Source organism: Porites lutea, chromosome 2 (genome assembly GCF_958299795.1).
Source record: "Porites lutea chromosome 2, jaPorLute2.1, whole genome shotgun sequence".
Classification (NCBI taxonomy): domain Eukaryota; kingdom Metazoa; phylum Cnidaria; class Anthozoa; order Scleractinia; family Poritidae; genus Porites; species Porites lutea.
Window position 1 is genome coordinate 23,414,866 of NC_133202.1, and position 72,089 is coordinate 23,486,954.

A 72,089-nucleotide genomic window follows, 5' to 3' on the forward strand; every position below is an offset into this window, starting at 1 on the left:
TTGACCTGTCATTTTATTAGCCAATAAGCGTTTACCATACGGGAATCATATTTTAATGTCTCTTTTGAAATAAATTTTAGGGAAAAGAACATTTTTAAGTACGTCCATGTTCAGATGGAGCTTCCTAAAAAAAATTTTTAAATGTGTTGTTTTTGTGATGAAATACTCGGCTAGCTGGAGCTGCCGTACCTTTATTTAACAGCTACAAATAATAAAGAATTTACAGGTTAAAGCTCGTTGACTTCGAAAGCAGTAAAAAAACAAATAAGACTGACGTACCATATTTTACGAACTGAAAGGTGTTGTGAAAGCGAAGATCGCTCAGAATAATTCGCAGGTTTCTGAAGGAGGAATTACAGTCAATCAAGGTCAAGATTCCATTCATGAATTGATTATTTGAAAAGTGAACCCGTTTGTCGTTTCTGTAACTTGTAGCCGGTATCAAATTGCATTCAAATGATCAGTGAATTTTTGACTGCAACTTTTTAGTATACGATGAGATGGAAAATATGAAATTTCTATTTACGCATTCTTTAAATTCAAGAAAACTGAGCCGGCAGAAATTTTATAACAAACGCGCGTGTGAATTCACTGCTCATTACGCAAGCAAAAATGCAGACTGAAATCAACCACAACTAACGGATGGCGGCATTTTGGCCAATTGGAGCAGCGCAAATCATCCGCATTGTTTCCTATCCAATCAGAAAAAAGTCCAGATTCTGGCTTTTTTACATGTGATCCGACAAAGAAATGTATCATTCCATCTTCCCGTGAGAGACATAAAGGGATAATAGGGAGAGGGCATGATCTGAGGCTAACCGACAGTTGGAAGCACTGTTAGCAATTACAAAGTTCAGCTAGTGGATGACATTTCTCATGAATTTGATGGAATGCCGTTGAGAGTTTCTTTTAACAGGTCCATTGGTTTGAAAATAAAATTAATAAATACAGAGTACTAGACGGAAGAGAGCGGTTTAAATCAAACCTAGAACTACAACTACTAATTCCCTGCCATAAGGTGCTTTTAACAAACTACTTGGCCCGGGAAGGGAAAAAATTAGTGGTGTTAATGTTAAATTCCCCGCTAAGTCTCAGGGATCAGGAGGCCGGGGTTTCAATTGACTGATGCATTATACTACCAGATGTTGAGAGGGTATTGAAAGTGAAATACAGTGTACATACGTGTACACATGCAGGCTTGATAGTGCGGTTTAAAATTATCCTGTTGGTCTCTTGTTTCAAGAGTGTTACCCCCCACCGCCGGGGCTTTCCTAATATATAATTTAACTTTCAGAAGGTGTACAAAAATTTACAAGGGCTAAACAAATATTTAGATTAAATATGGTACGTAGTGCCTCAAAAAGAGTGAACTTCTTCACGATCGGGCTTTTACGAGGTCATAATAAGCTTAACAACTCAGTATACTTCTATACGTCTTACTGAAGAACCGAAATAACTACAAAACAGCTCATTTATAACAAATTTTCGTAACCAACCTCACTTCAACAAGATTGCAAAATTATAACGGAGGAAACTGATTCGAATAAACACACTGATCATTTTTGTGGTTCATCCCCTGACATTTATTATATGCTATATGGATTCTGTGAGATATAAACTACTTTGGAGCGAAGCTACAAGTTTTCTCATGCTTTTTATCCAGGGAAAAACGGGTTTTTGTCGAGCGAAAGGTCGCACCGCACTCACATAATTTTCCTAACCTGGAGACTCACCTAAACCCTTCAGAAACCGTTTTTGCGGAATTTTCACGTAGTAATCAAAATGCACTTACCTCTTCCGTTGGAATATAAGGTAATGGTATCCTCGATCAAAAGAGAAACCACATTGCTGCTTCATGACACGGGAAAAAATAAGCTCAAAGTGTTCACATGAAAAACCATAACACCGCCATTTTCGAAAATTCTGCTCGTCGCACGCTTCACTTTGCTGTGACGTCACGATGGCCAGGCACATCGGACAGCCGCGCTCACGAGTTTATGACTCCCTCCTGACGCCGATAAAGACACGAGTGGAAAGAGAAAGTTCAAAAGAATGCTCAGTTTCCTTTCTGTGGACAAACGAAAGCTTTTTGCTATGAAATTGTCTTTCGAGGAATTCAACCTTGTTTCTAGTCTTTCTACACGGTGGATCGGAGCGCTTGGCTTGTTTTGAGCCAACCGAAGCAGCGAGGTTTCTTAAGACACTTGAGGTACATTCCGTACTCTATGATCAAACGAGAGTTCGTTTTTAAAAAGGAATATTTTTGTATTCATAAAGATTTCATGAACGTTTTCTATATTTTGACATCAGCGTGAGAGAAAAACCACAAAATGTGCATTTAAAAATTGATTTTTTTACCATGTGCTCGACCGATTTAACTTGCGTGAACGCAACGATTTAACTCTTCTTTCGCGAATTTCTTTTTACGATAACGTATGGGTTTTTGAGTAAAAATTTTCAAGAAATCAAGTTATTTATCTGTCATTGTTCATTCATAACATTAGCTCAAAAAACGATCATGAGACTACAGATCGTGAGATTTTTAGAAACATTCATACGGGCCCTTTCTTGAATTAAAAAAGAAGTGTTGTTTTTGTACATGTTCCGCATTGAATTGCTATTCGTTTTCTCACTCATCACTTGCCATTCAAGAATTTTGCAGTACTAGTGTGTAGAATTCAAGGACTTCTGCGGTTTTGTAGTGTGCAGTTTGCTGCTCTTTTTCCATAACTTGTGCCCTGAATACAGCTGAATACCGCTTGAATTTTGCGTTTGCGTTTGTTTTCAGTTGTTTGTTTACGGCTTTATATTCTCTCTGACAAATTAAAGTGAGCGTATCTAAAAAATGAAAGAATTCGCCTCTACGCTAAAACGGACAGACTCTCCGGCTTTTCGAGCCCGAGTTTTTTTTTTTTTTTTCAATAAAAAAAGTTGTAAGTTGCTGTATTAACGTTCATATTTGAAGTGAAACATTGGATTATTGTTATTAGTAGCGAAAAAGGTTATCAGAGAAAATATTATACACACGCTACACATGACTGTTCGTCCGGGCCCGTTTTTTTTTGTTTTTTTTTTTTTTAAAGAAAGAAAAGAAAATGTAATGGGCTTACGGGGAAGACAAAAGTCCTAAAGTCGGCCTGCTTTTTCTTTTAGGTCTTCCCTAACCTGAGATCAGGCGTTATTATTATTATTTTTTTGCTTCTTTAGCTCGAGAGGGAAAAAAAAATAACGCCTGATACATTTATTTACTGACAAGCAGTCAACCGCCCCCTAATTTACATAACCTAACGTCTGCTTGACCTGTCATGTTATTAGCCAATAAGCGTTTACCCAACCTCGGAATCAAATTTTGGCGCGGATAATGTCTCTTTTGAAATCAATTTTAGGGGAAAAAAAAATTTAAATACGTCCATGTTCAGATGGCGCTTCCTAAAAAAAAAATTAATGTGTTGTTTTTGTGATGAAATACTGCTAGCTGGAGCTGCCGTACCTTTATTTAACAGCTACAAATAATAAAGAATTTACTGGTTAAAGCTCGTTGACTTCGTTCTGTGCCGATACAGTGAAAAAAAAAATTAGCTGAAGCACCATATTTCACGAACTGAAAGGTGTTGTGAAAGCGAAGATCGCTCAGAATAATTCGCAGCATGATTTCTGAAGGAGGATTTACAGTCAAACCAGGTCAAGATTCCATTCATGAATTGATTATTTGAAAAGTGAACCCGTTTGTCGCTTTAGCCGGTATCAAATTGCATTCAAATGATCGGTGAAGTTTTGACTGCAACTGTTTTAGTATACGATGAGATGGAAAATATTTCAGTGGATGAAACTTCTATTTAGGCATTCTTCAAATTCAAGAAAACCGAGCCGGCAGAAATTTCATAACGAACTCGCGTGTGTATTCACTGCTCCTAACGCAAGCAAAAATGCAGACTGAAATCAACAACAACTAACGGATGGCGGCATTTTGGCCAATCGGAACAGCGCAAATCATCCGTATTGTTTCCTATCCAATCAGAAAAAAGTCCAGATTCCGTTTTTTTTACATGTGATCCGACAAAGAAATATATCATGCCCTCTTCCCGTGAGAGACATAAAGGGATAATAGGGAGAGGGCATGATCTCAGGCTAGGTCTTCCCTTAAACACAGTAACACCGACCCTAGAAATCGTAACCTGTAAATTGCTGCTAATTAAGAGACCAACAATTTTACAATTTTTTCAATTCAGGTTTGTTTGTGGGATATTTTTTCTTAATCATTTAGCCCCTCCCTCTAAAGGTGTCTGATGCCGAAGGCTCTTAGGGATGTGAATATTTCTTTCTTTTTTTTTTTTGGCTTAGAGTTCATGTTATTACTTTAATTTTATTGTTTTACCATAAATATAGAAACGGACGCCTCGCTTTAAGCCCTGGCTAAATCTATATATTAACAGTGACTAATAAAAACATGTGTCAACGATTTTTGGCACAGTTATTGTTTATCGGCGTACTACCCTGGGGGTGGGATGTGAAGGGGGTACTCGTCGTCTCGCTTATCGAGGTAAATTGCAGACTTTTGTCTCACTTTAAGGGTGTTTGGGACGGAAAGTGGCTATATTTACCCATTCAGGTATCGCTTAAGGCCGTGCACAAAGAAATTTACAAAAACGAGATGGCATTGGCCACACGATCATTTAACGCTTAAAAAAAAACACGACGTCCCCGGCACTACACAAATCTATTTCTCGTTGTTGGTCTTCTTTAAGGGTCGGTTTAAGGTTGAGCCACACCCACATTGGTCTCCCTTAGAGGTTTAATTTTAATTTTCCGACGAACATCCCCGTCACTTTTATATGGGAGTCCCGCCCCTTGGTATGCTACCAGGATTACGCCAGGTGACCCTTATGTAGAGATCAAGGGCCGACCATTTAACTTTTGAAGGGGGAGAGGGGGTGTTAAGGATTATTCCTTGTGCCTTTTTTCCAAAAGAATTGTTTGTAAGAGTGAACCGGAAGTGCATTTTTACCGGAAATTACTTTACGCGCGGGAAGATTGATTGACAGTTTCAAATAAAAGTCCCCGGATTTAGGGGAGGAGCGCTTACGCCATAGAAAAAAAATCTGTGTGGATGTTTTGTCTTTTTTTACGGGATTTTTTCAATGGGAACTCTGGACTTTTTTAGGAAGAGGACTGAGAAAATTTAGGAACCTAAGGAGAAACAGGATTTGAAAAGGGCCTGCAAGCGCTTGTCGGAAGAAAAAAAATTGCATGCTGCACAAATGGAATAAAAAGAAAAAATTCTTGCACTGCTGTAAGAAAGGAAAAAAATGTTACCAAGTTATTTCATCATTCAGAGAGCTTTACAAAATCTCAGCGAAACTGCAAGCATATTTCCCTTGCTCGCTTTTAAGAAAGGTTGAGCAAAAATTATTAGAGCTACTTTTTACATATAGACGAATCATGATCCAGTTTAAATTTCAGTTCTGCTTTCACACCAGTTGTCTGGAGATTTCAGTCCACTTTTAAATTGTAATTGATAATATTAGCAGTGTTTACTATACTACCAGTAATAGTCGACACTACAGCTGCCTTCGCTCTGTATATTGTCGGGCAATAGTATTCTTGCTCGTTGTGTAGCTCTTTGAAATATACCGATTTCATTATGAAGATGCTCACACACATTCCATACAACAGGTGAGATAAATTCAGGAAACGCAAGGTTCCATGCACAGTTTCTGTTCGATTTACACAGCTTTGATCAAAACATTCTCTTTTTCGAGAATAGTTTGTTCTAAGCCATCAGAAAAGAAATTAGAAGTTTAATTTCTCGCTATTTCTTTTTCACTTTTTACATTTAGTTCATTTTATTTGCGGAAAGTAAGCCTTAGAAATTAAAAGGACGTTTGATCAAATCACGCTCGTGAGCATTCTAGTTTTATTTTAAACGTTATAGCGGAAGGACATCTGTGAGCAGGGAATTAGTCAGCACAGAATTTGATGATCGGCGAATTTCTGTAATCTTCCATCGTTCTGCTAGTGATAAGTTAGCTGTTGAATCATTCACTTATTGCCTTGCTTGTTTGGGGCCGAGTCTTATTCCGGTCAAAGAAAGAGGTTTTCAATCAAAGATTTGTGAACTCGTGTCTGGCAAAACTCCCTTGGTGTTAAAGTATACACTGTTATACGCACCTTATAACTTTATCTGAGCTTAACGAGTGTCTTTTGGTCCTTAACTTTCATAACAACTGCTCCACAGAATGTCACTGATAACACGTAACGCAGAAGAGTATCGAAGTATGACTGCACAATTAATGTCACAAACTACCTATTGTAAGCGGTCCCTTCGGGATTTTTTGTGTTTTACGTCATCCTAACCATTTCGTACTTGCGGGCGCAAACAATAGAAACGTCATCATTACCTATCGATTCCTCGCGACCCCTGTTCAAGCAAATCGAGATTTTTTCTATATTGACTGTAGGACTGTATATTTCAACTGCAAGTACTTTCCTTAATATACGCGCAAGTTACTAGAGTGCCTCCTTGTTATTTCGCCTTCTGAGCAAAATCCCTGCGGGGGCAATAAGCATTTCTGAACTGCATTTTGTTCTTTTTGGCTATTTTTACATTTTTACATTTTCACATTTGCTTGATGTGCATCAATTTATAACATGACAATATTATAATGACTTCATGACAGGAGCGTAAAGAATGTCTTAATAGTTTCCAAAAACAGCTATACAAGAATCATTTTGTATAGATAAAAAATAAAACACAAACAGCGGTGATAAACATTGCGAGCTTTCGCATTTTTATAAACGAAAGCTCAACTGTTTTTTTTTTTTTTCGATTTGTACAGCTTACTAAATTTTAAGGCTTTGCAGCTCCATATCAGGACTATTACACCTATAGCCACAATGTAAATCTACCTGGAGTTTTGAAACCGGGTTGCCTGAAATCTTAAGTTAAGTCCAGCACATTGCGGGGAATCTTTGAAAACTTAATTTGCTTCAAGCCGTGATGTTTTTAGTACAAAAATCAAAAGCTCCCTCTTCAGGACTAACCACCCTCAGCTCTTAAACATGGGCTTCAAGTAACTTCCTGGGTGACAGAAATAAGCGGAAATTCCAGAAAATATGCACAAGGGGGGCAATAGGCCGGCCCTACGAGCCGCCCTGTAGCCCCTGTTGAGCCAGCTATTTTTTTTGGAGGAGGGCTTCCGTCGAGGTAAGTGTCATGTTGTTGCACAGATCTGGTATGCATTTGGGGAGGCCTGGTTGAATTCCAGAGGGGTAGGGTTGTTGTAAAGTTTTATGTGTTTTCGCGCTGTTACGCAGTTTTTTTTGTTGTTGTTGCTGTTTGCATGCAAGCAATGACTCACTCTGTTGATAATGTTCCAAGTCAGCTAGCAGTTAAATTGGTGGTTGTAGGACTTGGTTTTCTTGAGCAGAGTTGGTTAAGATTGTTTTTGCGATACCAGTTGCAATGAAAAATGGGGGAACTGGGGAAATGGCTTTGCAATCGGTGACGCTAACAAAAATGATTTGTCCCTTAAAATGCCTTATCTTCCAGACTAATGAGGAAAGTTTCACTTTTGTTACCTTCAAGACAGACGTTTCTGCCAAATGGAAGCTCATGTATTCAAGAATTTTTTTTTGAGGTGAGATTTTGCTTTTCAAGTAAGAATGGGCATTAAATTACCAATCAGTGCGAGAGACTGACATGTTAATATAATTAATTAGAACGACAGTTTTCCGAAAACACTAGGTATAAATGTTAACGCATTTATACAAAAACTTGGACTGTACCTTTTTGAGGAAAAAAATCCTGCAGAGAAATAAGAAGGGAAAAAATTACCCTGCAGAGAACAATTGAGAAGTGAAAAGAAATATCCTGCCCAGCAAGGTTTCTAGACAAAAAAAAATCTTGTTGACCAAAAAGGGCTACTGAGACAAGTCACGGCGCTGTTCTCACGTTGTCACGGCAAAGCTTGTTACTTGCTTACTTTGTTACAGTGTATTGTATTACTCGTTGTTTTTAGCGTAATGAATGATATATTTATATAGCACTTGTCTAATAGTATACCTACATTTTAAAATTACTGCCGTTTACAAAGAAGCGCAAGCTGTTATCCCATGAAAATAATAGACCGTCGTATAGACATAGGGTGTTGCTCAAATAAAAGTATATCAGTCACTCCGGGATAAGTAAGTGTGTAAAGTCTAAAACATTGCTCGCTGTAACGAACGTTATAATTGGGGTGTCACCGAATTAGGTTTCACTAATTAATGATAAATTATTACAATGTCACACATCATCAGCAGCACCGACCGTCACGCCAAGACGACAGAACAAACTGGAAGGCATCATCAGAGACAACGCGGACCAAACTTGCCATCGATTTTTCGACAAGTCCGCAAATTAGTACGGTATGTAATCAACAGAGCTAGATTGCAACATTTTCGTGTTAGCTAGCGTGTCGTTTCACTGATGACTCGGTGCCGAACATTGCTTTTTTTCTCATGTGTATCCATTCCAGCTCAGTCCTTTGATCACCATGTTTCACGTTTGGTTGATGAAGAGGATATGTGCATTTTGCCTTGTGTATATTTCTCTCATAATTTGAATTTTCTTCTGGGAGGGTTTTAGTTTAAGTTAGTTATTGATTTTTATCTGCCTTTTATCTCTAAAAAACGTAACAAATAAGTATTATTGGCACTAACAATCCATGCAACTAGATTTTATAATTGCTTTAGGAGGTCAATATCATCACATCGCGTGCCAGCTGATATCACCGCAGGCTTCATTCATGCATAAACGAGTCAAGGGTGAATAATCAGTGAATAATAATGAATCAATGTTTTAGAATTAGTCCTAGGTACTAGGAGCAGAATTTACACCATTTGATTAAAACTGACGAGGCTGTAATTAAAAACTTGTGGAATTTTGTTGATTGAAATTCTTGGGTATCATGCTCGAAAAAATGCGCATTGTTGCCTTCTTTTTCAGACCTAAACTGGTTTAAGATCGTCAGTATAATAGCTGACGACAATTGCTCGTGTCTGACACCAGAAATATATAAATTAAGCCACATTAACGCACAACTAGATTTTCAAAAAGACAGACGAATGAGTTAAATGCAAAGTGTGTGTTATTTGATTTTGAATATTTCAAGGTGGATTAAGATAGATTACCTATGGAATGGGGACTAGACCTCTTTGTCACTGACGCAATTGCTTCATTTTACGCCAAGTTAAAGAAAAAAAGTAATTAAAAAAGATGACTCCAAGATTTGAGAGAGCCTATTAATCTTAGCAGCCCTTCGTGTTACGGAAATGTCAGTCATCAGGAAATGTAGAATGGCTATGTGGCGAAAGTGTTGAAGAGCTCTTGTTTTTTTCAAATATTCCGAGGGGAGTTCAGTACCGGGGGACCCCTTGTAGAACTTCAAAGAATGTTTGGCATATTGGACTGAAACCCAGCCGGGGGGGGGGGGGGGGGGGGGACACATTTGCACATCTCCCATAACACGTTTGAAAATTTTCCAAAACCCTTTTTTGGGGGACCCGGGGGAGGGGGGGAAGGTGGGGAACGGTGTGTATTTTAGGAGAAGTGCAAAGAGCGAATAGTAATAAATCACTAGAACATGACAAAATGCGTGTCCCCCTTTTTGGTCCTTTTACTGACCGAAATGGCAGATTTCTCTATGTATACTTCGAACTATTGTAATCCAATTTTATACTGTTGAAGCCTCTCAGGTAAATTAAGGCATGGGCCCAGACTGAAAAATGCATTTTTTTAAAAGAAATTAATGCTGTTCAAAGACGTTTCAATAAAATCAAACGAAATTTGGTCCACTGAAAGTATTCAAAATTCCGGTTACTCTGTTAAAAGATCACGTGATTTAGTCACGTAATAGACGTTTAAGGAAGGCCGACAGACGATGAAAAATAGACCATTTTCAACGAAAAATGGCAACGCTTTTTCCTTAACCCTTAACATATGCAATGATACTTTTGAAATGAAGGATACTTAAACTCTTAAACTGTGCTTGGCCTTTTAAGAAATAATGTGTGGTTTGGAAGCAGTTTCCAGCCAATCCAAAAACATACAATAAAACGATCATTTTTTGCGACTTTGAAAGCCAAATGGATTGATTTTTTGAAAAGGCCATGCACAGAAATATGGAAGACAGTATGATACAGACGTATTTGGAGGTTACAGCTGGGCAGCGAATGTAAAAAGTGTTGCCGTTTTAGAAAATACATTCCTCTTGAGACTGTTGTCAGCCATCTTGAATTCGCCATATTGACCGAGTAGTTGACTGAAAACGTAAGCTGGGAACGATAATTTCCGTTGCCCCGGACACGAAATGGCCAATAGGATCAATGATTCGATATCAGGCCTGGTTCCAAGATAGAAAATGGCGGACGAAAAAGGATCGATCTGGTCGAAGTTTGAGTCATTTTCCGTTGTTATCGCCGGTTTTATCGCACAAACATTAACTGAAGACTCTGGAAAATCAGAATGGGTACTTCTTCTAATAGTAAAGTGGTCTAAATAATGTATATTTTCGTGTTTCTAAGTGAAAAGGTGAGAATAAATGTCTATATAAATTGCAAAGAAATGCTTCTTGTATATGTATATTGGTGTTGCCTGTTTATAAAATAAATTTCATGATTATTGCATACAGCTTAATATGAGCCTTCGTTGTCCTTTCTACCTAATTCGTAAGCAACGATCCGTTTCTGATGTATGCAGATGTAGGCTCTTTCTACAAAGATTGCAATTATCTCAAGGTTTTCTATATCAAAGTTTCATACGCGATTGGCTTGGTCTAAAAGTGAATTTCAAAAAGAAAGCAGCAATCCTTACACAATTCCATCAGCAAGAAGTGGCTGTGCTGTTAGTCTTGGCGCTATAAATGGCGTGTTTCTTTGGATGTGGATTTGCGCGAGTTGCAGTCAAACACAGCTTCACAAATCCAAAGGTGGAGTACGACCAAGACATCAGATTAAAAAAGTACCTTACAGTTTTTGAAGGACACCTAGAGCGATATGAGGTAGACAAGCATTCTTATGACAAGCGCTCCAAGAGCCTTGTACACCATTTTGGAAAATGGAAGCTAAAAACTAACAAGGATAAATACACAGAACATTTCAGCCCCAGCAACTGGGAAAAACTGAGCGGCTACGAAAAGAAGCAACACACTCGCACAAATTGCGAGGCTTGTTATACTCATCACTTTCCTTTTCAATCTTTATTTCCCATGTGGAATTTCAAAGAAATCTCTATAACACAACAAGGAATTCAGGAGATCATTAAGAGTCGTGTCCTTAAACCATCGTGCCGTGGAAATGTGAAGGTTACAAAAAAGGCTTTAAAAACTGTCACTTCACAGATTTATGAAAAAATCCATGCCCCATTTAAAAAACATTCGGGTAACATTTGCGAAGGCACAAACCAATGTACCTAAGTTAGGTCTTCAAGACAAAAAATCACATGCTGAAATGAAAAAGGAAAGGAGAAAAAAGTCCAGAGTTGACAAGAGTTGCATCTAAGAGAAATGGTCAGAAAAGGACTGCGACACCATGCTTTCTTGCAGACAGACGTACAGCCAGCGACAGGAACAGCGGTTGTCACTTTTCTTTGAAAGTCCAGGAGATGCAGAACAAAGGGCCAATAAAAGGAAGCAACAGGAAGAAGAAGGTCAACGTAAGAAGAAAAGGCACTCTCCAAGGCCAGAAGATCTTGACTTTGAAAAAGACGGGCTCCTGGCGAAAGTAAACAAAATGAGTGATGGAGAAAGGGTGAGTAAAACAGACACAATTTTAAAAATATATACATGGTAAAAAGCCACATTCAGGCCTGACAAATTAATAAAATAATATTAATGTACCATCTTTGCATTAGTAGGTAATATGAACACAGTATGATGTACCCTGTTCATGTGTATGTTTAAATATTTCAAAAATTAATTTGTGAAATATAAAAAAAAAAAAACAGTACTTCATCATTATAATGATAAACTTAGAATTATAATATTTGTAAACAATTAACTAAAGCAGTATACTATTAATAATACGGTCATGTTAAGTTTATTTAAGCAATAGGTAGACCTAATCACAAAGCTACACTCACAAAGTTGCACTTAGAAAAGTCACTACCCTGAAGGCAAAATAAACGTGAATATAACAGGACTGAGAGAAATTTATGAGTGAAAGGTGTAATATATAGATTTAGCCAGGGCTAAAAGCGTGGCTCCCATTAATAAATTTATAATTTAAATTAAACAATAAACTTGTATTCGGATTCCACAATTCAGTTAACTTTAGAGCACATTTATGTGGATTTTGAGGGAAAGGCTACCTGATTTTAGAGAAAAATAATTTGCAAACAGCCCAAGAGTGAACCAAATCTTACATCGAGTTGATAGCCTCATATGTACACCCAAAAACTGGTAATCATCTTCGATCACATTTAAGAGCCATAATGGCTCTTGATCACCGTAGATTAATTAGTGGGAAAAAAAAATCAGGCTAACTTTTTTTGCGTTCGACAAGTTTACTTTGCAAAATCTTGTCAACAAATCTGGGTGCGTGTAAACCAACCTTTTATACCATTTATACATCACATCTGAGGTGACACAGTAGTATGAGGCACTGTTTTTATCATACCGGCAGACCTCGGACAGAAAGCAGTATTTCACAGTACAAATTGCACTCATTCAATATTCATAAACTGTTAAAAAAATTTCCAAAATCACCTATACGGCCATCCGATTCTCACTTTTGTAGCGCGAGCTGTGGCGAGTGTTTGAATGAACATTAACGGAGTTACGCTCCAACATTATAAAGAATTTATTCTGTTTATTTTTTATTTAATGGTTTATTAACGCGTGGCATTTTGAGTACTCCTGCAAGCGATGTTCACTGAACGACTGAAAACAATCGGCACAGCGATTAAAATTACAAGAGAGACTACTAACAATCAACAAAAGAAATATAATTCGGTGAAACATATACAGAAACAACAATTTTCATTCAGGAAGACAAGTATTAAAGTATCCCTAAAAATCCTGAGTCTTCAAGCTTCAAGCTTAAGTTTATGTTTTAAGCCGGCTTCCCAGTGTTTGCTTTTTTCAAAGACGAACTCGAGGCAAGAAAATCGCTCAAAGCTTTCTTTTCCGGCCAGAATTATAACTAAATATTCTTTGGAACGTTTTCTTTCTATTTGCGGTGAGAAACTGTCTAAAGGCTTTTTAAAGTTCTGTAAGCTCATATCAAACCTGATACTCGGTCAGATCATTGTCTCAAATCTTACAAACGTGCATAAACTAAATGACGGCATAAACTCCGCTCGACTTCATTAAATTAGATCCAAAAAAACAAACATCAAATACAATAATTTCTCTGGCTTACCATTCGTGATGCAGCTCCTGAAAGATATCAAGAAAAGCCAGTATCGCTTCAGACTTTGCAATCCTCTTACGCATCAAGCAAGGTGAAAACGAAAACGATGCTATCCGAAATCGGATTTCCGACTTTGACAAGCGACGTATTCCTCAACCAAAAACCCAATAAACAAACTAGCCATGAATAACAGAGGACTCCTGATAGCAGCTGAATTTCATTTTGCACATCCAGTGGAAAAAGACAGTTAAAAACATCACAAGTTGACACAAAACTCTGCCAGCTTCCGCTGTCAAAGTAAACAAGATTCAAGATGCTGCATAAATTTTCCGCATGAACTCACCTGTCAAATTTTGACCAATCAGAGCATAAAAATTGGACGTAGAGCGTGACCAACGCGTGACGATGGTGAGAAAAGTCAAAGGCAACTGCCTTCCCTGCCTGTAACAGCTGGCTGAATTTTCGCGTCCGAGGTCAGTTTGCAATCAAAATTTTAATTGTGTAGCACATAAACACAACATATTTCATATGAATTTAGAAAAAACTTGAACTTGAGCCTGCGATCACTTGAAAACTAGTAACTTGTCAGCGAATAACTTCAAAAAAATACTTGACCTCGATGGCTCGACACCTGAGCCCGCGATACGGTCAAGTGATACTGGTCAGCGGGTACCCTGTTTTGACAGCTGTCAATTGATCAAAACATTGATGTCCAATATGTGTGCATTATCAGTTTAACTAGTAAAAGTATGAGATTGAACATTGTTCGCGATCTAGTAAAACAATTAACTGGTCAGCGGACAGCTTCCAAATAAATCACGTCACCTCGATGAGTTGACACATGAGCCCGCGATATGGTCATGGGATACTGGTCAGTGGCTATCCTGTTTTAACAGCTGTCAATTGACCATATTGTGAATGTCCTAAAATCCTATATTAAAGATGTGGACCTGCCAAGACACGCCTGAGACACCCCTCCCTTCCTTTTGATAGTCTCCCCTACCCCACCCGTACAATCTGTAGACGCTACGTACGTATGTACGTACGTACGCTCGGTCAATCACGTGACGACCAAACGAAAAGAGGTTGACCATATTCCATGAGTATGGGGCTCTGTCCCACGCGCGCTTCGCGCGCGCGGGATTCCCGCTATAATTATTAGCGGAGCTCTCGCGCGCGCGCAGCGGAGCACCATGGGTAAGAAAATTTGGTAAACTATCCATCCGAGAAAATTTGGTTATGACGTAGCTACGCCTACCCGTACACACACTTCATGTAAGCCGATGTCAAATGTCACAATAGATCTTGCACAACTTGACTAGCCTCTTAGTTATGTAAACCATCCGTATGAGTACGATTAGGTTGACAGCTGTCAAAATCAGACATCCCCTGACAATTATCACATGGCCATCTCGCGGGCGCAGATGAAAGACCAGTCGTTTTGCCCCTTCATATAAGCTGATATAATATGTCACACTTACCAATTCAACATAAAAACGAAACTACGCCGGGCAAGGTTGTCAGTTGGCTGACAGTCGTTTAAAGTTATATTGGCAAGCCAAATTAAGGTCAATTGACAGCTGTCAAAATGGGACATGTGCAGACCACTATCAGAAAACTAATAACGTGGGCTCAGGTTCGCTCAGGTACACGACCTGGCATTTTCCACTACATGCTGGACGGATATGTCTTACTCACACTCGTAGTCTGTTAATTCGAATATTCGCCATTCTAATGAAGGTTAATTGACAGCTGTCAAACTAGAGTATATGCTGACCATCATCACCTGAGTGTATCGCGGGCTCATTTTTCTATCCACTGAGGTCAGGTAGTGTTTAAAGGTTTGATCACGGGCTCAATTCGAAGCCCCATAGCTTAGAAAATCTATCCATCCTAGAAAATTCGGCAATCACGTGACTGTACACCGACCACCCGACCTTCCGTCCGTCCGCACCACAGGCATACCAATGTTTAATATCACACTTTCTAGCTAGTTTGGGGGCCTGCAACCTGATATTGTACATCTATGTTTTGATTAATTGACAGCTGTCAAAATAGTGTTTCTGCTGACCAGTATCGCGGGCTCAGGTATCGACCCACTGAGTTTGAGTGTTTTTTTGAAGGTATTCGCTGACAAGTTGATACTTTTCGAATGATCGCAGGCTCAAGTTAATTTTTTTTAAAATGCATATGAAATAAGTCGTGTTCATGATTAGCACTTTTAAAATGTTGATTTCGAACTGACCTCGGACGCGAAAATTCAACCGGCTTTTACATTTACATGCAGGGAAGGCAATCGCTTTTGACTTTTCTCACTGTCACGCGTTGATCACGCTCTACGTCCAATTCTTATGTTCTGATTGGTCAAAATTTGACAGGTGAGTTCATGCGGAAAATTAATGCAGCGTCTGGAAACTTGCTTACTGAAAACTGGAGTTGACAGAGTTTTGTCTCATCTTGTGATGTTTTAAACTGTCTTTTTCTACTTGGTGTACAAAATGAAATACAGCTGCTATCAAGATTGTTCTGTAATTTATGGCTGGTTTGTTTATTGCGCTTTTTGTTGACAAATGCACCGCTTGCCGATTTCGGATGGCACCGTTTTCAAAAATGAGCTTCCTCACTTGCCCTTGCTTGAGACGTAAGAGAGTTGAAATGTCTCAAGCGATTCTGGAACACTTGATGACCTTCAGAAGCAGCATCTCGACTGGTAAGCCTGAGCAATTATTGTCTTTGATGTGTTTTTTTTTTCGGTTTACTGAAGTCGAGCGTACGGCTTCAGTTTATACACGAGCAATGATCTAACCTACAGAAGTATCAGGTTTAAAAAGCCTTTAGACATTTTTTGATCGCAAATTCAAAGAAAAGATTATTTAGTTATGCTTTTGGCTGTAAACAGAAAGCTCTGAGCGATTTCCTTGCCTCGAGTTCATTTTGAAAAAGAGCAAACACCGGGAGCGGGCTTAAAACATAAATAAGTTTATGCTTACCTCACTCATGATTTTCAGAGACACTTTACTCTCAATACTTCTCTTCGTGAATGAAAATTATTGTCTCTGTACATGTTTCGCCGAATTATATTTATTTTATTGATTGTTAGTAGTCCCTCTCGCAGCTTTTATCGCTGGTTATTTCCAGTCGAACATAAACATCGCATGCAGGAATACTCAAAACGCCGCGCGTAAATGTTACTCGCTTTTAAAGATTACACATAACAAAACCATACACAGTTTAATAAATAAAGGGAAATAAAACCTAAACATAACAATTTCTCTATCATGTTGAAGCGTAAATGGTAACTCTATTAGTCGCACTGCAAATTTGGTGCCTGTCAAAAGTGAGAACCCGTCCGGCTGGTCGAAAAGGTGATTTTGGGAATTTTTTTTATCGTTTTCATTAAAAGCCCGTAATTATTACCCTGCATATCACATAGGACCATATTTTTCTAACTAAAAATTCCCGGCATTGTCTGAGAATTCTCTTCATGACAACGTTTTATAATTCAATGCTATAATTTGTTGTGCAAAGGAGGTGCGTGCTTTGATCGTCCTGGATATTGAATGAGTGCAAATTCTCTTGCAAAATTGTGAAAAACTGCAGAATTATAGGTTTAAATGGGGCAAAAAGGAACAAATTCTGTCCGAGGTCTGTATGATAAAAAAAAGGGCCTCAGAGTACTGTTAAAGTTATGATTAATTGGTAACAGAACTTCGTGTCGTCCAATTCGGTCTGTAATCATACGAGTGATTAACAAAATCGGAAGACCGCGTAGCGGGAGTCCGATTTGTTTAATCACGAGTATGATTACAGACCGAATTGGACGACACGAAGTTCTGTTACCAATTAATCATAACTTTAACAAAATTTGTGATATAATAGGGTATTTTTAAAATCAAAACACAAGAAATTCGAAATTTTGTTTTGCTAGCAGTGAAAAAAAAAAGCCATTTAAACGCGCGCGTGATGGCGCGTACTGTCCAATTACTTAGGCATGACGCGTACTGTCCTATTAAACTGTCCAATTAAGGCTGAAATCAGTGGAGTTGAAAGCCAATCAGATTTGACAATTTTGTTATAGTTATGATTAACTAGTAAACTATAAACTTGTCGAACACAAAAAATCCGGCCTGATTTTTTATTTTGGCCTCTCTTTTAGACAGAGGAATGCAACGTGTAAATTGGCTGCCACCAAGGACTATCGTGGCGCGTGTGTTTCTTAAAATCATATTTCGGGGTTGTCCAATTATCCATAGTCTCTCTAACGGAGCAATGTTGGAGAGACTGGTGAATGCCACATTATGATGCAACAGCTAATGCAAATACAATACACGAATAGGTCTATTTGTTTTCCAGGCCTAATCTACTGTGGTCGAACATGATTGCAATTTTTGGGTGTACAAATAAGACTATTTAATAACTCGATGTAAAAGCTGTTTCACTTTTGGACTGTCAAATTATTTTTCTCTAAAATCACTTAGCCTTTGCCTCAAAAGTCAAATGAATGTGCCCTGATCTGTGGATTACAAGTTTATTGTTTGAGTTAAATTATGAATTTATTAACGGGAGCTTCGCTTTTAGCCCTGGCTAAATCTATATATTACTTCTTTTTCAGATCAATTACTCAGAACTTGCCCGTCAATATGGTGTGATGGAAAAAACAAAAGTGGGAAATATGGTTATTAAGGAGTTCCTGGAAAGTAAAGGAGTGCAGTAATCCAGATTCCCCCAATTCAGACAGCAAAAACCTGCAGCCAGACGGAAAATACTGCGAATGAAAGGGGGAGAGATTTCAGTACCAGTTCCAAGAACAAATGATGAAATAAGGGAAACCTTAGTGGTCAGTATACATGTAATGCATGCATAAAATATGAATTTAAATAGATTTTTTTTACTTTACTCTCAATGTCCAAGAATCTCTACTGAATTGTACATGTACACGTAGATGAAGCTTGCAATCTATTTCCAAGACTTGTCATGATAGATCTCATAAAGATGCGGAGTTCTAATAATTATTATTAGGGCCAATTTCTCACGGAGAACAGTCATGAATAAATCAAAATATAACCGTACATGTACATTTGTATTACTCCACAATTTATATTTAAGCCCAGGTCTTAAGGGAGAGATTCCCAAATTTGGAGAGGTCGATTTTCAAAGGTTCCTTTTCCAGTTTCCCCTACACTGTACTGCTGTAGGTCACATAATTGTGCAAAATACTCTCAGGCATTACATACATCTATTTAATATTCATGTTGTGTTTTATTATTCTTTAGAGCAAAATTGAAAGTGGTGAGTTTGTTCTTGGTGAAATGATTGTCCCCCAAACATACAAAAAGGTGTTACTGACAAAGGAAGGTACAATCAAGACAGAAAGATTTACTGTGTCTGGCCGTAAGATTCCTCTCCTAGAAATAAGGACATGCATGCTTAAAGAGCATGAATCACTGGGTTTACTACGAATTCAAAGTGATGACTACTATACTTCCATGACAAATGCTAAAGTCAGAACCAGACTTATGCAGCTTGGTGAGGATGCAACAACAGGGAAAGAAAGTGAAATTGAGGCTAAAGAGCGACTAAAAGCAATGGGAAGAAAGCGGCACCTTATGATTTGGGGAGACAACTCAACCTTGCTCAACCATGGTCACCTTCTACTGACAGTTAATTCAGTTTATGATGAGGCCCTATTGACTATTTTCCAATTGCCCATAATACACTCTGTTTGCCCCCCAAATTTTGCATAACTTATTGTCTTAAAATGCTCTTGGGAAAATGCAATACTCCCAGGAGCATTTAAAAACAATGGTTTATGCAGAATTTGGGGGGCAAACAGAGTGTATTATGGCCAATTGGAAAATAGAGAATACTTCACCAATGAAGAAATGAAGGCTAATGGCAAAGGGGACATTGATGTGCAGTCTGTCGTTGAAAGACCTCATGTCTATATCCTGGGGTGATGCGGGTTCTCTGAAGTTGATCAGCTAGCCTACATTAACACCAGAAAGGACTGTTTACAGAGTCTGGATATCAAAATAACCACATCAAATGGAGTCGAGATTACTGACATAGTGCGTTTTTTTCATGGTGATGGCCCCCAGCAACAATTTGAGGCTGGTGAACAGAAAGGTGGAAATGCTGGATGTGCCAGTTGTAGCGGTGATGCAAGGATGTACAAAGATCTTGCAGTTTCTTTTTCAAGACCTCACATTACTCTCTCAGAACGGCTAAAAAAAGTTCTACAGGGGTCTGCTGGAAAAAAAAAAAGGAATGCTGCTTTAAAGCCATTTAAAGATCTTCGTTTAGAAGAGTTGCGAGATGAGTGCAGAGCCCGGGGCCTTGAAAGCAAAGGACAAAAGAAAGAGCTTCAGGAAATTCTCAAAGAAAACATTGGTGGAATTCAACGGGTGCCTGCAATGATGTTCTTTGACCAAGAGAAAAAACTAGCAGACCTTGCTTTAGGTAGGCATTGCATACTGTCTAATACAAATGTTGTAAATATCAACAAACAGGTGTCTAGTAACCTGAATGATTTTTTTGTCAGCTTTAAAATTAATGTTCTGGGTAGGAGCAGGGTATATATTGTGAATGTTACTGCACATAAATCTATAATGACCATTATGATCATTATGAAGTGTGCAATATAATTAATTATTACATAAATCAAAATAATAACATTTGGATTGTAAAAGAATGACGTAAAAAAAAATACCAAAAAAACGCCTAAATATTGTTTACCATGGTCGATTGACTTAATTATATAAGGTACACCCAACTAATTATAAGGCATGCCATTCAAGATGAATGAAGCAAATATTTCACAGAAACATACTAAGCATAAAATTAAATAAATAAATAATGATTTGGAGGTACATGTAGCACATCCACAGAGTGGTTCTTCGTCTACCTGATTCCTGATCGAATTGGAATTTTGAATTAGCAAGTGACAGGAAATTGACCTGTTGGCTATTCACAATCATAATATAATGAAATTTATTTTTCAAACAGGAAACTATGAAGTCTTACCTACAGAGCCTCTCCATGATGTTAAAGAACATATTGCCAATGTTCTCACTGAATTGCCTTCACACCTAGAAAAAGATGAAAAAATTGCATTTCATTACATCATTGAGTGCTCATTTGGTGGAAAGGAAAAGCTACGTGGTTGTGATTATCGACTTGCAGCTGTCATAGTGGCTCAGTACTTAAGAGGTAATTATCAAAACATTTAATTTACACTGTAATAGGGAAGATCTAATAATAATAATAATAAAAAAAACAATAATTGCCTGACTACATATTATAGTCAGGCAATCAAAATTGCCTGACTGGTAATAAAATAATAACTAACAGCACTTAAACAAGGTAGGCTACCTGTAATGACTGCACTATTGACTGTTTCATGTTATTATCTCATATTAATAGGAAAAGTAAGGCCCAAAATACAGACACCCCTGGATTCCCTTACAGAGCTCAGTAAGCTTCTCTACTTGCCAGCCCAATCACGCTCCCCAAATTTAGTGCTACGTCTTCTCAATCAAGCATTTACCCATGCCATGACATGCAAAGAGGTCATTGGGCAACCAAAGTCCTTAACAAGCAGAAAGTTCTATGGCAGATACTGGCACTCTCTTACAGCTCATGCTGTCAAGCAGAGTAGGATTATCTCAGCAAAGTCAACCAACACCGAAGAGGAAGAAAGGCACTTCAATATTCTGCAAGGTGTCACCAGATTGACCTGCAGGAGACCTGGTGACATCATCACCCCAAGCCTGATCCGCCTTCAAGCAGAACAGAAACTTGCGGAAACTAAACAAGGCAATGCTGTTAAAGTGCAGGAATCACAGATTTCGAAATACTACAGCACTTTACCACCATTCCCCAACACAACAGTACCTAATCGCTTTATCATCAATAACCCCAAGGAGTACCAAGCCCATTTACAAAGCATCAGTGACTTCATTGTCTGTGGCGAAGGTGTCTGGTGGTGCCAGAACTTGTCTGGAGTGGAATTCTTGGATGACCCTGATGAGCCAAGTACTAGACCCCAGGGACCAAGGCTTCACCACTTCAGGTCAAGTGATCTTACAAAAGAAGAACAACACCTTGAGCAGTGCTGGAGGAAATGCCTGAATGATGATGCTGTTGTTATCCCACACAGGATCATTAGATTGTACGACCAAAAAGGTGACTGTACCAGAATCATACAATCAGAAAGCCTTCTTGCTCCAGTCCAGACTCAAATACTGGCTCATCACACCTCCCTTAAAAAACAACACAAAGAATGGGAAAAACAATATTACCTCAGCCATGACTGTTCTGAACCAGGTTTAGAAGAAGTAAGAAGAAACAAGGTGCAATACTCGGTTTACAAAAATATGCTCTTGTGTAAAGAACTTTTGAAGTACTGGAAAATAACTGTTCACTTATGAACATTAACTTGCACAACACAGTCATGTGAACTACATTTGTGCCACTTTATTTTTTGTAAATATAGAGCCAACTTATTTTTACAAACAAATATAAGATATATATTTTAACAAATATTTTCAATGATATACATGTGTGTCAAAGAAAACTCCCATAACCGTAAGTTAGAAAATATGTGAACAACATTTGCTTCCCAGTAAGCTTAAATCGGGAGAAAATTACTTATTTGAGGCACGCCAGGATGAAAACTCAGTTATCCACTTAATACAGTTATTTTATGATCACATTCTGAATAAAAAAAATTATTGCCATGTCTCAAAAACTAAATCATGTTCAGCTTCGACTTCCAATAGCTTTTCATAGCATTTTCTAACTGTCTTGGTGTGTTTCTGTTGAACCCAAAGAAATTCTCTAGCTCCCTACCTTACAAATAAAACTTTTCATGAAGACACGGACAGAGGGGTAAGTAACAACGGGATCATATTCACCTACAGTAAGGCGAAACAGGAAAAAACTGCCACTACAAGTATCGGATTCGCATCGTCTAAAAAAGTAACATAAGCGCCCCTTTAAATTAAAACGGTAATCTTTTGGATCGAGTGGTACCCGAAGAATCGGCGTGTATTACAGTATAACTATAGAGTAAGGCTTACCTTTATTTAGACAATCCACGTGGGTTTCCTTCCAATCAATGATTGCCAATAATAAGAGGATATAAAAAGTCGAGAGTCTGTCTTCCCGAAAAAAAAATTACATTAACTCGGCTGCGCCATCAGTATTCATTTGCAAACGGTCGTGACTAGAATGGATACTCCAAAATCAGGTATCCGCTCGGAGACTGGAACTGAATAAAATTATTTTTCGGCAAATCGCTCCGACTCTTTACGACCTTGTTGTATTGAAACACTAAGTATACAAAGACTGAAGAAGGCGAAGAAGAGAATGGTTACTCCAAAATATGGATCAAAGCCTACATAGAGGTTAGTTGTTTTTCACGTTCTTTTTGTAAGAATTTAGTGCAAGGAGCAAACAATGTCTGTTTAATTACAGTACCACTACCGCGACTGCCGTGTAAAGCTTATTCATAGCAAAGTATCTGTTTGGATAGCTCAGAATAAGGTGGATACTTCAGAATAAGAATGGCCAAAATATGGAAGTTTTGGCCATCTGGATTATTATTACTGAACTTCCCAATACAAACATGATTGTTACGTTTACAAAGAGGGTACAAATACAGTTAAGGTCAGTTAACCATCTTGTAATTTCATGGGTTAGTTGATTCCAAGTGTTAACAATAGTAAAAAAAACATAAGGGACCTGTCATTTATTAGAGGCGGGGGAGGGCTGGTGCAATTGGGGGCAGGGTCATTAAATTTTATGTAGCCAAAAAGGGGAGGGTCACCAAAAATTTAAGCTGTGCTTTGGGGAGGGCCATACCATTTTTAGCAAACATTGCTGTTCACTTAAAATAAAAATAAATCAACAAATAAAATATATTATTTAACAAACAAGTCCCTTGCACAGTAAGCATTTTAAACTTTCATAATGATCAACCTGAACTACCCAACAACCCTACATGTACGTCTTTTTCTTGATTTGTTTTTCAACAGCAACACACTGCGAAGTATGTCTTTGCATTGATCAAGTTTCTCATTAAGATATTTCAATTCACTGTTTACTCTTTTTTTAGCTTCATCAAGCCTTGTAATAACAGCTTCATCAAACGATTTAGAATACTCTTCTCCTCGTATAAAATTACCAGTCTTTGAGTGAAACAGGGTGTTAAGGTGAGCTTTAATGCGTCTATCCATATCTAATATGTTCTCTAGTAACTCACTGAGCTTCATAATGTTTGCCCTCAGTATTACCTAATCAGCTGGGACAAGAACATAATCGGTCGTGTAAAATTTTCCAGCAGCACCAGGATTGTTCTTGCTCAATATTGCTTCAATGCATGAGGTGATCTTAGATACCTGTTCCTGAATGTCGTATTGGCGCCTCCCTTCATCACAAGGTAATTTAGCGTGGGGAGGGTCATAACTATTTTGGGCCATACAAGGGGGAGGGTTACATTTTTTTCTGCAGGAAATTGGGGGAGGGCATAAAAAAGTTCACTTGGGAAAAAAGGAATTGCACCAGCCCTGCCCCCCCTCTAATAAATGACAGGTCCCTAATTTACTTCAGGTCATACTTCTTGTAGCTTGGTGATCACTATTACAAGTGCAGGCAGACATATGCTCAAGTTACAAAAAAAGAATAGTCCTGCAGATTGTATTAGTGTAGTGTCTCTGTATAGCTCTGATATAGGACCTGGAACCTACAGTGGCAGATCATAACCTTCAGATAAGAAGAGGGGTGGGCCAGCGGGGGGGAGGATTCTCACCAGACCTTAAGGTGGCAGGAAGGAACCACTCATTCAGACCTTAAGGTACAGAGGAGCTCAATCTAGAAAAGAATTTTCTTGGCACTGTTGTCCTCAATTTGATCTAGAAATATGGAGGGCCGGGGACCTCCCTAGATCTACTGCTGGCCTCTGCCAGCCCGCCCATATTCACCTGCTATCTTTTTACATTTACAAGAAACTCTAGTATCAATTCAAATTATTTATCCTAAATATTAGGATTTTTGCAAAATTATTTATAGTTGCTTTTTTGCACTCGATTTTGTTTTGTTTTTTTTTTCACCAAAACTCTCTGCCTTCCATACCCTATTCCACACTGAACTTTCTGACAACAGTCCTCAGCCACGTGGTACCACCATGGTGTTGAAAAGTGTGGAAATAGATCCTGTTGATCCTGGGATGAATTATTTTTCTTTTTCTTCCCCCTTCCTCCACTCAAGGGGGGAGGGGGGAAGGTGTTTTTCTTCCCCTCCCTGTGACCTATTACCTATTTCCTTGATTGCCTTTTGAGCTCCTGATGAGACAAGACCTTCAGCATTAAGCTGGTTATGCACGCTGGGAAAAAAAGTGGTAAAAATCGGCCAAAAGATTGAGTGGGGGCGTGATAGGCACAAAACATTTTTGGAGTTCTTGGGGCTATAACTTTCTTTCCTTTAAGGCCATGACACTGAAATTAATACAGGCAACAATACTTCACTCCAGGAAAATTTTGGAATAGGCGTTTTGTTGGTAGAGAGTCACGTGACCCTCTAGTGGCCAATTAAAAAATCAAAATTCCCAAAGACTTCTCCTCCAAGAGAATTAAACCTGAAAGTGTGATACTTTGCACAAATATAGTGCACATAAAATTAAAGAACTTGTCCGATTTGGAATCTCAAATTTCATTTTTGTGACGTCACAACTGATGACGTCACAAAATGGACTTTTTGGTCATGCGCAGTACTAACCCAAAAAATGTAGAATTTGAAAGAAAAACTTAAGACAAATAGAAAGTGAAAGTCTCAACTCATTATCTTCTATAGTTTAAGAGATATTTGTGACATTCCACGCATATTTTTAAACAAACTTTGGACACATTTTGTGGCCGATTTTTAGCACTTTTTTTCCCAGCGTGATGGGCTATTTTTTTGTTTTTCACTCAGTATGGTGAGCTTATCATAAATTTAAAATGGAATAAAAATGATCATGCAGGTATATGTTGCAGTTAATATTTTTATTTCAGGTAATTTTTGTTTTTCCTTTGTTTCAAAATCATTAGCATACATTACCATACCCAAAAACAATGGAAAAAAAAATTAACTGAGATAAAAAATTCACTACAACATATATCCATGTTGCAGCTGTAACAGGAGGAGGAGTTGGAGGTCCGGAGGGTATTGCAGTCAAATGCTTGTGAGGAACAGAGAAACCAGTTGGAGAAAGAAATGAAGAAAATTGGAGAAGGCCTCAAGAGAAATAGCAAATAAAATGAAAAAAAAGAAAAGAAAAAAAGAAAACAGGAAAAAAAAAACAATTTTCATCGAGGCCAAGCAGTTGGCTGCTCAGTTGCATGTCTGGGTAGCTTGACCATTTGGTTAATAAAATTCTCAAAACCACAAACAAACCACTCTAAGAATTTGATAAAATGTGTACAAAAAATTGTTTATTACTTTTATAAAAATAAAGTTGTTTGTTTACAATTCTACAACCATTTTTTCATTTCTTCCTTTTCCCACAGTTCTTTCCTCTGTTTTACTTTCCTCTTACTCTTTCTCCACTTCCACAATGTGCTTTTATGTACCCTCTATACCTGGGGTGGAAAGTCACCTGAAAATTTGAAATTAACCATGCATTAAATAAAGCTTCCATTATAATCATTCTTTCAGGAAATAAAGCTGCTACTTTGGCGGTAATTCTAAAAAGCACTGTGTTCCACGATACAGTGCCTTGATTCAGCAAAGAAGCTTTGACCCTTTTGTTTTAAAAGTTAAAGATTTTCTTTTGGTAGCAGAGAAAGGCCCCCAGTTAAGTGCATTACAAATAATTATCACCTACAAAGTTATCTATCATCTAAATTAAAAAGGAACAACCAAATCATTTCCTTGTGGTACCTGCCTAATATCAAAATGAATAACTAAAATACTGATAAATAAATAATAATTATTGAAGTAGGGTATATCCACGCCGTTTTAGCTTAACAAAACAAAAACACAAGGTAAGTCATTCTCATTTCTATTTTTGTCAAAAAATGGAATTTAGGACGTATTTTGTTTGTTGTCATACATTTTTTTATAAATTCAAAGTCCAACAAACTCCTTCAGAGTTTGGGCTACCTGTGGATGGGGCAACATTTCATGACAGGATGGACAATAAAGGGGCTGCATTTTCAACACCTTCAATGTGACTGGAAATTACAAAGGTTCACACAGCAGATTCAGGAATACAAAATGACTATCTTGGAATCACATAGTTTACATTTGCCAAAAGTAGCTAACATTGGGCCTTTTGGTCATAGAAAAGACTGTAAAAGGATTTGGGTTCTGGTTGGCTAATTGTGCCAGATACCCAGCGCACCAAAAGGTTGACCCGAGTATCCCACAGGTTGTGAGGGTCACTTTGGTTTTTACAATCTCATAAAGTACCCATTCTTCTCACACTAAACTAAACAGCAACTTACCACTTAAAAGTGAAAAAAAAATCAACCATAATATATAAGAAAACAGAAATAGTTTATGTTGAGCCATAGATTCAACAACTGTCTGCTATCCCTGCGGGGGGGGGGGGGGGGGGGGGTACTCCCTTATATGGCCTCCATGGGGATGTGCCGCTGGACAGGGTATGGTTTTTGTACTCTCTGTGCTGAACAGGGTATATAGTTTGGCACAAGTCTGTCCTAAACAGGGTATACAATTTCCTGCAAGTCTGTCCTAAACAGTGTGCATGATTGGTGTGAGTCTGTTCTAATTATAAACAAGGTGTTTTATGCATGATCGATTTTGTCTTAGTGCAAATGTTTGCAGATATTTAGTACGTCATCACCCAAAGCATTTACTGGAATAAATATAAATGTTATTGTTCTTGGCACCCTTGTCTAAATAAGATAAGTACAAGTTGACAGGTGTGCTTGATAACCTTGTCCCCATCTGAGGGAGTTGTTCTATCTGGGTACTAAAGTCGAGGGTGTTACCCTAAACAGGGTATGGGTTTCAAACCCTCAGCGGCTCACCTACACCCAAATATTGGTCGAGTACCCCTCCCACCCCACCCCCCCTACACCGGGCTGCTATCCTATAAGCAAGCTTCGAATTAACGGAGCCATAATTACACAATGCTTGACTGTATTTGTACCCTCTTTGTAAACGTAACAATCATTTTTATATTGGAAGTTCAGTAATAATAATCCAGATGGCCAAAACTTCCATATTTTGGCCATTCTTATTCTGAAGTATCCACCTTATTCTGAGCTATCCAAACAGATACTTTGCTATGAATAAGCTTTACACGGCAGTCGTGGTAGTGGTACTGTAATTAAACAGACATTGTTTGCTCCTTGCACTAAATTCTTACAAAAAGAACGTGAAAAACAACTAACCTCTATGTAGGCTTTGATCCATATTTTGGAGTAACCATTCTCTTCTTAGCCTTCTTCAGTCTTTGTATACTTAGTGTTTCAACACAACAAGGTCGTAAAGAGTCGGAGCGATTTGCCGAAAAATAATTTTATTCAGTTCCAGTCTCCGAGCGGATACCTGATTTTGGAGTATCCATTCTAGTCACGACCATTTGCAAACTGACCCACCGCACTGGCCCGCCATTTTGTTTTGCTTTGCTTGACAGGGCTGAATAACGTACTGCGCATGTCCGTGACATCACTTGTTTACCAAGCGTAGCCGTGGAGAGAATGCACCTTTTCCGACGTGAAAATCATCTGATAAACTCACGAAGGAGAAATTCTGCGAATAAGTTAAAAGTTCAAGTGTTGTTAAGGAATTTTAAGTAAACCAGGAATCAAGGAAAACGCTTTTGACCCTCTCGGCGAGGTTTTTCATTGTTTTGATCGTAAGTTTGATCAGAAAGATGACTGAGAGAAAAAGAGCATTGCTGGAGTTTTGGCGACCTTTCTTCAATGGTACGTAAACGAGTTACTTTGATATTATATTACCTTATTACGTTTGAAGAAGAGCAAATCTTTGTAATATAACCGAGCGATCACTCTTGTGGGTCGTTTCTTTGTAGCACAAAAGTGGGCAATGAGCGCAATGATGCCATCAGACACAAGAACTTATGCTTAGTTATAGACCTTTTAAACATACTCAAATGTTAGTGCAATCAAAGAAGCCTTTCCTTACACCACAGGAAAAAATAACTGATTCCCATTTTTGGATATTTTAGGGAATTTAAAGAATACCCACAAAAATCCCAAATTTGGAAGAGTGAGACAAGTCCCAATCAGGGAACTTAGTTGGGAATTCCCTGGTTGGGACTTGTCTCACTTTGCCAAATTTGGGATTTTTATGGGTGTTCTTTAAATACCCTAAAATGTCCAAAAGTGGGAATCCGTTATTTTTTCCTGTGCACTAAGCTTCTGCACTTAATTTTGTTTATGTACTGGCTTGTCCTAGAACAAAAAGGTACTGGCCGAGCTGCAGAATTTATTTATTTAGTTAAGCTTGTTCATTTGTTTAAGTTTTTGTACTTTTAAAGTTTAAAACTTGTGAAGTGTTGAGCAAAGGAAACACAAGTTGACTGAGTTCCGTGTGAGTGTTCGTATTAACTATAAGTTTACCATTTATAACAGGTTTGACTGAAGCAGAAGAATCAAGGAATGAAGATCTAGACTTCAAAGAGAAAAATTAAGAAAGAGTAAAGAATAAAAAGAATATAAAAAAAGGAATAAAGAGAGTTTACTGAGAGTCAGATTGTACTTCTCCTGGTAATGAAGCTTTGAGAAAACTTCAAGTCATTGATACTTTTTTACCAGCAGCCATCGATTGTGTTACTTACCTATTTTCTCTTTTCACATTAATTTTGATTGTTCTTGTATACTGGTAAATGCAATAAAATAGCTCTTGTGAGCTCAGATGAGAATGGGTGAAGCTTTCAAAGGTCCATAATAATAAAGGCTACCTTAGAGGGTTTGGACCTCTGATAAGACGCTGTATTGCACTCTCTTCACTGTATGTGATTTTTCGTTGGCTGTTTGGTAAAGGGTCTTATTGATCAATCATTTATCTCATCTACCAGCTTCCAAGTCTTGTCATCACTTCATAGTAAAATTGCTACCCCTTTGGTTCTCACCTCTTTAATTTAAATGTCAGTTTGAAGACAGCTTGTAATTTGAGATAAACAGTAATTTCTCTCTTGGGCAAGGGGAGACATGTACATTAGTTAAATTATTTCTAATATTAAAAGAAACAAATAAGTATTATGGTTCTCATAAAGGAAAAAATACCAAACAACCACTTCACTTATTGAGCCCAATATGTAAAATGTACTCAAAATCAATTTATTATTTTAAATATTACATTGAGCTGAATTTGGAAGATTGTTTTCTTGGGTAAGACCCACTTATATTGGTTCAGTGATTATTTATTATTCTTGTTAACCGTGTATAAATACAGTATAAATTCTTGATCAGTTGGGTAACAATTTTAACAAACATAACAAAGGTTTTACTTTTGGAGACATTATCAGTTGGCTGGTGAAAGAGGAGGATATCAGGAAGCCAAACTCAAGAACACAATCAAACAAAGTGAAGTGCCCCACTACATGTTCATACTGTTGAAAACCTTGAACCTAGATTTGTAGTCTAGTATGTACTTTATTAGTAAATCTGATTACAATGGCTGGATAGTGGAAGAGAGAAGAGAAACCGCAGTGAATGTTTTTTGTGTTCTTACAGTTGTTATAGTGAAACCTAGCGAAATAAAGCGAGAGGAATAACAGAAATTAATAGTCGATCATTCAAGGAAAAATAAAGATAAATATCAGTAGTACATAGGGCTACTAACGGGACTAACCAATCACAGCGCAGCAAAATTTTTCTCGACCAATCAGAATCAAGCATACAGCTCATGTGACCAAAGTGACGTCAAAGCTCCCAAATATGGGCATAAAAATCACGTGACCCCCACAAGAGGTGGATCCGCATACTTGGCATAGTTTTAAAGACCGCGTAGAACCTGGGTACGAATGGGACGCTCAAACCAAAGCCCCAATCCCCTCGCATTCCCCGGAAGTCCATAAAAAACACACACACACTGTATAGAGGTCCACATCATTGTTTAATACAAATCTCGACAATGCCCTAAATGACATCCGGGACGTGTGTGAGGTCCTAGTGACGTCACGCCCATTTTTTTACAAATCTAATAGAAAATCCAATTCGTCCCCAATCCTCTCGTAGCCATAGGGATAGCTGGATCGAGTAGACACATCAATGACACGCTTATCAAACACCAATCCATACTGCTTCACGCGCGGAACCACTTGAATGTGTTTCTTTTCCAAATCCCGTGTGAAATGATAGGGGTTGACAATGTTCAAATTTCGGCGAGTGTCCTGAGGCGAGTTTAATTCCGAGAGAATGTTCTCTTTCATGGTATGAAAATTGAGAATGGCTGACCCCCGGACGTTCAACGTGAAACCGCGGACCTTACACACCACTTTACCTCCACGGGTCGTGTACCCATAATTCTTGGCGCCCCCCGAAACAAACTCGGTGATGACATCCCCATCCAATTCATCCGTCATGTCCCCTAGAAAATCCCCAGTGGTAATGCTGGGTTGACCGGGACGCCACTTGTACACTACACTGTCGGTATCAAAGTAGAGGACTTGCTGTTGCAGGGTGTCCAGGGACTCATAGAGTTTGAGCCGAGCATGGCACGTGGTGAACGCCGCCACAAAGATATTGGTTTTGGTGCCTTTGACAGCATTGTCTTCGACACTGGTGTAGACGGCTTCCAAAATGTCGTCGGTACAGAGGCGGAGCGTACTGATATCGAGGGCTGCATCGGAAACGAGGCTGAACAAATGGGCGGGGTTTTGAACGGTGACGGTGGTGGGTTTGTTGATCCGCTCGCCGAATTTGCCCCAGAAACTATTCAACATGAGTTTGGCGGTGGCTTTACGACCAGGGTTTTTGGCAATGCTGGCAATGTCCAATCGGATCCCCTCCCGTTCCTGGTAGCGAAGAATGTACTCGCGTTTCTGCTCGAGGGTCTGACACCAACTGGGCCACCCCGCGGATTCTTGCTTGAGTTTGAGCCAAGTGTTCACGTACTCAGCGAAAAGACCTGTTTGGCGTTGCTCGGGGGGAAAATGCCAGACTTCATGGATTTTGATCAGGGTGTACCCCTTTTCCACCGCTTTGACCAATTCGGGCGTACACCAGGTCCCACGTAGTGTACGATCTGCATCCGAATGAGGGCAATACTGGGTTCGGGTCAACATGGGTTGGGCTTGCTCTGTTTGGACACAGGCACGGCAGAGAGGAAACGTGAGCTTTTGGCCACAGCGTACAGGCAAGACGGGATGGAACAGACCAGCCGGGGGTAGAATATCCACCGTCGCCAGACCAAAATAGGACGCCAGGGACTGGTCAGCGGGTTGGGTGATGATCTTGGGATGACCGATAGGGTAGGGACAGTTCTTATTCACCCATGGGTACAGAGAAGTCACATCCACATAACGTATCTCTTCATTCTCTTCAGTCACGGCATGCAACGCCACGGCACCGGTGCGTCCCCCAAAAAAGGCGTCACGGGGTTTCAAGGGTGCGACCAAATCGAATGACGTCAAGAAACGTTGGACGGCTTCATTGGTATCCACCAGTTTGTCCCATTCACACTCCCACATTTCAATCACCGTATAGCTGGCTCGGAGCAGGGCCATGCGTTTAGAGAGCGTGGCTTGATACAGTTCCTCCACGGTTCGATCAGGCACTGCATAATGTTTGGCGTTTCTCATGGGATAACAAGTGGGACAACCGTGATACAGACACCCATGAAATTCATAGACAGTGCGGGTCAGAAGATCGTAGCCATCGACAAAATAACCGTTCACGAGGGTTCGGACAAACTGCTCGCCCCCATTCCGGACATGTCGAATACGATCGGCACTAGCTCCCTCTTTAGGAAGAAGGTGTTCTTGGTAATACAGCCATTGTAGGGCCTTGAGGGATTGATTGACTTGGGCGCCTCGCCAGCCCCTGAGCGGTTCGACAGCGATGGTGTCGGGGGTCAAATGGTGCTTGCGCCAATAGAGATTGCAGGCACTGGCGATGGTGATGCATTTGGCCATGGGATCGAAACCAGCCTGCTGTTCAAATTCTTGCTGAAAGGCTTCACACCCCGCTTTCAACAACGCCACATCCGATTTACAGTACTCGATCATGTCTTGCCGGAAATCAAAACGCACGTTACGACGGACTTGGTCGGCATGCCAACGCGTCAGTTCGTCTTTCTTTTTGGCCATCATACCCTCGGGATCGTAAAATTCCAAATCAGGGATGCGGCCCACATACTGTTGATGATCCGGGGTATTGAACAAATGAGGAAAGAAGCCCTTCTTTAATTCGGTCAAATTGAAGGTACTGGGAAACGAGGCCAATGGCATGGGCAGGAAACACAACGAGTCAATGAATTTGAGGGGTCCACTCCTGAAGGACAACACTTTAGCGCCCACGGTCAATTGATCCACCACCTCGCGTTGTTGCTGGTACAGTTCATGCAAAATAAACATGCCATCAAAGCCTTTCAAATTGTGAAACACCACCAGAATCTCCCGTTCACTCTCACTGTCTGGAATGTCCGTGAGATCATCCAAATCATGCAAAAATTGTTCGGCACAGTCTTCTCCGTCCAACACATGAATGGTCGTTTCTTCACTAGACGAATAACATAACAAATTGGCCACAAACACACCTTCTGCATTCTGCATGGCTTCAAAATCGGCGTAAACAAACAGGGGAGAGGGTGGCGCCACCATGCTACCTCCCCCCTCCTCTGTGGGTTCAGTCTCTTCCTCATTCTCGACCACGGGTTGAATGTAACACTTATGGTATTGGATGGACGCCCATTCGTGACACACAGGACATTTGGCGTACCCACACTGGTGACGTTGGTTAGGGAGAACGTTGTACTGGGCCTGGCACTTGAGACAGGTTTTGATGGATTGACATTGTCGGCTTTCCACATGATGACGTTTGCATTGCTCACCGTAAAACTTGCGATGACAGAAGGGGCAATAGTCCGTAGGGCGGGTACCACGCACATACTCTGGACAGTCAAATCGACCACACGCTTTGCAGCGTCTTCCTTGACAACTGTGATGAGTCCGATCGTTGGTATTGAACCCCCGTTCACAGTCCAAGCAATAATACGAGCGGTTGACAAACGCCGGAAAGGACGTGCATCCATCAAAATGATCATCAGATTTCAATAAACGAATCGGATGAGGCGCGTCAGGGCCTTTGAAGATGAGAAAAAACGGTTTCATCCGGGTCATCACTAACAATTGATATTGAGACCCCAAGGCTTGCTGAAATTGACGCAGCTCGGGTAAACCACAGGGACCCTCCGCGACTCCCGCTTGCTGATGAAGGGCCTGGGCTTGTCGTGACTGCACAGGAAGACCACGTTTGAGATTATCCCAATCGCGAAACCCATCCACGCCTTGATCTTTATGGCAGTGGGCACGCATGGTGACGATCGCGCGAGCACAACATAAGGCATCTCTGTTTCGAATAGTGATAATACATTTCTTTTTCTTATTTTCTCGATCCAGGCACAGTCGACCAGGATTGCGTTCTTTATGTCGACCAGACCCTGGACCAGGCATAGAGACAAACACCACATCCACTTGGAAACCGCGATCGGGGTTGAAGGCTTCATTACTGTTCAACTTGCCGGCTAACGTCGCTAACATTTCATCCAAACGGGCGGTACGTTGTAAAAACTCCCCCACGGTAAAATTGGCTGTTTGGTAAGCGTGGGTGAATCCATGCGCTGTAATAGCAAAATTCACAAAATGATGGGCAGGTCGCTGCTCGCGGCCCAGTTCTGTTTCAATGGCTTGATGGAGTGCTTCGGTCAACGCCAACCCAATATTATCTCCAGGCACAGGATCCCGCAATTGTCGTAATTGCGCATTGAATTGCGCCCGCTCCACTACATCACGCCAGCGGCGTCGTCGACCGATAGGTTGCATAGTAAACTGAAAGAGAGGGCCACGGGCAGCAGCCCCTCCCAACTGTTCCCACCGATCATAGGCGCGGTCCATTAGAGCATCCCCTTCGTCATCGTCACTGAATGGATATGCCTCCGCCATGACAGCGGCAAACCATTTGAATTTTCCCGCGCTGGACGTAGACTTTTATAGACCGTCTCACGTGATATCGCCTGCGCTGGGATTGGTGGACCCAGCTCAGGTGAGAGTCAGGTGAGAGGGTTTGATCGACCAGAAGAAGATTGAGGGGGGTCCCCCCCATGGGTACAGACTCCTTCCATCGCCTCTAGGCCTGGACCGAGATCGGTGATTGGCAGAGAATCCCTTAGATAAAGTCTGTCCATCAGAACAGACGTCAGTTGCGTTCGAGAAATGCCCAACAAAAATCCCGAGAAGGCGAAACAACTGAAACACGAGTGGTATGTGAAAAACAAAGAGCGATTGTTGCAGCAGAAACGAGAAAAGCGAGCGGCTCAGAAAAAGGTGAAACCGTCTAAACCGCCTAAACCAGCACCGACCCCCGAACAGGAAGCACGAGCCCGAGAACTCAACCGACTGGCCTGTCTGCGCTACAGAACCAAAAACGCGGCCTACGTGCGTCTATTGAACCGAGACTATTATCACAAACACCGCGAACAGATTGTGCAACAGCAACGGGACCGTCGTGCCCAGGCTCGACAGAGAACAGAGAGTCCCTTCCGAAAGTTACGAGCCTTGGCGGACGTGTGTTCTTCCCGTTGGCTAGAGTTGAAGTATGGATACGCCAGCATCGCGCCGAAAAAAACGGGACCCCGAGGCCAACAAACAGTCCCAAAAACTGTATCGGAAACGTCAGTATGCATCCGTAAACGGGATCGAAAAAGTAAAGGCCCTCCATCGTCGACGCTACCACCAGCACATGGCAAACTTGAAAGCCAAAGGGGAGTATGAGGCCTTTAAAGCCAAAAAACTAGAATATGGGATGAAACGCTATTATGCCATGTCTGAGGAAAAGCGGAGTGAAGTAAAACGCCGGAACGCCCAAGCCCAGAAAAACTGGATGGCAAAAATGAAAGAAGAAGGAACCTTCGAAGCCTACAAAGAACGCGTGAATGAGCGGCGGCGACAACTCCGGGCCGAAAAACAGCGAGCCTTGGGGGAGGATGGGTGGAGAGCGTTACAGAAAGAAAAATATCGGAAGCGGATGGAGTACACACAAAACCAACGCTTGGCCGAACATTTGGAACGTCCCTTTCCCCTCCCGTGGTGGCCGTTAGACTGGTCCGACTCCGAGTTTGACGAGGACCCTGTCCAATCGACTCGTTCCAACGCCTTACAACAGTTGCAACAATATCTGTAAGAACAATGTGAGTTTTATTAAAACATGTGTTTAAATCATTTCCATTGTGTAATGACTGTGTTCTATTAAATTACATGCCCAATCTCAGTTTGGTTTTCATAATGCGTCTCACAATACGCTCCGTCAGGGTTTTACTACCAGGGAGTTGATCAATCTTGGCAATCATCTTGCGATCCGCCACCCATTTATCTTTCAACGTCTTGGCTTTATCATAGTCCAGGTCATGCACTTTTGCAATCCTGTCTAACCGGTTGATACCGGGATCCCCACGGGCCAACCGTTTTTTCAAATGAGTGCCAGGGCCCATATACTGATAGCCGGGCCAATGAAATTCAATGCCCGTCTTGTTGAGGAGGTTTTGCACATCAAATAATTTGCCCCCGCGTTGCGATCGTCGTCGGCGTCGCCTCGATCGGGCACGGGAGGTAGCTGTCCCACGACGTCTCCGTCCCATCACGGGGTTTTCCACGATTTCCAATCCAAGGCTTTCTTGGCGAACCCAGCGGCTTTCTTTTTGGCGATACTGGCGGCTTTCTTTTTGGCAGAGTCTGTCGTGCGTTTGCGAATATCACGCGTGACTGCTTTCGTGATAGAGTCCGCCCGTTCTTTAGGGGTTTCCCAGGGTGCTGTACCGTGCGTGTCTGAAAAAGGCAACTCGTGTGCCAACTCAGCACTACTCACTTGAGGTGTAAACTTGAGTTTCTTTTTAGCACTGGGGGTGATGTTCGGTTTAGGCGGGACAGGTGGTTTTCTGGGTCCTGCCGGCGTGGAGCCTTGTTTTATACCCTGGGTGGCTTTGACCAATTGTGTGAACCACGCTTGCATCGGCCCCGCTTCAAAATCATCATCCTCACCGGGCGTCGTAGCCCCTGCGGCGCGCACACCTCCCGCGGGCGCCCCAAACGGTTGGCGCACTTTTTTGGTCCAATGGCGTAACTGACGGCTCACGGCTTTGAGTTGAGGCCGTTTCCAAGCATCCGGGACCTCACTGGTCAGGAGGATGTGTTGTTTGGCCGCCAAATCCGCGGCTTTACTCAAGCGAGTGTCTTCCACCAATTCTTGTTTATACTTCTCTTTTAATTGTAAAAAAGCCGGGGCGTTGTCCACCGTGGTGCTCACCATCTCGGGTTCCATGGTGCAACTGACGTGTCTGGTCTAGCGCATGCAACGTTTATAACATCGGTAGAGTTCCGGCCAGAGAGCGCCGCCGGTTTGAGCCATCATGATGGCGCGCCGTCGTTTCACTGAATGCGCGGGTTTGGCCATCGCGCGTAAACTTTGGGCATGAGGTTTGAGCAACGTGATAGTATGTCGAGAACGGGGCACCGTGCCACGGAGCGTGTTCATCACCAATTCACTGATGGCATTGATCTGATCCGCATTGGCCATCCGTAACAATTCTTGTCGTTTATGTTGATTGGCTTCTTGTAAGACACTTTTCAAGAACGGGGCTTGACGTTCCATGCGCCACGCCATGCTGAAGGTTCAGGAATTGCCACGACCCCGCTCTATTTATGGTAAATTGGGCCCCACATGAACGACACAATTCCCCATGATAATGCCGTTGCATATGGCGTCGACATCGTTGACACAACGCGGCCTCGATCTCCTCCGTCCACTCTAACGTCAACGTGATGGCCTTGCGAGGGGGTCTACTCCGGTCGACGAACACGGACCCTGGGTTTGTATTTTCGGAGCCACAAAGGCGAGAGAGCCATTGCCAACAACGGTAGCCTACCTCCGCGTTGCAGACCGCGTCGACGGCGTCGTTTTCGGGGGACATAACGGTGTCGGCGTCCATTGGGTCCACGGACCATCGTCCAACTAACACCTGTCCAGGCCCACGAAGGTCTTTTTATAGATTTTCACATAATGGAACAATTAAACGATTCCCCCGCATAGCGTTTCCGTTTGCCGGATTCCACTTCTCGGCGGCGTTTTTCGCCAATAGCGATGGCACGCTTGGTTTGATGATCCCCGATGGCTTTAGTGATCCCATACCCAGCTTTGAGAATCCCGATAGGCAGGCCAGGCGAGACACCCCCTACTTGACCCCTTCGTCGTCGTTTGGCGGGTCGGCGACGCCGCGTCATGGTGCGTCGGCGTTTGCGTTGGGGTCCCATGACAGTTCTAAGCGCTGACCACTGCGAACCTCTTTTTTATACATGTTCACATCACACTACACCCCGTTTTTTTGGCGTACCCCTTCTTGACCAACCACGTGTTGTACGAATCCCTCGTACCACTGGCACGATACTGGCGTTTGTAGTCGGCCACTCGTCGTTTGGCGGACTTGATTTCGGCTTTGGAAGGTATCTTCCACGTATCCGGGGTCGTCAACAACTCAAACCCTTTCTTGAAATTCACCATGTACGGCACCGTCCCACCCTTCATCTTGCGTCGACGTCGGGTCGTAGTGCGTTTGCGTTTGCGTCGAGGGGCCATCCCACTTCGACATTGGCCACACATGGTTTTGGGGACAGTCGAAGGCAGGCTCCTGGTTTTATAGCTTCACGGGCGTCGACCCCGTCCACGGGCTCGGCCACGTCCACGGCCACGGCCTCGGCGGGGTGGTACAGGGGGTGGACTTGGGCTGGACGTTCGCGTCGACGTGCGGCGCACAGACGGTCGCCCTCCCTCTTCATACACGGTGGTCACCGTATTGGTATGCGTGATATTGCGAATACGTCTCCCTCGAGCCCGTTCTTGCGCATCTTCGTTCAGCAAATCCAACCGTCGCCTTAAGCCTCGCCGTCGATCGTCGTCATCATCATCTTCATCTTCATCCTCCGACGGAGGGGAGGAACCGGGGGACGGTGGAGAGGGCACGCGAGGACGTCGTCGCGGTTGTTTGGCGGCCACAGTGGGACGACCCGTCGGGGTCGTCACCGTGGAGGTGGTGGTCCTGGTGCCGGCTCCAGCACTACGTCGGGAAGTGGAGGGGCGGGAGGGAGCCGTGGTGGTCGTAGCGGTGGTGACAGGGCGTGGTCTGGGTCGTCTGGAACTGCTGGTGGTGGTAGTGGTCGTGGGGCGGGTTCGGGTGGATGTGGTGGGACGGGTTTGGGTGGCTGTCGTGGTGGGAGCCGTGGTGATCGTGGGTGGTGGGGGCGGTGCCGTGGTGGTAGTGGTAGTGCCTGTACCTGCCACGGGGGGTAACGTAAAGGCATTCAAGGCATCGTCCACATTGACCGGGTAGGTCAAATTAAAATCCTCAATTTCTTGATCCAATTGGGCTCGATCCACGGGTTGGGTCAATTCCGCGACCATGTCCGTCATGCTACTGAGATCGAGGGGAGGGGCGGTGGGCGACCCCACGCCAGCGGGCGAGAAGGTCGGCGTGTCCATGCGGACCGATAAGTCACGTTGTTGTCCGCCTTCTCTTTGCCGACGGACCCTGGCGAGTTCTCGTTGCAGCTCGTTTTCGAACGGCAGGGACATCCACGGGCAGGGTATGGACTTGCGCCTTGCCTTCTCGGCGCGTTAAATGACTCCACAGGCGGTATCGATCATCCGACGCCGGATGCACATCCAACATCAAATAGCCAAAGGGACGGGACGTGATGCGTTTAAATAGGCGCAAGACTTGACGCCATCGGTCGGGAAAGGCTTGCAGTAAAATGGTCCGTATACCCGTTTGATCCCGGGGATTCTTGAAGGCCACAATGTAATGCGCGTTGCGATTAATGGTCTTGGCAAATTTACCCGGCGGGAATAAATCTTGCGTCAAATACAACACGGTAATGTTGCGATGATGAGAATCTTTAGTAAACAAATCCAACACGCGTTTGTCCTGTCCCCCTTCTTCCATCAAATCGTCCAAGACCAGCACGCCGCCACGCGTCCGGCCAAACCATTGGGTTAAATGACGGGGGTCCGGTAACCCGCGATGAAATTGAATTCCCTCCTTTTTTTGCATACGATCAAACCGGGGTTGCCATCGGTCGTACGCGTAGACGATCTTCTTGGGTGGGACTTGAAACACGTTGAGGTCCCGTAACCATTGTTCCACTAACTCGCTCTTGCCACTGCCCGACGGACCCGCGATAATCACACTACTGGGCTGTCGAATCATCCTTCCCACGGTCGAGGCAGACGTCGATAATGACCCGTGGCTCCTTTAGCACCCATGCGTTTATACCGTTTGCTACGTCCCATTTTATAGCCAATCTTGGCCGCTTTGGCCAACACGCTCATGATGCCACGTCCGTTTTGACGAAAACGGGGTCGTCGGGAGGAGGCGCGTCGTCGTCGTCTAGGCATGCCGTCCAATACTCGCGGTAGAGGCGTGGCGATTCGAACTGAATCAGGTGTTCCATCGTCTCTCTTAAATGCGTTTCTTGCATAGTGTCCATGTAGTGTTTGAGGGACACCCAGTCCTGGTCTTGCGCCAGTTGGCGGGCTATGAGCCAATGGTACCCATCCCAGGCATCCACCCCTTGGACAGTGTTCACCCGTTCAATGGGGTGGGACCACCAATACAAGGTTTCTTCTAATAGGAAAGCGTCAATCACCCGCTGGACATCCCCTCGCGTAATCATGATGAAAGTGCAAATGACCCCTCGAACACAGCACCTCTCGTTTTATGGTGTTTTTTTATTTCAACACTCACAAGGATTACAAAGCATAAAGGCCTGGCGGCTCACATTCTTTTGCCCTCCTTCTGGGCGGGCATCGACTTCATCTTGGACTTCTTGTTTAATCACCCGTTTCAAGCGATCGGCCACTTTCTGATCGTTCAACACTAAATTGTCGCAACTCCATTGTCCCAAAAAGTCTTGATAGGACTGGCCTTGGGCTCGGGCTTTCAGGAAAAATAACGCATAATGGTCACAGGTCTGACTATCCAAGGCTTGCAAGGTCTGGTCACTGCGGATCAGGTGCTTCCATTGACTCCACCATTGGTGCAGGTCGGGGTGGGTGTACACGTGCAGGGGCAGCCCATAACTGTCAAAGATTTCGCACTTGTTCTGTTCTGTCCACAGACCCAACCAATGTTGTCCCGGTTCTCCCGCCGGATCCGTGTTGACAATGTAGGCTTGACGGATACTCTTGGGGGGTGAACGGGGTAACTGGTCGGCGGGGTACACGCCGTGAAACACGCGTCGCAACGTAGGATCTTCTAGGGCCAACGTGCGCAGCACCCTATCACTGAGCGCCACAAACTCCATGTCCGCTCTCTCCTGTCTTCTGAATCATCTCAGCCGTTGATGTTGTACTTTATACCTCCCATATGATTGATCTCATACATGTTTTCGTACTCGCTCCAGACCAACACGGTGATATTGTGACCCACCGCAGCCGCAAAATCAATGATCAGTCGCACATTGCCCGATTGACGGGGGTTGCGATACTGAGGATCATCGGCTTTTCCACTGGGCACATTGTTGAACAGGAACAACGTGCAGTTCTTGCCTTGTCCCCAATCTCCAGGCAGCAGGAGGGGAATCTTATCTTCATTGTAGGCACCCATGGCTTGTAGAAATCGATCGTACCCCAGGAGATCTTCATAGGCTTGATCTCCAGTCAGTTGCAGGGTTCTGTAAGGGTATTCTTCTCCGTTCAAGGTCTGACGTATTTGGGTGACCCCAAACTTTTCAAAGGCAAAGGGGTAGCGTTGTAGGTTTCCATTGAAGGCATCCGAATGCAATAATCCGACCATCACTCGGTCAGGAAATCGCCCCACAAACACATTGTCTTGTTCCCACTGGGTGGTGCGTCCATCAAAGGAAAAGGTACGGATTTCGCTCCGCACCACGGGGTAGCGGGCAATCTGTTTGCCCAGCTGTCTTTCTTTCTGCAGTCTCACATAGACACTGGCATTCAAGGTCACTTTTCTCATCAACAAGGTGACTTTGATGTCTTCTGGGTGAATGGCTGGAAATTTCTTGGCCACCAAGGTGCCTTTGTTGGGGGTACCTAGTAAGTAGACAGTGTTGGGGTTGAGGAAGAGTTCCAAGTCCATCTGGATATTGGGGACCAACAATTTGCCTGTCTTGAGGGGTGCCAAATGGGGACGGATGAGGAAGGTGTGCCAATGTTCGCTCAGTAATCGGCTCGTCAAGGTTCTCAATTCTGCATTCCCACTCCAATTGGCGTCTGTAGGGACATCCGAATTGGCGGCGGTGGCTCCCATGACATTCACCACATTCAGCTGATTGACTCATCCTTGAGGGGCTAACTTGGTGGCACCTTCTTCTCGGTTGTAGTTCAAGAGGGTTTCTAGGTAGGCTCTGTAATGGTAGGTGTTGCTCTGTTCCGTCATGAGGACCCCATTCATGCTCAGGGTGATATCTCGAAAGATGGAGTGTCCAAAATTGTTGACGCAGTATACATGTCTCGATTCGTTGCCATCAGAGATGAGCAGCCCTGCATCCAAGCCAGTATACCCCGCGGCTGGATTGGTCAGACGGACTTTGACTTTGAATCGGAGGGAATCGGTGTCATAATAATCGTCAGAGCCCGGGATGGAGAACGTGATGGGTTGGATCCCCGTCAAGGCGGGTTGAAACTCCACCTCCCGAGAGGCTTCGTACCGATAATCCACATCGGGCACGTCAAACAATTGGAGCGACATGATGCGGTCTGTCCCTGGGTTCAACGTCGTCCTCTTTTTATACCTTTTCGCAGTCTGTACCAATCATGAATGGGATGGGCGGAGGGAAAAGGGCGATGAGGAAAATCGATGTGGATGCGTTTTTTTAACTTGCGGAAGACGTTGCCCCCTTTCATCCGTTGCCTCCTGGCTTTGGCTTGGTTGGCCCATAACACCTTTCTGAGATCCCCCCCTTTCATCCGGCGAACTTGTCGAAGCATCCTCTTCTCCATGTAGAGGGGGTCCGTCAGGCGAGAGGAGGTATGCATCAAGGGATAGCGCGCCGTGGTGGACTTGCCAAAGATCGTGCCCCCGACTTGGTACGGCGAGATGAACCGTCCACGGGCGCGTTGCCGTCGAATGCGATTTTGCGTTTTGAGAAAACCACCCACGCGTACCATGTTTTAACGTCCAAAGATGTCCCGTACACGTTGAGTCGCTCTTTTATAGGTTTTTTTGGCTTGGTGTTTGCCGCCTGCCCACACCATGGCAGGGGCTTTCCGTTTTAAGCCGCGGGTGAGTTGTCCACGTCGATCCGCCCACGTCTCTGCGGCACTCTTGCCTCGTTGAATATCTCGTAGTCCCGCTTGCGCTTGCTGTAGGACCATGGGTCCCGCCAGTTTGATCAAGTCTTCGGCTAACCCCCGGCCCTCTTGCGGGGTGAGCACGGGCGTGTGGTACCGCGTTAAACTGCCACCTCGCATTGGGTCGGTGTCACGTCGAGGTGCTATTTGGTCCCTCGCGTGGCGCGAGTGGCTTTTTATAGCTGTTTGAGACCGATGGTCACCAAGGTTTTGCCTGGGGGTAAGATGGCCAGGGGTCCACTGGTACTGGCAATTTCCACTTCCAAAATATCCAATTGTTGTCCTCGCACTTTGATGCATTGATGGTGCAGGGGTTCCGCCGTACTTTCCCCATCGCCGGTTCTCAACAATTGCACTTCCCGCAACAAGGGAAACTTGCCACTGCCCACCACCGTGGATTCCACCAGATCCGAATAGACCATGACGGTGCGTTTACGGGTCCCCACAATCTTTTCAAACGAGGCATTGAGATTATTAAACTGCCATTCCACCCTCCTGGACAGATGAAGCCTCTTATTTTTCACTACAAACATGATATCCATCACCTCATCGCTCAAATCAGACGGTTGCGTCCCGATATAATGCTCTCCATTCCAATTGTAGTCCGCGCGAGGAGCGGGGTCGCTATTGTCTGGCTGAGTCTGGTTAGTGTAGGTCACTGTAGGGCAGGTAAATTGGAGATTGGGGCCCAGCACATGCCCTACCACACCTCGGGGTTGTTCGATGAAGCCAAACTTTTCCGCTACCCCTAGATCCAGGGAAAAGGCGCTCGTGGCTTTGGTCTTGTTCCTGTTGAACAACTCTCCAATAGGCACAGCATGCAAAATCAAAGCATCGTCTTTCCAGGTCATCATGGGCATCCAACTCTTTTTCAAGCTGACTATAGGTTTTTCATCTCCATCATAGGTCTCGGCATAATCTTTTTCGTACATGAGTTTCTGCATGGTCGTGTTGTGCATTTCTTGCATCACTCGTTGCCAAAACTCATTGCCAGTGGTCACAGAATGTTGGGCACTCATAATATCTTCCAATTCCACTACATACTCCTTGGTTTTAAAACTCACAAAACGGTATAAGCCCGTCACATATTTGCGCGTCAAGTACGTCACGCTAAATTTGACGACTTGGGTATGAGGAGCCGTGGCGACGACGGCATTGCTCTGTCCTTGATCCGGGACGGTCAGCGACATCAAGGAGGCATGCCACCCCGCGCCCGGTAACACCAGCCGTTCGGGCAATCGCACCTTGAAACTGTTGTTGGCATTGTTGGGAAACTCGTTGGTGGGATCGCTGACCAGCGTCAGGCGTTTAATCTCGTTCATCCTGAGGAGGAGTGGTCCCCTCTGAACAGGGGCAGGGTCCTTTTATAGCCATTGGGCCACTTTCTGTTTGCTGCGAGGGACGCGTCCTACCACAGAATTGAAGGTCGATTGTTTGGGATGAAAACACACTTGCTGGGCAATGTTGGGAAAGGCCCGGGCCAATTCCATCAGGGTCATGCACGTCTTGGGTTTAGGGGGTTTCTTCTTGCGCATCGGGGGATGACGCCCCGCGCGTCGGCGTTGTTGTTTTTTCTTGGGGGACCGCAACGCCCCTCGTTTCTTGGCATACGCTTCGGCTCGATGGTAGGCATTGGCGTACGCCCATTGCTGCTTGGTCGGACTGGCCAATTTTTCCCACCACGGTTGGGTTCGCCGTTGTTCGGCCGCTTTCTTCTGAATGAATTTCAGTACGTCGGTGTCGTTGGTGGGCGAGGGGGTGTAACTGGCGCGTGGTCGGCTGGAATCCGCCTGCACCTCATCGAGAAACCGTACCCGCTTTTTTCTTTTTCGAGGCGTGATTTTGACGCGGACCATGGTGCGCGGGAATCCAACTATCGTACTTGGCCGGCCACCCTTTCCACCGGACCAACACCCGGCGTCCTTGGCGTTTCAAGACTTTTTCGACCCGAAATAACGAGTCGTCCGACACTTGCACTTTTTGAATATCGGGTTCGTAAAACGTGCCTTTTATAGGCGTACCGTCCCATTCACTGAGTCGATACGTGACGATCGGATGACGACGAACGTGCGTGACCACAAACACTTCTTCCGTCCACCCGGGCAAATACCCTTTTTTGAAAGGACGATGTTTCTTATTGAGACGCACCCTATCCCCCACGCGACAATGTGGCGGTGGGGGCGTTTGCTCCAAACGCGCGCCGTAGAGTCGGTCCCACACCTCCGGGACCGTTTTGGGGGTGACTTGATGTGGGGCCATGCCAATACTGCGATGCTGGGTGTGATTGTAGGTATGAATCAAGGGTTGTAACACGTCCACGTACCGTAACGTATTGTGAGCGGTGAAATACCGGTACATGCGTTGTTTCAACGTGCGATGCCATCGTTCCACCACGGAGGCCTTGCTATCCCCAAACGTGTAAAAATGATGCCACCCCTGTTGCTTGAACCAGGCTTGTACTTTTTTATTCAAAAATTCTTTGCCTTGATCCGTCTGCACGCGGAGCGGTCGTCGCGGCGAGGCTTGTCGACGAATCTTGTCCAACCCTCGGAGCATCTCCGTGCTGCTTTTGGATTTGATGGGGACGGCCCAGGCATACTTGGACAGGACGTCGATCACGGTCAACAAATAGTTGTTGCCCTGATTCCATCGACGGAGTTTTTGCATGTCGACCAAATCCATTTGCCATTGTTCGTCTCGGTCAAAGACCAACGTGGGTGCGGTGGGAAACCGCGTCCGTCGGGGTTTGTGGAGGGTATAACTCAACACCGATTGGAGAATCTTTTGGGCTTGCGGGGTTTTCAATTTATGAGCTTGGGCAAAGGGTTGGACCCCGCCCAAGGCCCCGGGTTGCTGGGGATCTTCGTAAGCGCGTGGCAACGACATCAAGACACTGACACCTTATGATAGCCAATCTCGGTCTTTAATAGTTTTTTTCACACATCTACATGATTTTTTTTTTTCAAAACAAACATGAGCTACCAAAGTTCTTATGCAAATGGCGCGTCCTCTCCCGCTCCCTCTCCTTGGCTTGGATGGCTTCCCCAAACTGATTGGCCCACGGCCAATGCCTCTCCACAAAGTCCCTCTCTGAGTTTTTCAGCAGGGGGTCGGCAGGCATGCCCCATGGTCTTACGAACGCCTTTTCATAGTTATGGACCTCAGGGGGTGTGTCTTTTACCCATCGTCTCAGGGTGGGTTGCGCTGTCTCTCGGGGGCACCACAGCGGACCATGGAGCCATTGAAAGTAGCCACAGGGGTCTTGACCTGGGAGAAAGCTCCCACAACTGAAAAACACTTTCTGGTAATTCTTGCTGGTTCGGCTCAATTTCATCCTAGGGACCAACCCACATTTGCACTTGAGCTCCCCTCGTTGCAATCGGGCCCGGACTTGAGGGTGTGTGTCTTCTTTCAATTTCTCCATCATCACTTCCCGACTATCTTCAAACAAATACACGGGACAACCTGCTAGGGGGCACTTGAACCTCAACTGGCCAAATTGGGTCTTTGGGTTAACGCATTGGAGGATTCGATGAGGATGAAAGGGGCACGTTTCATACAAGAGCTCGTTCAACTGGGTCTCCATCTGATCGAGGTCCTGGTCTTCCTGGGTCCCTTCTTCTAGACACTCTTCCTCATAATCTTTCAGGGTGCCCTCCATCAAGTCGTTCACGGAGGAAACGGGTGAGACGATGGGGGAAGGGGTGGGTGGTGGGTCTGCTCGGGGTATGGCGTTCAGGGCCCACACGAGTTCACTGGTAGGGTTCGGTTCCACCTTCTTCTCTACAGCCTCCGCTTCAGCTCGGGGCAAACCGATCAACGTCATCTCGTGTTCACGGGTGGCTTTCATGTCTTCCTTTTCCCCTTTGGGTTTCTTACTACCACTACTCACTCGGCGTCGTTTGCGTCCTGAGGGTACTGCAGCAGGTTGAGTGGCTTGACGTTCCATGCTTGAGCGGACTGATTGGGGTGCATGTCTGGCCTGCCTTTTATAGCCCATGTTCCTGCATCTCGTGATCCTCATACGATCTTGTGTCCACCAATCCTGACTCTACTTGAGATCTCGTGAGGGTGGTGTGATCAGAGGGTTCACCAATCAAAGCCCACGCTTTCTGTTATAAAATCCGGGGTGGTTCGACGAGTGTTTTCAGTCATCGCGGTCCTCTCTTCTTGACGGTAAGCGACCATGGCGTTGAACCAAGTGGGTCTTTTGGCGTACAGTCAGGGGTTTGCCCTTTCCCGAGACGAGTATATTATTCGAGAACTGGCTTTGTGTGACTGGACAGGGCATCATCATGTGTTGTTCAAATACCTGTTACCCCATGGTGTGTCTTACGATCAATTATCCGAGAAGGCCAAGAGGCGTGTCGATCGTCAGACCCGGACGGTGCATGGGTTGCCGTTTGAACCGTCCACGGCGTACAACCGCCACGAGTTTCATCCCTATCGGCAGATCCAGGATGATCTCACCCGTTGGTGTCACCAGTACCTTACCCCCCAACGGAATCGAGTCGGGGTGTTCACCCTCAATGGTCTGTATCGACTGTGCCAAGAGAGGTCGACCCCCCTCGTGGTCTTGGAAGGACAGGGGTGTAGGGACTTGGCCTCTCTTCCCATTGCCACTGCCAATGTGATGGCCGCTAACGATCAGGGGCGTAATTGGTGCATGGACCATACTGATGGAGCCCGTGAAAGTGGGGTCTGGCATGATCATTGCGCGCACGTCCGGGTTTGTCAAATGAGTGGGTGGTTACGTCGCCACTCCCATGTTTTACCCACCCTGTACCAAGTCAATGCCCAACGCGTCTTGTGGCAAAAACGATGCGATCGTCTGTTGGATGTGATCTTATGCAACCCTTGTAAGGACGACAAAGACAAGGCCTTCGCTCGAGGACAAGGCCTGGATTGGATTCCCGATAATTGCTCCAACTGTCGCCACGCCCGACGTATTTTCGAACAAACGGTTACGTGTCGGGAATGGCAAACCCCCATGTTGTACGCGGATGATGAACCACATACCTTATGGGCTTGGACTCCATTATCTCGCCCTAAACACTGTTTTTAATTTTTTCACAGACCATGCCGCTGACGATTTACACGGGCGGTGCGAAAGGTGTGGACACGCATGTGGAACGATTATGTCAGATGTATGGGCACGCGTGTGTGGTCGTCATTCCACCCTGTCACCCTCGAGCCAAGTCCCTCGCGCCCTTGACGCAATCGGAGTTGGACGCCGCTACCCCCACTGTGACCCAGGCTGCGTTTCGATTGGGTCGACAAGTGCATCATCCCATCAGCCTTCAGTATATCCAACGCAATTATTATGTGATCCAGCCGGCGTCCTTAGTCTTGGCCGTGGGTTATTTTGACGCGTTGCACAAGCATCTCTTGGGCGGCACAGGCTGGAGTGTGGTCATGGCCCAGCTCTTAGGCAAACCCCTCTATGTCTTTGATGTGGATCGGGAAGACTGGTTATGGTGGAATCCCGCCCTAGGTCAATATCAACCATGTGAAGGCATGACCGAGGACTATATTGCCCTCCCCACCCTTCAGGACAAGACCGCCATTGTAGGCACGCGGGAAGAAGACCAAGTCATTTATCCCACCCTGGAGGCTTTATTTAAAAACAAATAAAAAGACACTGATATAGAACACATCATTTGTTTTTAATGGATATCAATGACAATAAAATTCATGGCTGCCGTGACATTCATGATTAAATCTAGTCTCTTCATCACTTTGTCTACTGTATCGTAGGAGGGCTTCCTTCTCCCTATCATGACGGGGCGTTGTCCAGTGGGACAGTGGGTGAGCTGGTGACGAATGGTGTCAATCACAAACGCAATGCCCTCGTTCATCAAGCGGTCGAGATTGGGGGATGGACGCGCCATCTCCGTCATCATGCCAATCTGAAATTCAGACATAAAAAATTCTCAAAGTCAAGGTCATGAGAAGCAGAAGAGTCAAAACACATTTTTTTACTCACCGAGAGCCGGTGATCCATGAGACGATGGCAATGGTGGCAGCCATTTTTTCTGGGGGCGTGCAACCGCACCACCACTTGGTTCCACCATCGGCCCTCGCCCAGATGTTGTGGGAAACCGGTGATATCGCATTTGGGTAGACTTTTGAATTCACGCACCACCTTCTTTCGCTCATCCATAGTATAGAAACAGTGCACCCAAAACATGATCTTGACTTGGATTTCCAACGGGAGCACGCGGCCAAATGGTTTGTTCTTAGGATCGACCAACCCTCGGCAGTCCATTCTGACACAGTGAACAACTTGGCGATTGACCTCTCACCGTGGTGTTCCCTTGTTTATCCTCTGGTGTCCACCAATCACGCACTCGCGCTAGACCCTCTGGTCCAGGGAGGACAAGGTGTACCCATGGGGGGTACCCCCTAGAGTCTCCTCTCGTTTTTAGACACCCCACGTGATGGCTCTCCACCACTCTGATTCGCTCGTGGAGTCTCTAAATCACGTTGCGCGCTTAGTGTGGGTTCATTCCAGTTTGTTCAGTGTTGCTGGTCAAAATGGTGAGCTCGCTGCAATCGATGGTGCTGTATACCATACCGATCGCCATGTTGTTCGAAGCCTTGAAGATGTTGGACCGCCTGCCGATAGGCAAGGAATGTCTGCGCGCCATGTTTAGACGCTGCACCCACGAAGAACTGCGGGATTGGGCCAAAACGTTGCCGTGGGACCACCCTGTTGCCCGGAAGTTGGATCATGAGGTTCATCGCCGCCGCATGGCTGGTAAGTCTCATGGCTTTCATTTTTTTCGGGTGTGGGTCCCTTTTTTCCCTCATGTCCCTTTTTTGATTCTTAGACGTGTTCAAGGGGTTTGCGTTTCTACGAGACGTGCTGTGGCCTATCCACCTGTGCCTTTGCCCTCGACGAGCTCGACTCAATTGGGCCGCGCGGTTCTGGGTCCCAGCCTGTTCCTGTTGATTTTCATTTTTTTTATTAGATTCTTGGGATCATGTGGAGAATCAGCCGGTGTGTCATATCTATCAGTGGGTCGCGCATCCCACCCCTGGCGGGGTCTGTAATCATTGCGAACGCATGATGGAGGGTTTCACTTTAGATGACGTGATTGCAGGCAATAGGGAGGGGTCCCTCACCGAAGATGATATTGTGGAGTATGTGCAGAGTGGGGACCCCAACCATCGGGATTGGGATGATTTTCCCTTACGCATGACCTTTCGAATTAATTCGTTTCTCCGACGCCAAGGTCCTGTGGATGAACCGGATTTAGCCCTGTTAGGTTTTTTATAGGAGGATTAATTTAGATTAATTTTTTTTACAGCCACGCATTGTTTGTTGCGTCATCATACGCAATGGATCCGCCCTTTGCAAGCCGGTTTTTTTCGTACCAGTATTCCCGTCTTGATTCGACTTTCCACCTCTTTGTAGGCTTTCATTATACGTTAAAACATTATGGAGGATGGATTAGACCCGTGCAATTGCGATGTCATTATAGTACGGTTCGATGTGTAATTAGTCTTCATGAAACGTTTCAGATGTGATTTCCACGATAGACGAATGGGGGTGGATCATTGCCGTATACCAACGATACCATATTCATTCTGTTCATCATTTTGTGCAATACTGTAATCATCCATAGTCTTCATGAATTTACCCCATTATTATTAAATTTTTAGATGTGATTACCGAAATTGAAATCTATGGGTACAGAGGTTGGATCCGAGACCGCATTGCTTTTTTACTCATGGCTTAGACCATTATTATTAATTTTTTTTCGTAGATTCGCTTACCATTCTCAGTACCCACAGGGTTCATGGTACTTCCGCTGCATGGTGTTTCCTCGGCAGCATCGTGCAGTGGTACACTGGATCGGGGATTCATCTTCCATTTCCGAGACCCATTAAATTACTCTGTTGTCGTTGTTATTTGTCTTTTCGTCGTGCCAGTGACTTACACACGCCTTGTCATTGGTGTGAGTTGTTGCAAGGCATGGGCTACCCACCCCGTCCTTAAAAACATGTTTTTTTATTTTTTTCAGATTCTCGTTTTGTCATACGAGCCATTTATCTCCCTTTCCTTTTTCAGCCATTGCCGAGGTGATAGACCGTCATTCCAGGTCCCTTCAAAATTTAACGGGACGATTGTATTTCGTGTGTAAACGGTGCTGGATCTATTTACGGCACGTGTCCGAACTCCATGAACCCTGTCGGGGCTGTGCCATGATGGACAGCATGGAATGGGAATTTTGAACACCCGGCAGGGGGAGGTCTGCATGGTGGCGCCACCCCTGCTGGATGTTCATGATTATTTTTTTTTAATTAGATTCCTTTTGGGTCTTACAAGTTGTCATGATTTTCACAAGCATTATCCCTCACAAACTTTGTATCATCAATTATCAAGGACAGGCCAGCTTACTCCATTTGTTCAAACTAAAACGTTAATTTTTTTCCCAGAAACGCTTTGGATCTTTCAACATTTTAATTTCAACCAAGACTGGATTTTAATTGAATTGTTTTGTATACAATCTTTTCCGGGCGTGACACCACGAGGGCGTCACACACGTCCCACTTTGTAAACAAGTCTTTTTTGTTTTTCTAGTTATTCATTGGACAGTAAGACACCGCCTCGTGCGTGCCAATGGTCGAGTATTTCTGATTCAGTTTGCTTCTTGGCTCTAAACAATGTCATTTCATTTTTTTTGTAGGTATTTTTTTTCATGTCGATTTGTTTTTGATCAAACCTTGGTCATTGTTAGGATTCAATCATTATATTCCATGGCCTCATCCGCATTGTATGACTCCTTCAGCCAGGAAGCAAACACCCTATCTTTATTGTGCGTATTGATGTCAAACAATGGGCGTGACGTCACTAGGACCTCACACACGTCCCGGATGTAACTTAGGGTTTACGCGGTACGTTCATTAAAACCCATGCAGTGATGTTGTCCTCAATAGAGTGTGTTTTTATTGACTTCCGGGGAATGTGAGGGACTGGGGCTTATTTTGAGCGTCCCATTCGTACCCAGGTTCTACGCGGTCTTTAAAACTATGCCAAGTATGCGGATCCACCTCTTGTGGGGGTCACGTGATTTTTATGCCCATATTTGGGAGCTTTGACGTCACTTTGGTCACATGAGCTGTATGCTTGATTCTGATTGGTCGAGAAAAATTTTGCTGCGCTGTGATTGGTTAGTCCCGTTAGTAGCCCTATGTACTACTAATATCAAAATGTTCCTTTAGCGCTAACACTGATATGAGATGCCCGGCTGATCACATGTTGATAAGCCGTCGTTCATTTCTGTTTACGCTTGAACACGTAAACATTCGAATGAAAGAACTGTTCTGCTTCGAACGCGCATCTTCTTTTGTTCATAGCAAAAAAAATATAAGAAAAATTACAAAACTATAAACGAGAATTGAATAAAGTATGAAATAATCTACCTTTAGTTTAAATGGGAACCTTAGATATTCAGAATCCACCTTAAAAATCGCCAACATGTGAGGATGTTTAGAAAATCCTTTTGCAAACGATACTAATTTACTGTAATTTAGCAGAGACGCTTCGTTCGTACGTCGTCTTTTGTTCATAGCTAAAAATATAAGAAAAATTACAAAACTGTAAACGAGAACTGAATAAAGTATGAAATAATCTGCCTTTCCTTTAAATGGGAACCTTAAATATTCAGAATCCACCTTAAAAATCGCCAAAATGCAAGGATATTTTGAAAATCCTTTTGTAAACGATACTAGTTTAGATCCCAGACCTCTCCCGTCTCTGCACATGCGCACACGTTATTCAGCTCTGTCGCTTTGCTTCAGTTCGCTGTTAGTCCCCAGACTCTTTTCTCTTTCGGAGGGTCTTAGCAGCCTGGCCAAAAACAGAATTTGGCCCATGCCTTAATTTACCTGGGCTGAAAAAAAAGTACCCGTTTCGGGCTGAGCCTTCCCGTGTAAGCCATTTTATGGAGTACCACCTGGGATTGAAACGCTCAGAGAAGCATGCCACTTTCTTATATTCTTCTTCTTCACAACACATGTTTCCGAAACTCTGTTAAAACATGTCAGGCATATGTTAAAGCTCGTTTACAGTTTGAGATGAAGTAGAATTAATAAATAATAAGTAACGAATAGTAACGAATAACGAATTTATAGTACATCTGTTTGTATGTTGCCGACTGTTAGAAATTTTATAGTTCATCCGTTACTTATTTTACGTTGTCCTGGGAATACTGACTCGTTTGTTTGCAACAGCAGTTAGGTTATGGCAGAACATGAATTAAAAGTGTTTGTACCAGCCGAAGAAGGAGGAGAAAATACCGGTAAGCGCATTAAGCCGTGACAATTATCCATCTAAGTAGCTGTAAAATCAAAAATAAGTCAATAACCCTTATTAACATGACGAACAGACAAACAGCAACGAAACAATAAGCGATCTAGTGAAGCACATTAGCGGCTGAAAGCAAATGAATTCAGAATAGTAAAGCGAATGAGAGAACGAGCAAATCTGCAAATGGCCTTGAGGAAGTACCCTTTACCGACCGGGAAGCGATTATTAATAAGTGTGTTAAGACGTCAATGAAAGGACGGTTGATAAGTAGATATTTGTCAGATCTGTTTCCGTAAGAGACACTCTGTGGTTTGACTCGATAAACGACCACTTTGGTGGTCTAAACTGAACTACTATCTCTTACCTGAATGCAATTTTGTCTTGGTAACAGCAGAAACGTCCGGTGACGCAGGAGATATCAGGAGCAGGCAAAGTAACGGGTAAGCAAATATACATTAAGGGCCGACAACACCAAAAGCAGCCATGGTATAATACAAATACAGATTAAACTTAAAAGCCTACTTTTCTTCTTTTCTTTATCGTTACTTTATGTTAGGTGCGATGGTAAGGAAGTAGATCCTGAATTCCAGCAAGGGCCAGAATGGGAGGACGATGAGTCAAGTACTCAGTGGGGAGCAGAAAATGAGTCAAACAGTGGTATGTTTCGTATGATAAGTGAGGCGTCAGAGTGAATCTAGCGTCTAGGGCTTTATGATCAATAATAACACACAAATCACAAATATACTATTTTAGAATTTGAGCGTCACTGTACTGGTGTTTGTGCAGCTGTATGCGATTGTTTGCATTACTTGTCCTTAAATGCATCTTGCATTGTTCCAGATTGTGTGTGTGTTTTTTTAATGTCAAATTTGGTGGGCCCAGGTTCCACTCTCAGAAACATAGACACACTATAAGAGTCTGGAAAATCCCTCTCCAACCCTTTGCTTCAAACCAAAATTTGACTTTTACCCCTCTTTTTGGGCAAGATGTTGGGTCTGGGAAGAGGTTAGCCGGCAGAGGTCAAAATATCTATATTCAATGTCTTGTGTCAGTGAAGTTAGAATCGCAGTTTTTTTCTCTCCAAAAAGAGAATTTGCTTGTTAGAAAAGTGCAGTATCTTCACACTAAATTTTCGTTTAGCATGTCAATTTTTGTCAGGGAGTCGCAGATATTTTCTGTAACTTGCGGATGTGTGCAGAAGTTAAACATTTACAAGATTTATTTAGAAAATGTACGATTTTCATCTCCTGTGATTGAATTTTTCTATTCATGCTCTCGTGTAGCTGCAAATTTCTTCTCCATTTGAAAAATGGCGTCGATCATTTGATGTAAGACTCATATCGTCTCCTTAGGAGATTAGCATCAAATTTGATGTGTTGTGCGGCCAAGAGGAGAGCCTCAAAGAGGTTGGAAATTAGTGCAGGAATTATAACGCTTGTTGTGGAGACAGTTTGAAAAAAAAAGAAAGAAAGGCGAAAAAATGTGCGGGGATATAAGCCTTATCGAAGAGCCCTAGACTGGGGAAAAGATGGGATAGAAAACTATATTTTACAGTCCAAATTTTCTTCCAAATCATATTTCTTAGTCCATTTTTGCAGGCCTTAATCCCAACAATACATTTTAGAAGAGTTCCAGTGTCTTTTCCCTTTTCAAAAAGAAAAATCATGATGTCGATATTTAGAACTTAATTTGGTGTAAGACCCAGATCTTCCCCTTATGAAAGAACCCTGGAGGGAAAGTTGGCCAGGCATCTAACTCCCCCGCCACGGCCCAAATTTCCCCCCAAAATATTTTAGAGAAGTTCCAAGATATGTGTGCCTATGGACGTGTTGCCGTCATCGTCCTGTAATTTGTTTCGTTCTTTATTTCTCTTAGGTCTTATTTGGTGATGAGTAAACTATTTATTCATTTGTTCGTTGTTTTAATAACTGTTTATTGACTGCTCTTGTAACTTTTCATAACGTTATTGATCATGAAGTGAATGTTAGGGTTTCGTCATTTACAGAAGTGCTCCGTCGTCATTTTAAATACGTGCAACAATTTGTGCCAACTTAATTTGTTGCGATTTTTTCTAAACTTCCCGCTATTAACAATAATAACGGTTATCACAAATTACAACGGAAGGATGCGTGATACCCATTTACAGTATTCCAAATGAAAAAAAAGCCAAAACTCGGTTCCCATCCTGCCATTTCATGGCCCTCTTATCAAAAACACTAAAACACTCTGACTTCCAATACGATCTGATCATACCAGGTAACGTATTGGCGTGTTCATTAAGGTCTCCAGTGAAGCAAACTCTGAAAATTTAGGCAGTTTGAGTTCATGTAATAGCAAGCTTACATGTTTAGATCGTCCAATTAATTAATTTGTTTATTTACTTTTCTAAGTGATTTTGAATTGTTATTTTCTTATTTATCATTACCTGCCATTCAAGCGAGAAATCGCGAGGAGCTATTACTGCGGACGGTAAAAGAAGAAAGCTATCACAAAGTCCACGGAAAAGTTACAGCAAAGGCTCTGATGAATTACGGTGACAATCCTTTGCTACTGGCAATACGAGTACGGAAATATACTATTGCTTGCTTGAATTGTAAAGCTCACAAGTAATCCCACTCAAGCAGAAGATTTTCGACTGGATATTCAGGGCTTTCCCATCAGCAAAGGTCTTGTTCCAAACATTTCACAAACCGTATATTTTTTTCCCCATGCAACGTCCAACTGAGCATAAGCAAACCGGTTTCAAGGTGTGGTGCAAATATGGGCTATTGTTTTTGATGTGAACTTCCTACTAAAAGACGAAACCTTTCTTTCATTTCCCTTAACAGAAACAAAAAGAAAAGACAAAACCATGGAAAAGAAACTTAAGACACGGTTTTCAAATTGTACTATTAAGATCGGCACGATTTTGAGCTTCCCTATAAACATTTGATATGATGTTTAAGATGGCTTTCACCTTGGGGTCACTTTGGTAATATCACACTGTGTGGGCTAAAAGTTCGATAATTCCTGATACCTAGGTTTTTCGACGTACCATTGTCTTGATGAGGGCTGGTATTGGTCTATTTGTTAGTTAAAACTGATAAGCATGCGTTGAGGAGATATTTGGGCCTTGTGTAATTTCAATTCTAGTAGGTCATCTCTTGTTTGAGGCCTTCTTTACTCTCACTTTCTACGGGTTTCTAAAGACCAAGCAAGTGGTAGAAGTCTTAACCTCGAACCTTCTCACTTATTAAGCTACGAACTTGTAATAATTACTCTTTGTCGTTATGTTTGTCATCGGGTCGCTGAAGAGCTCCATAGTCGGGCAGACAAGAACGAACCAGATAAATACGACTTCATAAAACTGGCCAGTCGCGTGGAAGAATTTACTCTGCGCTTCCTGGATCCTTTAAAATACGAAAGATTAGAGCGCCAATATTTCTTTAATAATCCTGAAACAGATTTTATCGTTGAAACAGCAATAAGACTTAAACAGAAAAAGGTAATAGTTAAGAGACTGTCTTCAATATGCTTTGCTTGCCAAATTGATTCCTTGAAAATTAGCTACCAAAAATGAAATGATGCCTCATTTTTTTTATTTTTAGTTATATATTTATTTATTTATCCTCCATGCTGTATTTAGCAGTTGTTACAATTCAGAAACACAGCTCCATTTCTTGAGGTTTGATAATATGCAGTGAGTACAATTGTTGTCCTTAAACCTGTTTTAAGTGGTCAAACTTGGAAAAAGGTCAGCTGACCGCCAACTACTACTAAAATTAATGGTTAGCATTAGATAAAATCGGCTGAAGCCAGATTGTTTCTTTCGGTAAAATCACATGAAGAACAACATAATTCCAACTTTAGTGTCTAATATAAAATATGGTAAATAAACAGAACTGGGATGCTTCGAACCCGAGTCATTTAATTCATAAGCTACATTTATATCCACTACACCATCGAGGACTAGCTGCCAAAACCAGTAATTTTAAAATATACATTTACTTAAGCCGTATCCCATAACAATAAATGAAAACTAACCATTTTCAGTTCAGTGCTTAACCCTAATCACTGCCAATCAGTGTTTAACTCTCCTGTATGTTCTCTCCATAACTGGAGCTCTACAGTTTTGTTTTGCTTGCCAACAGTTTTGTTTTTTTTTGTTTTTGTTTTTGTTTTTTGTTTTTTCAGCAAGGTTAGTGGGTGTCTTTTTCCATATCGTTACGTCAACAGAATAATGCGTTGTGTAAACCTCACAAGGTGTCCAATCTGGCTTAGCCGATGTTATCTAATACTCATCCCACTAAATAGCCCTAGGTTTGACCAGCACAAAACTAAATAACAACTAAGGAGATATTATGAGAGGAAGAGCTATTTGTCAAAGGAGGAATTGATACTCAAGGTTGTCCATATATCTCATCGGTCCATGTACGAAATTGACAAACACCAGGAAGGTAACCAAGACCGCTTAACAAATGTTAGTTTGTCATAAATGAAGGAAAACGATTTTTGGACTTGAACGATTTATTGCCTCATACCGGTACCTTATAAATGTAGGTTTTATTTACTGACGATATATCAATTTGCAAAGTCAAATAGCAAATCAACTCCGTGTAGGCGTTACTATATTACTTTCTTTTTTTACTTTGTTTATAATATATTTGTTTATTTATTTATTCATGTATTTATTTTATTTACTTATTTTTTTGCAGTTTTTTGATCATCCCGTGATTATAGACCTTCTAACTGATTGGTGGTGTGGTGGTTATAAAAACAGGAAATTATCAAGATTGTGGTGGCTCTTACTCACCATATGGTGCCTTTTCGACATCGTCCTTTTTCCACTAATATTTCTACTTACTTGTGTGATGGGTAAAGTCATTTATTTACATGAATTTGTTGACATCTCTTTTAGCCTGCGAGCAAACTCTCTGGGGCGCTATGGCGGCGGGGCGGGAAAGGGAAGGAGAGCTTGCAACTACGTCTCTGGAATTTGAATATCTGCATCAAAAAAGTCAATGCGAAATGCTTATTGGCAGAGATGAATAAGTAATGAAGTCATCAGCCCTGGCACGTCTTTTTCAATGTTTGTCTACATTCACGCTCGTTTCCGCTTCGCGCTGAATGGCGGAAATTTGACAGCTCGGTCGGACGGGGAGCTACAGGGGAATTGGAGGTGGAACTCAAATTCCGGAGAAATAGTTGCAATCTCTCCTTTCTTTTCCCGCCCCGCCGCCAGAGCGTCCTGGAGAGCTTGCTCGCAGGCTACATCTCTTTCAATGTGGATAATCAAATATTTAGCATAAATGACTGCGGTCCTTGGATTTATAAAGCCTTTTTAGTAGATATACTTGTCCTCGTTTTTGTTTTGTTTTGATTTCTTTTCATTTTTTTGGTTTTGTCTTTGTTTTCAGCGTCCGTAACCTCTCGCAGCAACTGAACATAATTTCCTCAGAACGGGCAATATTTGGCTTTCCTGTCTTAAGCTTCAGTTCTCATTAATACATGTATTTATTGTTTAAATTCCGAGATCATTTGTGTTTTTTACCCCGTGATTTTGGTTGGTTCTTTCAATAACAAAAACTACGCAAGACTGAGTTTTTTCAACTCCAGTAAGAATTTTAAGTTCGTCAGTTTTACTTCACAATTTTTCCTGTTCAAGATTTTTTAAAAAATGACATTTTTAGTCTATAATAGTCTATAATAAAGCTTTTGTAGCCTTCGGCCAAACTTGATAGAGTTTTTAAATAGTTTTCATTGGCGATCACCATACTGAGGCTTCGGGCTCTGAAGTTCATTGTTTTTTGTTTTTTCGTTTTCTTTGTTTTGTTATTTTTTTTTTTAGCATTGATTGACTTCGACAAACTCTTCTATTTTTCTTAGCAAAGACGAAATAGCATTTTTGTAGTTTATAGGGAATTTTAACAGTTTGTAGAGGCAAACTGTTACAGACTTTAGGATTACGTGAAGTAAGGTAACACAATTAGAGTTTGGCAGTTCACCATGTTTTAATCTTTCCGTTGAAGTTGCAAACTCCTCTTAGCTATCTCAGATCTCAAGGCGTTACTGAGAAGTTACTCACAAGAGGTTCTATTTATATTGAACAATTAAGTCAATTGATTTTTTACAGTTTTAATTACATGGCATTCATATGCAAGGAAAAGGTGTTAGTAAGTGTCAGAGTTTAGAAAACAAAAGGAATTGAAATTGAGTTGATTCCCGCTACGCGTGGAAGAAATTTGCAAAACTAGAAATATCTCTATACCCAAATTCCGTTACAGGGAACCAGAACGATAGTTTGAAAGAAACTAAATTTTCCTAAGGTTTTGTCGAAAGAAATTCTAGTTTGAGGTCAGAAAAGTAAGGGAAATTTGACTTAAACTGGGTTAACAGAGAACAAAGAACTCGAAAGTGTTAGGACGCGTGGCCTTAGGTTAGATTTTTATGAGATAAGGAAATCTGATTATGATTCAAGCTTGAAAGCGAAAGTGAGAACCAACTCCAGGTTTAAGCAAACGAACTTCTTTAACAGGAAACCCTTGTTTTCCTATTCGACAGCTGAATAGATCTACCTATTTCTATCTTTTTAACTTGTTTCTGTGTTTCTTAAAGAAGCTTGAAGAGGTGTTTCTTAACCCCAGTTAAACCTTAAGTTGTGAAAGACTGAAACTGACACTTATGATGTTTCCTGCAATTACCGTGCGTCCAACTCCTATTTTTCATTGATCCCAACACCAAAGAGGTCGGTGCAAAATTATTTTAGCAAAGGACTTAAATGACCAGCAAAGGTTTGCTAGTAAAATGTAAAGTGTGTCCAGCTGCTTTGACAGCTTGTAAACACCATCTTTTGTCCCTTAACAAAAGATATTTGAGATATGGTGGAACTTTTGATTTCTGAACCGACCTAAAAACAAATTTATTTATATAATAAATACCCCTGAATAAAGTTAAAATTTCCAACACCGAAATGAATATAATCCATATTAGCGAGTTGAGGACCGGAAGCAAGATTGAGAGACTCAACTTGTGTTAATTGCTGGCAAAACGTTTGGAACAATAGTGTTTGCTTTAGTTCCTTAATCTGGGACCCAGCGCCTATTTCTCGTTCCATTCCTTTACTGTGATTGAACTTAGCATGTGAACACCCTATTCCTAAAACAAGATAAATCGAAAACATTGATCATACAGAAGTCCAAGTTGTTTGCCTAACCTCAACACATGTTAGTTGTTTTCGTTCAACCCCTGTTCAATAAGAGGCGGCTCCTTTTGACTCCTGTTTTGTCACAACCCAAAACCTATTATTATCATTGTTATTATTATTATTCCTATCATTACGATACTAAGTTTACGTTTTTTTTTGTGTTTTATACTTTTATTTTTTTTTTGAATATGTTCCCCAAATTTTATCTCTTATCATAGACTGTTTAGATATGATCCCCTTAGTGAAAACATTCCCCAGTATAAATACTTCAAAAGTAAAATGATTAAATATTTGAAACTTAAAATGATTAAACTTTTGGATGTAGGTTAAAAAAAAAGGACAATATGTGTAGACACTTGAACTCAACTCCTTTAATTGTATGACTTGAGGTTGAACCGGCACTTCTGTCGCATCTCGCTCTGAAATTTTTGTCATCCTTCGTTTGAAGTGGTCTTCAATGCGACTATAGCTTTACCCAACAACCCGACGTCATGTTTGTTTGCTCAAGAGAACTTTGTCCTAAGCACACGGTAAAATAATGAACACAAAATAAATAAAGATTCAAATAGAAAATAAAATGTTCGAAAAATGAGCGTCTACAAGTTTTAACTGTTAAAACCCTAAAAATCAATTGTACAGTTTTCAATTTATTGATAGAAATATAGCTACTATTCCAGTGGTTATTCTAGTCCATTGGATGACGTTTTGGACCATAGGTATTCACCACATTCTCACTGTCCATAGTACACTTTTTTAGCAGCCAAAATTGTCTAGTTCGCCATTTTCAAATTGGCCATTAGTAGAATACACCTTGTTTACCCCCATCTAATTTTGCGTAAGTATTGTTTCTATTGTCGGGGAGCAAGGGATGGCGCAGTGGTGAGAGCGCTCGCCTCCTGCTAAAAAAAAACCAACTTTTCCAAATTCCAATTCGATCAGGAATCGGGTAGACGATGAACCACTTTGTGGATGTGCTACCCCCAAATCATTCTTCTTCTTCTTCTTCTTCTTCTTCTTCATGTTTACTGTCCACAAACAATTTGGGATAAATAAATAACAATTACTCACCGAAGTGGAGGTGGCTAGTATTGGATATTTACCTGCAAGGACGCGAAGCGGCGAGGTAAATATACAGTACTAGCCACCGACACTGAGGTGAATAATTGTTTTAGTATATACTAAAATAGTGAGATAATTGAGCACAAAAATGATGATTTTTAACTCATTTACTGTTGCCAACGATTGCAATTTTGCGCGCGATGACCGAACGGCCGGGGTCGTCGCTTTTTCTTAGCGACAAATAAAACTTTTGAAGGCGTTTGTTTAGCTCTTGCGCGGAAGTTTCTTCAAAAGGAGTTGTGAATTCTTTTTGTATTTAAAATAATTCTGTACAAAAGATTATTAAATTTAGTTTTAAGCTTATTTATGAACAATTCAACTAAATAAAGTAACGCAAGACTTAAGCTTAATTTGCATTTGTTAACAAAAAACTTTTTCACCGGTTTTATCGATAAATTCAAGTAAAGAAGACAAAGCTTTACCTTTTAAAACTTCCAAACCGAACTTCGTCACCTTCTTCATGTATTTCGGAAATAGCTTGCTTGATTAGTTTTGAAATTTCTTAGTTTGTTACGGCAGCAAACCGGGAAGGCGTTTGCTCGCAACCTAACTGGAGGTGAATCAGGATATTCACTGATTGAGTAGCCAATCAGAGCGCGCGAAAAACTCTATCCACTGTTTTAGTCTATACTAAGGTGTATTATGGCAACGCAAAAGTGGTTGATAACAGTAGCCTGAGAACACAGCCGACATTTCGCGACGCCACTGGTTTCCCCGCGAAATGACGTCTGAGAAACGAGCGCAGAAATTCCATACTGATGACGCGTCACTACCCCGATCTGGGTAGTGCTTCTGATTGGATGAGGCACATTTTCAACCAACCAGAAGCACTATCCAGATCTGGTTAATGACGCGTCATCAGTATGAAATTTCTGTGGTCGTTTCTCAGACGTCATTTCGCGGGGAAACCAGTGGTGGCGTCAGGAAATGTCGGCTGTTTTCTCAGGCTATGATAACATTCTCCTCATGGCTTCCCAAGAGAAAGCGAAAACAATACTTATGCAAAACTTGGGGGGTAAACAAGGTGTATTATATGAAATATGAACTTGGTGATTGTGACCTTACAATCCGAAAAACAATCTTAATGTTGCTGTATGCTGTTTGTTGTTGTTGTTGTTTTCTTTTTGTTAATCGTCTTCTCTCTAAATCTACACCACACAGGGATACACAAGAAATACAGGATATGTTTCATGATTCCTTATTTCATCTTCGTGCGTGATTCCATCAGTTACTTGGCCCTTCTGGCTCTACATTCGGCAATATGTTTAGAACCTTCACAACTGTCTTTGAGCGGTCTAGAATGGACCATTTTGTGCTTTCTCGTCGGTCGTTTACTTACTGAAATCAGGCAAATCAAGGATATATTGAAGCAAAAGAGAGACTTTACAGGAGAGCGGAGGGAAAGAGTCGATACTCACCTTATTTACAAAGCACTAGGCGTTGAGCTTATAGAAAATTATATCAGGTATAGTGTATATTACCCGTTTAACTCAGGGTGTACGAATCGAACATATGGTTATGAACTAAGTTATCTACATTATTTGTAAATTTAGGACAGTTCTTGTATACAATGGTGTCCCAAAAGTTTGTTCCTCTACTCTATAAGGCTGTAATGTAGTGCGATTGGACTTGGTAAGCAAATCGTTTAAAAAGTTCAAACGTTGTGTCTTAATTTAATATTTTATACTTGCTGTGCCATCTTGTGACTAATATTTCATTTGTGTACTTCTGAGCCAAAGGTGCGCGTGCGCGAGCACTTTTTTCCCGCCACAATTTTTGTATTTTGTAGCCGAATTGCTCAAACTCCTTCCTTGGTTTTCTAAATATCGTGCAAGGTAGACCCTCTTGACAACAACAAAAAAAACGTTAAGCTACGTGCTTATCAATAGAAAAAAACTGCTAAAAAACTGCGAAAATCCGAATGTTGGGTGCTGAAATGGCCATCGAGAAATGAAGGTCTTAAAGACAAAAAAAAAAAAAAAGAGGGGAAAGACTGATAGCCCTGAATTCAGAAGCAGCTAAAATAGTTTTGAAGAAGGCTAGATACAAAAGGGGAGACTCGACGAGGTAGCTCTGACAACAGTTAGCAAGCCAAGTCTGCAGCAGGTTCATGAAAAGCGAAGGTGTAGGTCCCTGAGATACCTTGTGGAAACAAAACCTCTGCTTAGTCTGCCAAACAACCATCAGCTCGTCTCAAATTTGTAAAGAGGTACAAAAGCGTTACTGTGGATAAGGCCAGGATGATTACCTTTTTCGGATGAATGCACAAAGTATATTTTTTCAGCTGCCTAATCTGAAAAAAAATTGTTTGGGAGGTCGAAGTGGCTTCTGCGTACCAGTCCAGGTGATAAGAATGCTCAAAATAGATCATCTGTGGCTCTACATGCTGTAACCCACTCCGTGCGGCAACGGCTACAGAATGTGATTAAAAAAAAAAAACAAACAAACAAAACAGAAAAAAAAACAAAGGGGGAAAGGAAAGCTGGTTACTGAAATTATGAATGTGTGTACTCGCGAGAGAGAAATAAACATCTTCTAGAAATTTCATGTAAGAATAAAGTTTTGATCAAAAGTTATAGCGCATGAAATTAGAGGAACGAACTTTTGGGACACCCGGTAGTTCAAGTTCTCCAGGCGTGATTTCCGTAATTCAGGGTCCGAAATTAACTTTTTAATACTGGCGCCAACTGGCGATCAACTATAAATTTTTGGTCGCCAGAGGGCAAATTGTGGTCGCCAAAAATCCCCCCTCCCTTTTTTTCAATAAAAGTTTAAACACGAATAAAAAATGCATGGTATGGACGTTTTTATGCTCAAAAATTGCACTACTTTCGCTCCCAATACCAGAAAGCAACCGTACGTGTACGAGTGAAGTCTTATTTTTTCCATAAATTACTTTTTGGAGATATAAAGCTATCTGACCTAGAACGTAGGAACAGAAAGCTGTCTGCCCATGACTGCACTGATCACGTCAAAACTCTATTTTCTTCCGATAACTACCAAGAAACGTAAACACCAGTCAAGCCGCCATGTCATACCAGGCCACGACTGTGCCACATTACTCGTACCAGTCCACAAAGTACATAACGTACTTACCGTATTTCAGCTGAAAACAACATGGCGGCTTGGAAACGTTCAACTCGTATTGATCGTAGCTGTTGTGGAGGTATCATTAAAGGAAGATTCGTTTCACTTTCAATTTAAAAATATCAGCAGGACAAAAAGGAAGACACCTGTTTGCAAATAGCTTCGAGGTTTCAATTCTTAATCAGTTTCTCCGAACGTTAAAGTCCACAATAACAACCAGCTTTACAAGTCGCTAGCTGGCGACCAGCTTTGAACTTCTGGTCGCCAGGACTACATTTTTAGTCGCATTGGCGACCAGGAAGGCGCAATTTCGGACCCTGTAATTGTTGTTTACTTATTCATGTGTTTTTATTCGCTGCCAAATTATTTTTAGCATAGAGCCTTTTTGTATTTTCCACCAACGAAATTGTGTATTGTTACTTATTTAAAATTGTCCACATGTCGTCAACAGTAAGATTTGCCTTCTACATTGTATTTTATTTTGTTCTTCTTTTTACATCTCTTTCGGTTTCTGTCGTTATCTCTAGCTTCGTGTTAAAGGACACTGGGCCTTAACTTTAATCTTTACAAAATAATCAAATAAACGTATCTATTTGGACAGAGGGTGGTTAAATCATGCGATCATAACACCTCTTTTTCTCCTTGACAGGGACCGTTGGAACGTTTTTGACCTCTTCATCATTATTGTATTTATGTGTGCGATATTGCCGCTGAGAATTGTCACGTGGTTGGAATCAGATTCAATAACCAATAATAGAGCTTTGGTGATAGCTGGTTATCTTTACGGCTTCAACACGATGCTGCTTACTTTCAGAACCTTTGGATCAATTTTAGAGACGTATCAAGGTGTTGGAACAATTCAGATTGCCTTTTTTCATATTGTTAGGGACGTAGTTGTAGTTGTATTACATTTTCTGGCTATAACGTTGGCCTTTGCGAGTACCATTACGAAGGTGTATGTAGCCGAGAAATCATTGGTCAAGCAAGACACCATCGGAACGCAGCCGTAAGTGTAGTATTTTGGATTTTGTTTTAACTCCTCTTTCTATTTATTCATTTATCTATTTTGACTGATTGATTGATTGATTAATTGATTGATTTACCAATTCAGTTGTCTAGGGTACGTATTTGGTGAAAAGGTTAACTGATTATTATCGTGTAAGAAACTTTGAAAAAAAGAAATAAAACATTCCGCGTACGAGTACGATTGAATTTTATATCATATAATATATTACCACTCCTAACTCAAAATATTCGGGTAACTAAAAATGTATGTTTTTCGTTAGCTTCCATCAACTCAAGCTTTCTTTTACGTTTCAGTGCTTGCAACGAAACTGGAATGCAGTGGTGAGTAAAACATTAATACACAGATTTAGCCAAGGCCAAAAGCGAAACTCTCATGGGAACGTTTTAGAAATGTCTTTCTGAGTTTTCTGAGCCTGCGGTCACTTGTATACCATAACCGGTGAAAGGAGAACTTTAGAAAACACATCACCTCATGACTTGTGCACCTGAGCGAGCGATACAGTCATGTCAAACTGGTCAGTGTCTGCTCTATTTTCGTAGCTGTCAATTGATCATAACAATTGAGTCAATTGATCCCAATTGTGTTTTGTGGAGCTGGCACTTAAAGGACTCGCCTCGGAAGGAAGGCCTACCATTTTGGTCACAGATTTTCGGTTTCTCTTTCGTGCTAAGTATCGCCTCCTCGTGCTTTTTGGGCGCTGCTGGTTGCTTTTTCTACTCTCTCATTGGCTGGTTGGATTGCCACGAGTTTGCGTAAGTTTGGTTAATTTATAGCTGGGTTTGCCCCCGGGTTTCGCACCTGGTGCGTTCGGGTGGTCACGCCTCCCGTTTTGGGCCCTGCCCGTCAGGGCTTAAACCCGTTGGTGGGTTTTTTCTTTTCTCTCTTGTTCTGTCGTGTTCTCTCTTGTTCAGTCATGGCGCAGCGGGTTTCCCGCCGCACTGAAAGTTTAGATGTTTCTGGGTTGGCCGCGTCTAATGAAAGCAAGGAAGTTTGCCAGTTTATTGTGGAGCATCTTACTCACCACAACATTCATGGGGTCCAATTAATCGGCACCTTTGAGAAGGTGACTTTTGCCGTGGACGCGAGTAAGCAACAGGTCGTTAGTCATCAGTCGATCAACTTTAATGGTGTTCAGTGTGCGGTGCGGGAGGGTGGTCCGCGTGCACAAAATGTCCTTGTAAACAATTACCCTGTCTAAGGTGATCAATAGTCCGTCCACAGGAAGTTAGGATTATATGGGACAGTTGAGAGTGTTGCGTTTCGTCATTGGCTGCATCTTCGTGATGTTAGTGACGGCGGGTGGTTGGCCCGCATGGTCGGCCGTGAGGCCATCCCGTGTCACCTTTCCATTGGGGAATTTCAGGTGAAAATCTCCTATGCTGGCCAGCAGCAGGTTTGCGACATTTGCGACATTTGCCCCTCGTGGGGCAAATGTTTTCAATGCGGGGTTGAGGGACACCTCTCCCGAAATTGCCCTCAGAGGGCGGGATATCGTGCCGGGGATGATGTTGGGGAGCCTAACCCCACCCTGTCTGCCTTGGTGGCCCCTCGGGTCGAGTCGGACTTACGTGATAACAGTGAAGTTTCCTCTGAGGGACATAGCGTGGATATTGCATCTTGTAGGTCCAAGCCTCCGGTCTGCAAATAAAAGGTTGTCCGCAAAACACCGGCTCCCGCTCCGTCGGCAGCCAATCCCCGAGTCACGCGGTCCTCCAATTTCATTCCCGGTTTGCCTAAGGGCCTCAAGCTTGCCACGCAAGAGTAGGGTCGCCTTGCTAAACTTTCATGAGGGCCCTTTTTCTTGTACTCATGGCCCTGTCGTTAATTTCAAGCAACGTTAACCGGTTGCGTGATGGTAACAAGCGTACTGGTCTGTTACAGTTTTTTAGGTGTCTGCCTGTCTGTCTCCGGAATTCGGACAATGTTGTGCATACTGGTGGCGAGGGCATTCAATCTGTTCTGTCTTCGTTCTATGCCGACCGTTTTTCGAAGGAGGAGACTGAACTTGCTTTCAAGCGTCCCTTCTGTTCAAAGTATCTGATAGAGTCCCTGTTGACCGGGTTGGCCTGCTTTCCGTTGCTCTGCTGCTTTTTCGGGTATGGCGAAGGGAAAGGCCCCGGGTATTGACGGATTACCGATGGAATTTTACCTGAAATTCTGGGATGTGCTGGTTTTCTTGCCAAGTCCCAGAGTGGTGGCCTCATCACGCTTACTTTCAAGAAGGGGGATCGCCTTGATCCCCTCGATTGGAGGCCTATCGCGCTACTCAGCGTTGGTTATAAGATCGCCTCCCGTGCGATAATTGGCCGTCTCTTCAAGGTGATTTACTTAGTGGTGGCAGAGGACTAGATGTGTTAAGGGACGTAGCGCACTTCGCTTCTACTGGTGGGCCCCCCGTTGTCATCCTGTCCTCGCACCAGGACAAAGCGTTCGATCGAGCCGATTGGGGTTTCTTTCGCTACACCTTGGTCTGCGTGGGCTTCGGTCCCTCTTTCATTAGCTGGGTCGATCTTTTTTACGCCGGCATCCAGAGTGCCGTTAAGTTTAAAGATTTCGTCACCCCCTGTTTCCGTCTGTCCCGCGGTGTTCGGCAGGGCTGCCCCCTTTCGCCTCTGCTGTACGTTCTTTATGCGGAGGTCCTGGCTTGCAACATGTGATCGAACCCCGCTATTACCGGTCTCTTCCTTCCGGGTTCTCCGACTCGCTTGCTTGTCCTTTCTCAGTACGCCGATGACACGTCGGTCATCGTTACTTCTAAAGCTGCTATTGTTGTTGCCTTTACGACCTACAAAACCTTCGAGAGAGGTTCTTGTTTAAATCTAAATTTGGGCAAATGTAAGGGTCTGTGGTTGGGTGGCTGGAGTGGTCGTGACGACCCTCCTTTGGATCTGCAGTGGTCGTGTGCGTGGGTCAAAGTTTTAGGTGTTTTTATTGGCCCCTTTGGTTTAGAAGAGGAGGACTGGACGCCGAGGATTGCCGCGGTTGAGAACTATTTGAAGGCCTGGCGTTTGTGGAGGTTGTCTTTTCGGGAGCGGGCTATTGTTATTAACACCTTAGCTCTTTCTCGTAATTGGTATGTGGCGTCGCTGATCCCAATGCCCGATTGGGTGATGGCTCTTAACAGGCTGATCTTCCCCTTCTTCTAGGGTGGTAAAGTTGATCTCGTCGCCAGGGATGTTGTTATCCAGCCCCCGGACTTTGGCGGTTTTTTCCTTAGAGTCCGTCCAGTTGAAAGTTTGGGCACTTCACATTCAATGGGGTGGTCGTTTTGTTAGGCGCTTTTCAGCTTGGATGCAGTTTCTTTTTATTATTCTCGTGTGGTGTATGGCTCGACGCCAGGTGAAATCTTGTCTTACCCGCGACGCCTTGATTTTGGTCCCCTGCCTCCCTTTTATCAGGCGGTCTTGTCTGCCTGGGTGGCGGTGGATGGGGGTTTCTCTTCTCTTGCTGATACTTTGGTCGTGGCTTCCTCTACTGTTCGTACTCCTGTCTTGTCAGTCTCGACCAAGTCGACGTATTCTCTCCTTTTGGAGTTCCACCGTCATAAGCCAGCTTGTGTTAGAAGCTTTGGCTGGGTGTTCGGCCCACTATATTGGCCCTCCACTTGGTCTCAGTTGTTTTGGTTTGGTCTTGACCTCTCAATGATTGATGTCTCGTGGCAAATTGCTCATGGGGTCTTCCGGACGGGGCACCGCCTGGTCTCGACTTTTGGGATTTTTCATATCCCCATCGCCTGTTTCTGAAATCCCTTGTCGGTTGAGACCCTTGATCATTTGTTTTATTTCCATGCCCTCTTACTCAGGCTGTGCTATATTGGCTCCAGTCTCTCATGCCCTACTGTTCTGCCCTTATTCCGCTCTCTGGCGTGTCGGCATGTGCTGTTTGGTTTTAATCGTGACGAACTGCGCGTTGTCCCTCGTGGGCTTGAGTGCATGCTAAATGTGTGCAAGTATTTCCTGTGGCCGGCCGGTAATGATTGTCGTTTCCGGCACATTGCTCACAGTTCCGGTACTGTGTGTGCTCGGGTTCGTTTTCACCTTTCGCTGGGCTTCAAGCGTTTCCGTTCATCTCGTCGTCGTCGCTATTTTGTTCGTAAGTGAGGCGCTCGTGGTGTCCTTGCTTCTATCGTCGATGGTAATTTAGTGGTGCATTTGTGAGTTCATTGTCTTCTGGATGCTGGTTCCCCGCGTCTCTGCCTGGCCCTTTTATTTCACTATATAGCGCGCCATCAGATTCGTGGGGTTTCTCCTAGAGTGTTGGCTTTCTTACCTTTTGGTTTGTGCTTGTCTCGTCTGTCTTTTGATTTACTTTGGCGTTGTTCGACTGTTTCTGTTTTCCCTGAACGCTGGCCTCTGGGTTGCTGCCTGGCCCTTTTGTTCCATCAGATAGCGCGCTATCAGTCTCGTGGGGGTTTCCCGTCATTGTCTATTTTGTAGTAGCTAGTTGTGCCTCTCGCGTCTTTTAACTTGTCCTGAAGTGCTGTAGATGTTCGTCCTGCTGTGTACGTTTGTAAGGAGTGGCGGGGCTGATCACCCCGGCGACTTTTGGCGTGATTGTGCACCAATCCTGAGGCATGTTAGCTTGTAATGTACAGTCTTGAGTCGTTCAGTGTCATGGTCTTGTGGCTGTGCTGTTAAATGGGTGACCCAAAAATAAAAACCAGGTTTTCCCCGTTCACTGACCGACGGCTATGCCATGCTGATGAGCCCCAGTTAGGGCGAGACAGCTGTCCATGGCTGCCACTGCCCTCGTGATGTGGCTGTGCGCATGCATGAGGTACTGGCCAGGCCGTGGGTTGGTGTGTGTGTGCCAATTGCTCCAAGTTTGCACTATTTTCAAGGTAAGTGCCGCTAATGTATGGACGTAACACGAAATACATTACTTCATTAATTTGTTCTATAATAAAATTTATTTATCTTCACATTTTTTTTCTCGTCTAGCTGGCGGAAGATAGTTACACATCTTGCCTGGTCTTTGCTAGATTTTTTAGAAGGCCTGACTCCACTTAAATCAGCTGATTGTTTTTCAGAAACAATTGCTCTTCTTTTATATGCTGGTTATCTTGTTTTGGCCGTAATCTTGCTCATTAACATGCTAATCGCGTTGCTCTCCAACACTTACCAGCGGGTGCAGGTACGTATACAGCTTTTGAAGGGATATTTTTCCTGCTTACTTAATCAATTTAATTAGTCTTGTCTCCTTGAAATCCTGGAGGGTCCCAATTGAATTGTCTATCTTACGTTGTTGCTGTTGTCGTTGTTGCTTGATTATTATTTTGACGTTTATCCCGCTAGCGGTAAATTTCCCTTCTGGTTAACACTTTTACTTTTTTTTTTCTCTCTTTAATTGTTTCAAAAATTTAAATACTTAAAGAACCTTAAGGAAAATAACAACATTTTTTTATTTTTTTAAGAATATAATTTAATCAAGATTGTATTTATCTCTCAATCTAAACATTCTCTGATGGGGTGTCAACTCAAAAAATGTCATATGGGCGCCTTATTTTCAGAGGCAGGGTTCATTTTACAAATTTTCTCTCAGAGGCGCACAAGTTGTAGTAAGGCTTGGGTAATAGCAACCTTCCCTTTCCTTTGAGATCTGTATCGTTTCAAGGAATTATAATAGGGTCGAATCTTAGTAGATAGTCTTTTTAATACTGGTGCATGAAAAAAAGACTGACAACGCCCTGCTGATCAGGTAGGCGATAAAATATTTTTTTAGAGAAGAGGTTACGATTGTTTGTGGTTGCAGAGGACTGCACCTAACGGGACTGTCATGTTCCACTTACATGTACTTTGCATGACTCCTGGATTCAAACCATTCACAAACTCAAGATAATGCCACGCTTTTTTCCATTTTTGGCTACTATGCTAGCTTAAACACTTTGCGCTAATTTTTCTCCGTAGGATAACTCACGAAACGAGTGGGTGTTTCAAAAAGCAATTACAGTTCAAACGTATCGCAACTATAGCCCCATACCTGTTCCACTAAATATCGTGTCTGTTCTTGGCTTGTGGATATACAGCTATTGCAAAAGGAAAGCGGGGGAGGGAGCTCAGTCATTCATACCTCGGGAACCTCAAGTAAGTCGGTAGTTATTATAAATATACATATAGCCATTCTAACGAAATTTGCAGCCATTCGAGTGAAAAGGGGCAAAAAGGCAGTATTTTTGCGCCCGATAAATTCGAAAGTCATTGACACCAGCAAAGGAAAAAGAAAAGAGAAAAAGAAAGAGCTAGGGGGAAGGAAGGAAGAGAAGAGCAAAAAGCAAGTTTGGTTTTTATGTTAGCTTCTTTGGCCAAAAAACCTTTTCCACAGAAGAGCTTTACCTTTTCAAAAAGCCGGCTAGATAAACATATTATGTAATTGTTTGCTGAAGATCTTCTTGCCCCGTCACCACCACACACAAAC

General features: G+C 42.7%; 3 protein-coding genes, 2 long non-coding RNA genes and 1 pseudogene across 9 annotated transcripts; 2 read left to right on the forward strand and 4 right to left on the reverse strand.

Annotated features, from left to right (window-relative positions):
• Positions 1–11,207: 11,207 nt before the first annotated feature.
• LOC140928065 (uncharacterized) lies at positions 11,208–22,606 on the reverse strand. Its single transcript, XR_012164603.1, has 3 exons — positions 22,470–22,606; positions 20,413–20,477; positions 11,208–11,751 (listed from the first exon to the last, which is right to left on the reverse strand). It is a non-coding gene; the product is annotated as an uncharacterized lncRNA (long non-coding RNA).
• On the forward strand, positions 17,991–22,120 carry LOC140928063 (uncharacterized; annotated as a pseudogene).
• Positions 22,603–25,904, forward strand: LOC140928066 (uncharacterized). 5 transcript variants are annotated; one of them, XR_012164608.1, is made up of 5 exons: positions 22,603–22,796; positions 22,867–23,058; positions 23,507–23,603; positions 23,679–23,830; positions 25,558–25,904. It is a non-coding gene; the product is annotated as an uncharacterized lncRNA (long non-coding RNA). The 5 variants fall into 5 exon arrangements; XR_012164607.1 differs by having other exon boundaries at positions 23,732–23,830; XR_012164606.1 differs by having other exon boundaries at positions 23,735–23,830.
• Positions 25,905–30,556: 4,652 nt separating this feature from the next.
• On the reverse strand, positions 30,557–34,528 carry LOC140925864 (uncharacterized). Its single transcript, XM_073375710.1, has 2 exons — positions 33,193–34,528; positions 30,557–33,141 (listed from the first exon to the last, which is right to left on the reverse strand). Exons 1-2 carry the CDS (start codon positions 34,526–34,528, stop codon positions 30,557–30,559), a joined length of 3,921 nt encoding a protein of 1,306 aa, XP_073231811.1.
• A 4,595-nt stretch (positions 34,529–39,123) lies between these two features.
• On the reverse strand, positions 39,124–39,837 carry LOC140925865 (uncharacterized). Its single transcript, XM_073375711.1, has one exon. The coding sequence runs from the start codon at positions 39,835–39,837 to the stop codon at positions 39,124–39,126; it is 714 nt and encodes a 237-aa protein (XP_073231812.1).
• Positions 39,838–40,962: 1,125 nt separating this feature from the next.
• LOC140925866 (uncharacterized protein F54H12.2-like) lies at positions 40,963–41,604 on the reverse strand. Its single transcript, XM_073375712.1, has one exon. The coding sequence runs from the start codon at positions 41,602–41,604 to the stop codon at positions 40,963–40,965; it is 642 nt and encodes a 213-aa protein (XP_073231813.1).
• Positions 41,605–72,089: the final 30,485 nt, after the last annotated feature.

Excerpts from the sequence above, each read along its gene's own strand:
- LOC140925864 (XM_073375710.1), bottom strand. The coding sequence starts at position 34,528 with ATGGCGGAGGCATATCCATTCAGTGACGATGACGAAGGGGATGCTCTA. Across the intron at positions 33,142-33,192 it reads ACCCACAGAGGAGGGGGGAG|CCATGCAGAATGCAGAAGGT; the intron begins GTAGCATGGTGG and ends CCGATTTTGAAG.
- LOC140925865 (XM_073375711.1), bottom strand. The coding sequence starts at position 39,837 with ATGATTCGACAGCCCAGTAGTGTGATTATCGCGGGTCCGTCGGGCAGT.
- LOC140925866 (XM_073375712.1), bottom strand. The coding sequence starts at position 41,604 with ATGAGAAAAGTGACCTTGAATGCCAGTGTCTATGTGAGACTGCAGAAA.